General features: G+C 48.8%; 4 protein-coding genes, 5 non-coding genes and 2 pseudogenes across 12 annotated transcripts; all 11 read left to right on the top strand.

Annotated features, from left to right (window-relative positions):
* Positions 1–28112: 28112 nt before the first annotated feature.
* LOC125533129 (uncharacterized) lies at positions 28113–30626 on the top strand (annotated as a pseudogene). The gene is made up of 6 exons (XR_015613973.1): positions 28113–28820; positions 28973–29196; positions 29262–29404; positions 29732–29840; positions 29951–30251; positions 30494–30626. The product of XR_015613973.1 is annotated as an uncharacterized LOC125533129 (transcript).
* On the top strand, positions 29017–30118 carry LOC147992756 (hydroxyproline O-galactosyltransferase GALT4 pseudogene; annotated as a pseudogene).
* Positions 30627–31539: 913 nt separating the features above from the next.
* LOC125529349 (uncharacterized) lies at positions 31540–32095 on the top strand. The gene has a single exon (XM_048693766.2). It carries the CDS (start codon positions 31724–31726, stop codon positions 31931–31933), a length of 210 nt encoding a protein of 69 aa, XP_048549723.1. The 5' UTR covers positions 31540–31723; the 3' UTR covers positions 31934–32095.
* A 3350-nt stretch (positions 32096–35445) lies between these two features.
* LOC125529324 (cold-regulated 413 inner membrane protein 1, chloroplastic) lies at positions 35446–39459 on the top strand. Of its 3 annotated transcripts, none has more exons than XM_048693748.2 (10): positions 35446–35744; positions 35846–35992; positions 37038–37133; positions 37279–37343; positions 37456–37525; positions 38145–38240; positions 38353–38417; positions 38527–38596; positions 38702–38962; positions 39059–39459. In XM_048693748.2, exons 1-9 carry the CDS (start codon positions 35461–35463, stop codon positions 38865–38867), a joined length of 1059 nt encoding a protein of 352 aa, XP_048549705.1. In that variant the 5' UTR covers positions 35446–35460; the 3' UTR covers positions 38868–38962; positions 39059–39459. The 3 variants fall into 3 exon arrangements, with proteins under 3 accessions (XP_048549705.1, XP_048549697.1, XP_087387711.1); XM_048693740.2 differs by having other exon boundaries at positions 38702–38967; XM_087531585.1 differs by lacking the exons at positions 38145–38240; positions 38353–38417; positions 38527–38596; positions 38702–38962; positions 39059–39459 and adding an exon at positions 37667–37950.
* Positions 39460–40173: 714 nt separating this feature from the next.
* LOC125529339 (uncharacterized) lies at positions 40174–43417 on the top strand. The gene is made up of 7 exons (XM_048693755.1): positions 40174–40406; positions 41510–41658; positions 41804–41866; positions 42004–42051; positions 42147–42206; positions 42909–42966; positions 43059–43417. Exons 2-7 carry the CDS (start codon positions 41536–41538, stop codon positions 43148–43150), a joined length of 444 nt encoding a protein of 147 aa, XP_048549712.1. The 5' UTR covers positions 40174–40406; positions 41510–41535; the 3' UTR covers positions 43151–43417.
* A 547-nt stretch (positions 43418–43964) lies between these two features.
* Positions 43965–46140, top strand: LOC125529312 (eukaryotic translation initiation factor 3 subunit D). Its single transcript, XM_048693730.2, has one exon. The coding sequence runs from the start codon at positions 44136–44138 to the stop codon at positions 45900–45902; it is 1767 nt and encodes a 588-aa protein (XP_048549687.1). The 5' UTR covers positions 43965–44135; the 3' UTR covers positions 45903–46140.
* Positions 46141–46322: 182 nt separating this feature from the next.
* Positions 46323–46470, top strand: LOC125533404 (small nucleolar RNA snoR135). Its single transcript, XR_007294281.1, has one exon. It is a non-coding gene; the product is annotated as a small nucleolar RNA snoR135 (small nucleolar RNA).
* A 348-nt stretch (positions 46471–46818) lies between these two features.
* On the top strand, positions 46819–46963 carry LOC125533403 (small nucleolar RNA snoR135). Its single transcript, XR_007294280.1, has one exon. It is a non-coding gene; the product is annotated as a small nucleolar RNA snoR135 (small nucleolar RNA).
* Positions 46964–47169: 206 nt separating this feature from the next.
* On the top strand, positions 47170–47261 carry LOC125533264 (small nucleolar RNA SNORD96 family). The gene has a single exon (XR_007294195.2). It is a non-coding gene; the product is annotated as a small nucleolar RNA SNORD96 family (small nucleolar RNA).
* Positions 47262–47419: 158 nt separating this feature from the next.
* Positions 47420–47507, top strand: LOC125533402 (small nucleolar RNA snoR118). The gene has a single exon (XR_007294279.2). It is a non-coding gene; the product is annotated as a small nucleolar RNA snoR118 (small nucleolar RNA).
* Positions 47508–55595: 8088 nt separating this feature from the next.
* On the top strand, positions 55596–55689 carry LOC125533290 (small nucleolar RNA snR60/Z15/Z230/Z193/J17). The gene has a single exon (XR_007294213.1). It is a non-coding gene; the product is annotated as a small nucleolar RNA snR60/Z15/Z230/Z193/J17 (small nucleolar RNA).
* The last annotated feature ends 14197 nt before the right edge of the window (positions 55690–69886 follow it).

The following is a 69886-nucleotide window of genomic DNA, read 5'->3' as shown; positions in this document are numbered from 1 at the left end:
CCCCGCCGAACCGAAAGGGACCCGGTCCGCCGGTCCCATAGGTGCCCGTGGTTCTAGCAGCCCCGGCATCTTTGGCGCGCCAGGTAGGGGGCGTCGAAGTTGTGTGAACCAGATCCGGCGTTCTTGCGAGCTAGATCTTCATCATCTTCATCAAATGCCGCCGAAGAAGAAAGTTTCGGAGGCAGCTGCTCCGTCCGCGCCGAGCCAGCCACCGCCGGAGCAAACGGTTGGTGGGGCAGGCACCGGCGGAAGAACACGCGTCGACGAGGGGACTCACGGTGCTGCCAGGTCCCAGGACAAGGCTGCGCTGCCCCCCGGCGGCGTAGCCGGCTCCCACAATGACCGGGAGCACTCCAAGACCTCGGCGTCCGTGCATGCACCACGCCCATCTCAGGAGGCGCGGGACTGGCAGCGTCATGGTACTCACGGTACCATGCGTTCGCTAGATCAAGATCGAGCTGGTGGATCTCGGAGCGCTCAGGACCACCATGCACGCCAACCTGCTGGCGCGAGCGAGACACGGTCGCCTGGACGGGATACGGCTCCTTCTAACGTAGTTAGAAGTCCGAGCATATCCCGCTCCTCGCACCGTTCGCCACCGCTACCCGCCACCGCAGCAGAAGCTTTGGTGCGAGCTCAGCTGCTCCTGGACTACCCTCCAGCGACGGACAAGATCGACGACTGGAGGGCCACTATCTAGAGTCTCGTCGGCTTCGCCAACGGCGACGCTCCGCGGCAGCCGAGCACGTCTCAGCCGCGGCAAGCCAGCCAGGCACGAGCCAGAGACGACAAGACTGGTGGGGGTGCAACTACTGTGCACTCTCCACCCCGAAGGCCAAGATCGCCGACTCGCCGGGTCCACCTCGACAGCAACTCCACCGCGTCGTCAGATCCGCGAGCTCGTCGCGATCAGCGCCAAGTTCTTCAAGAACGACAACAAGAAGACGCTCGTACTCGCATCGAGCACCGGAGAGAAGCGCGGCGTCAATCAGACCAGCGCGCTGGGCCCTCTGTTGACATGCATGCGCCAGGGGAACCAGGCGGCTTGCCGTACGCGGTAGGCTGCCCTGCGTTCACTCGTGAGCTGCGGCAAGTCCAGTGGCCCAGTACGAAGAATTTCAAACCAGATGTACCCGAGAAGTACGACGGCAAGTCGCATCCATCGGAGTTCCTCAGCATCTACACCATCGCGGTGCAGGCTGCTGGGGGCGGGACGATAAGATCCTTGCCAACTACTTCCCGTTGGTGCTCAAGCCCAACGTCAGGTCCTGGCTCATGCACTTGCCGGACAACTCCATATCCTCTTGGGCTGATCTATGCCAGCAGTTTGTCGGCGCCTTCACAGGCGGCCACAAACCCCATGGCCAAGAGAGCGACCTTCATTTGCTCGTCCAGAAGGAAGGAGAGCCCCTGCGCAAGTATATCCAGAGGTTCAGCCGTGTACAGCACAACATCCCAAATATCCACCCTGCCGCGGTAATCAGCGCGTTCCATCAGAACGTGCGTAACCGCAGAATGCGGGAGGAGATGGCGATGTGCAAGATTCGGGACGTCAGCGAGCTATATGCCCTGGCCGACAAGTGTGCACGCGCTGAGGAAGGGAGGAAATTCCCAGGAGAAAGCACTGGAGCAGGGGGATCTGACAGCGAGGATGCCGCCCCGGCAAGGAAAAACCGGCGGCGCAACAACAGGAGGAAGTAGAACAAAGAGGTGCTGGTCGTTGAGCAGTCCGGCAGCGACGGCGGCGCCAAGCAAGCCAGGGTCAGTGGCTCCGGCAAGGAGGTTGCCGCGTGCGCCAACTGCCAGGCTGTGGCAGCCGCCGACAAGCAGGACGGCTCCGACAAGCAATACTGCAAGATTCACCGCACCAAGGGCCATGACCTCCAGAGCTGCAAGAAAGTCGAGCAGCTTGTCCAGCAGCAAAGAGCTGAGTACGAGCGGCGCGACAAGGAGAGGGCCCAAGGGGGTGCGGGAGGATCCGGTAAGAAGCGCGCCGGACAGGGAGGATGCCGCGACAAGGCCAAGCAGCGGCAAGGAGACAGGCCTCCCCGCGGCCGCGACAACGACGAAGCTGACGACGACGAAGACATGGATGATGTTGAGACCAGTGAACAGGAGTTTCAGAAAGCCACAGAGGTCTTGTGCATTGACGGCGGTGCTTCTCTGCACATTTCACACCGCCAACTCAAGCAGTGGGTGCGGGAAGTCAATGCAGCGGAACCACCTGTCGAATCGCGCAAGCTTCTGAAATGGTCCAGCACGCCTATCATCTTTGACATTGAGGACCACCCTGATCGAACAACTGCGGTCGGGTGCTTGCCGATGTTGGTCTCACCAACTATCCGCAACCTCAAGGTCACAAAGATGTTAGTTGACGGCGGGGCCGGCTTGAACCTGATCTCCTCCGCTGTTCTCCAGAAACTCCAAATCCCTGACAGCGAGCTCGAAGAGACCGGCACATTCCAAGGAATTAACCCGGGAAGGAGCAAGCCGAAGGGGAAGGTCACGCTGCCGGTAACATTTGGCAGCGAGCTAAACTTCAGGACTGAGAGGGTCACATTCGACGTTGCCGATATCCCATTGCCCTACAATGGGATACTTGGCCGTCCAGCACTCGCCAAGTTCATGGCAGCCTCTCACTACGCATATAACATGCTGAAGATGCCAGGCCCGATAAGCGTCATCTCTGTCCCCGGCGACAAGAAGGATGCTCTTATCTGTGCCGACAAGATCTACCGAGAAGCAGCAGCCACGGGAGATCGCAATCCACTTGCCGCTGAAGCTCCCGGGGGGAAGAAGACCAAGTCCGGCAAGAGTTCTGATGCCCACTCCGGCAAGCGCACCTCTTCGGAGTGCCGCGCTGCCGTCGAGGACGCACCATCGAGCTCCACCGGCAAGACCAAGTCCGGCAAGAGTTTTGGTGCCCACTCCAGCAAGCGCACCTCTTCGGAGTGCTGCGCTGCCGTTGAGGACGCACCATCGAGCTCCACCGGCAAGTGCAAGAAGACGATGGCAGCTCCGCCAGAGACGAAGAAGGTGTCCGCCAGGGAGGACGGCACTGGTGGTACCTTCACCATCAGTGCCACGCTCGGCCCTAAATAGGAAAGCGTGCTCGTTACTTTCCTGCGGGCGAATGTCGACGTGTTTGCATGGCAGCCGTCTGACATCCCCGGTGTTCCCAGGAAAGTGATTGAGCACCACCTTGCCGTTTGTCCTCATGCGCGGCCCGTCAAGCAGAAAGTCAGGAAGCAGGCAGTGGAGCGCCAAGAATTCATTGCAGAAGAGATCAAGAAACTGGAAGCAGCAGGCCTTGTCAGAGGAGTGCTCCATCCCACGTGGTTGGCCAATCCTGTAGTCGTGCGCAAGGCAAACGGGAAATGGAGACTTTGCATCGATTTTACCGATGTTAACAGAGCTTGTCCCAAAGACCCATTTCCTTTGCCGCGCATTGACCAGATTGTTGACTCCACAGCCGGATGCGATTTGCTTTCATTCCTTGACGCATACTCAGGATATCATCAGATCTTCATGGCAGAAGAAGATGAGGAGAAGACCGCATTTATTACTCCATGTGGCACGTACTGTTTCGTACGGATGCCTTTCGGACTAAAAAATGCTGGTTCGACATTTGCAAGGGTAGTCCACATTGCTCTTGAGCCACAAATACACAGAAATGTGGAAGCCTACATGGATGATATAGTGGTCAAGAGCGAGGACAGAGCAACCCTGATTCAAGACTTAGACGAGACCTTTGCAAATCTGCGCAACATCAGCCTCAAGCTTAACCCAGAGAAGTGTGTGTTTGGAGTTCCCTCCGGCAAGCTTCTCGGGTTCTTCGTATCTCAGCGGGGGATTGAAGCCAATCCCGACAAGATCAAGGCCATTGAGCAGATTGAAGCACCAAAGCGCGTCAAGGATGTACAGAAACTTGCCGGTTGCGTGGCTGCTCTCAGCAGGTTTATCTCTCGGTCTGCTGAGCGTGCCCTGCCGTTTTTCAAATTATTGAAAAAGGCAGGTCCAATGAAATGGACTCCGGAAGCGGAGGCTGCGCTGCAAGACCTGAAGAGATACCTGTCCTCCCCTCCAATACTTGTCGCGCCTAAGCCACAAGAGAAGTTGCTGCTGTACATAGCGGCAACCAATCAAGTGGTTAGTGTTACGCTAGTAGCAGAGAGGGAGGCAGACGATGAGCCAGCAACCGCGGCAAGCGCATCCAGCGACAAGCAGGGGGCTTCCCCGACAAGCTCTGGTCCCGACAAAGATGGATCTGCGCAGATGCACGAGGAGACACGGAAGAAAATGGTGCAGCGCCCAGTTTACTTTGTCAGTTTCCTCCTGCAGGGGGCTAGGTTAAGGTATTCTGGTGTGCAGAAATTGCTTTTCGGCCTTCTCATGGCCTCGAGAAAGCTGCGCCATTACTTCCAAGCACATGAGATCACAGTCGTCACTCGCTTTCCGCTGAAGAGGATAGTGCAGAATCCCGAAGCGACAGGCAGGATTGTTGAGTGGGCGCTGGAACTGTCAAGCTTTGGTCTCAAGTTTGAAAGTACTTCAACTATCCAGAGCAGAGCATTGGCAGAGTTTATAGCAGAATGGACGCCAACACCAGATGAAGAAATTCCAGAAACGAGCATCCCCGACAAGGAAGCAAGCAAAGAGTGGCTGATGTACTTCGATGGTGCCTTCTCGCTGCAAGGCACCGGCGCTGGTGTGCTGCTTATCGCACCCACCGGAGAGCACCTCAGGTACATAGTCCAGATGCACTTTCCCAAGGAGCAAGCAACAAACAATACTGCAGAGTATGAGGGATTGCTTGCCGGTCTCAGGATCGCGGCAGACCTTGGGATCAAGAAGCTCATTGTCCGGGGTGACTCACAGCTTGTCGTCTGCCAAGTAAACAAGAATTATCAGAGTCCGTTGATGGAAGCTTACGTTGACGAAGTGAGAAAGCTGGAAGAGCACTTTGACGGCCTACAAATGGAGTATGTTCCAAGAGCTCAGAACGCCATTGCCGACGGCCTGTCAAAGTGCGCCGCACTTAAGTTACCTGTGGAACCAGGGATCTTTGTGCTCAAGCTGACTCAACCGTTCGTAACACCATCAACTGGACAGAGCAAGAAGAGGAAGTTGGTTTCTGGTGACTATTTGCCGGCATAGCTTCCCGAAGCCGCCGCCAAGAAGGTCCCCAAGATCAACGCCAAGAGCGCTGAGGAGCAAGATGCTCCGACAAACCCTAGGGTTTGTTCCGTTGAAGCAGAAACTCCCGGCAAGCTTGTCGGGGAACGTCAAGCTCCGGCAGAGACACAACTTCTCGCCGTAGAAGCGGATGTTCCCGCGGCAGCTGAGTCCAACACCAAGAGCGTTGAGGAGCAAGATGCTCCGGCAAGCCTCAGGGTTTGTTCCGTTGAAGCAGAAGCTCCCGGCAAGCTTTGCTCCGGCAAGCTTGTCGGGGAACGTCGAGCTCCGGCAAAGCCGCAGGTTCTTGCCGTAGAAGCGGATGTTCCCGCAGCAGTAGAGTTGCCTTTAGTCCTTGTTGTCGAGCCACAAGCTCCAACGTGGGCGCAGCAGATTGTCCGTTTCCTTCAGACAGGAGAACTTCCCGAAGAGCAAGAAGAAGCGGAAAGAGTAGCCCGGCAGTCAAGTATGTACCAGTTCGTCGACAAGACACTGTACAGAAGAAGGCTCAACGGGGTGAAATTGAAGTGTATTCCCCGGGAAGACGGACAAAAGCTATTGGCAGAGATACACGGAGGCATGTGTGGTCATCACATTGGCGCAAGAGCACTTGTCGGCAAAGCGTTCCGGCAAGGTTTCTTCTGGCCAACAGCCCTCCAGGATGCAACTGCACAAGTAACCAAGTGTGAAGCATGCCAGTTCCATTCCAAGCAGATACACCAGCCAGCTCAAGCTCTCCAGACGATCCCTTTATCCTGGCCATTTTCGGTCTGGGGGCTCGACATCCTCGGCCCCTTTCCCCGAGCTGTCGGGGGCTTTGAGTACTTGTACGTTGCAATCGACAAGTTCACAAAGTGGCCGGAAGTGGAACCAGCGAGGAAGGTGACCGCACAGTCAGCCGTCAAGTTCTTCAGGTCGATTGTCTGCCGCTTCGGGATCCCTAACAGGATAATCACTGACAACGGTACACAATTCACGAGCCGCACCCTCATGCAGTACATCCAAGATCTTGGCGCCAAGGTCTGTTTCGCTTCTGTTGCTCACCCGAGAAGCAACGGTCAAGCGGAGAGGGCAAATGCTGAAGTGCTGCGCGGGCTCAAGACCAGAACTTTCGACAGGCTGCACAAGTGCGGAAGAAACTGGATCGAGGAGCTGCCGGTGGCTCTTTGGTCGATCAGAACGACGCCAAATCGAGCCACTGGACAGACACCCTTTGCTCTAGTCTATGGAGCAGAGGCAGTTACCCCCACGGAACTCGTATACGGGTCACCTCGAGTGCTCGCTTATGATGAGCTCGAGCAAGAGTGGCTGCGACAAGATGACGCGCTGCTCCTTGAGGAAGACCGTCTCCAGGCTGCTGTGCGAGCTGCTCGCTACCAGCAAGCTCTGCGCCGCTACCATAGCCGCAGAGTCAATGCCAGGAGTCTCGAGGAAGGCGGCCTTGTTCTTCGGCGCGTTCAGTCGGCCAAGAATTCCAACAAGTTGACGCCGAAGTGGGAAGGCCTTTACCGAGTGAAGCGAGTCACAAGGCCTGGCGTTGTCCGCCTTGAGACCGAAGATGGCGTACCAGTGAGCAACTCCTAGAACATCGAGCATCTTCGTAAGTTTTACCCGTAAGGCGTGGTTGTCGGACCCTGTCCGGCAACCACCCTTCTATACAAGTCTTGCCGCTGTTGCATGTAATCCTTTGTACAGAGCCAGGCGCAGACCCTGAGCACCAGTAAATGAAGCGCTGATCACCCCGGGGTTATAGCATGCATGCTAGGTCAAGTCTCGTCCTTGGTTAGGGTTGATAGTGCCTAACAGCGGCTAACCCCTAGCTTAGAGGTCGAGTGTCCGTCCCTTTGCTTTTCCTTCGTTCGCAGGGCTCGCCTATCCTGGCCAGACTGCTTGAGGACAAAAAGGAGAAGAAGGGCGCGCCGGCACCTGAGCCCCGGCAAGCCAGTGTTGCTGGGGGCAGCGAGCGCCAAGATTTATCCACGGCAAGCCAGAGTTGCCGGGGGCTGCAATATCAGATAAGTCTTTCGTCCCTCATCATGCATCCTCTTATGGACTGGGGAATGCGAAACCGCGTTTCTTCCCGAAAACTGCCGTGCTCCCTCAACTCCAGGCCCCGGGGCCAAGTTCGGTTGTAGTCGCGGCAGCAAAGGGATGAAACAAGGGGGCCGCACTCACCTCGTTCCCGCCTCCGTCAAAGGCGTGAGAAAGGTCGAGCGACGTGGGAAGGCGGCAGGGCCTGTTGCCGGGAGACGTAATGTCTGTCCGAGGGATACCAAGGATTTACTCCTTGGCGTGGGTTCAACCCGTGAGGCAAATAACCCGGCAAGCATCCCCTTTTCATTAAAAAACATCCCACTCAGGTACAGTCCATAGAGGATGAAAAACATGAAAGAGAGGACTACAAGTTTTAGATGCAGCTAAGGCCCGAAGGCTTACAAATTAAAAAGATAAGATGCCCGTAATCCTTTTCCTGTCCCTCTCTTCAGGAGGTAGGTCAAGGAGGCGAGAAGGGCAAAAGAGGCGCCTAGGCAAGCTACGGGTGCCAGAAGACACCAAGAGAACATCCCGGGGGCCGTCCGAAGGCTGGACGGTGATGGCGGCGCCGGAAGCGGGGCTCGAAGACGGGGCGGCAGGACGTCAGCACGCTGTCGGGGGCACCACGCCCTCGTACTCCGACCTGACGGCCTTGTCGCCAGCCCTCTTCCCCTTCCGCAGCCTCCCTATGCCAGCCGCCCAAGGAGACGACCCCGGGGAGTTCAAGACGCCGGCGGCACGGATGATGGGGTCACCGGTGCCGCACGGAGCGGCGCCCAACACCTAGTCGGACCCGCCATCCCGCCGCCCGTTACCCTCATCGTCGCTGTCGCTCTCCTCCTCGTCACTGTCGCTCGAGGAGGAGCCTTCACTATCGGAGGAGCTGTCCACGCAGCACTTCGCCCGAGTGTCGAAGCACCCGAAGACCTTGACGGAGAGGAGATCGCCCTCCATCAACTTAAAATGGAGGGTGAGCCCCCCCGTCAGGCTGTGGATACGGGCGAACGTCTTCCACCCTCGATCAAGATACATCACATTAGGGGCTGGGAATACAACACGGACTCGCGTGCCACTGATCCCACAGCCCCTCATGTGCAGCCTCAGTGTCTCGGGCGGGTCCGACTCCATCGCGCTCGCAAACGGAGCTGGAAGCCGGAGGCGACGACGAGGCGCCTGGCGCAGCCTGACGAAGAACTCGCAAGGGTCGTCCCCTATATGGACCGCCGTGGGGAGGGGAGCCGCCGGCGGAGGCGGAGCCGGCGCGCCGCCCCGTCCGCCTCTTCCCCGAGCGCCTCGACCTCGTCCACGACCTCGCCCCCTCCCTCTTCCCCTTGTGGCTGGCTCTGCCACCACGGGTGCGGGAGAGGAAGGGGTGCGCTGTCTGGCGGCGACCCTCGCCGCCACCGATGAAGGGCCAGGATTCCCTTTCTCCATGGCGAATGAGAGAAAGGGAAGCAGAAGCTGAAGAAAGGAGGAGATGAGAGAGTGCGGGCTTCCGTGCTCCCCTCCCGCTCTTTATAAAGGAGCGAGGTGGGGGCTCGGCCGCCCCGCTCAGCGAATCAAGGCACGGGCAGAGCAGGGAGTTGGGCCCAGCCCGCTGCCTCTGCTCACGTTTCCCGCTCCCACCGTCCGCGACCCCAAGCGCATGGGAGCCGCGTGGCGGGGATGCAGAACCAAGGCGACGAATGAGGCGGCCTCACCCCACCCCGTGATCGCGGGGAGTGGACGCCTCGAAAACCGCGCACCGGCCCCGTCCAGTAAATGCACCACGCCCCCACGCCTACCTCCATTTAGGGAGGAGGGCGCGAACCGTCCCCTTCATCATGGCCTGACGCATGCTCGCGGGGCTTAGCCCCGCGCACGCCGCCCACGTCACCCACGACGCCGCGTTTGACGCGTGCCGTTCCGGGCATGCGCGGTGGAAGCGGAGAGATGTGCGGCGTGACCTAGGCCGCGCGTGCCCGTGCACTGTTTTGGGCCTGGCCCAACAGCGCTCGGCACCATGTCTGGCCCAGGCCCGGGGGCTCCTGTCGGTGTACTAGAGTAGGGGTACCCTAGTATCCCGAACTTGTGCACGGGCAGTCGCAGCATCCCGCGGCAAGGCTTGCCGGGTGGCCGCCAAGACCCTCCGCGGCTACTTTGAAGACCATTCAAGAACAAAGTACTCAAAACAAGGCCCCGGCAAGAGGAGCTTGCCGGGAAGGCCAACCAAGGCCCCGGCAAGAGAAGCTGGCCGGGAAGGAAACAAGACCCCGGCAAGAGGAGCTTGCTGGGAAGGCCACTCAAGGCATACCAAGAAAACTTACCGCGATGCGCCATGCGTCCCGGCAAGGCCCGGTGAGCGACAAGCTCCCGGACACGCCAAGACGATGACCGCGGCAAGGAGCTTGCCGCGGGAAACCCCCACTTCGTGCCCGCGCTCCAGCACACCTGCCAACGTGTCGCTCTAGGGCCCTCCGGAGCACACGTGGCAGGGGGCCGTGCAGCTAGGGGTGCGAGGTGGCAAGCAGGCGCTGACAAGATAACCACCGTGGCAAACGGTGGCGTCCCTAGCAGTCCCTTTCGGTACTGTCTAGGCGACATAGACGGGCAATTAATGCCCTTGTCCCCTGCCGCCAGGGTTAGGTATGATAACACTATAGCAGGTAGCTGTACCTACCACAAGCACCATTCCATTTTTGCCCTTTACCTCCGTTGCTATGTCGGTAACCCCTTGAGCATATAAAAGGAGGCCCGAGTGCAACGAGAGAGGGGGTTAGCCACTTCGAACACTCACGCTCGGTCTTGCTAGCTGCTGGTGTGTACTGTAGCACTCCGCGCTCCCGAGCTAGAAATCAATACAACACCACAAAGCAGGAGTAGGGTTTTACGCATCCGTGCGGCCCGAACCTGGGTAAATCGCTCGCGTGACTCGCCTCGATCTGCTCTTTGCGCGACCTCCTTCCCCGCCGAACCGAAAGGGACCCGGTCCGCCGGTCCCATAGGTGCCTGTGGATCTAGCAGCCCCGGCAAATGCTTGCAAGGCTTATGTGATGTGCATTACCGAGAGGGCCCAGAGATACCTCTCCGACAATCGGAGTGACAAATCCTAATCTCGAAATACGCCAACCCAACATCTACCTTTGGAGACACCTGTAATGCTCCTTTATAATCACCCGGTTACGTTGTGACGTTTGGTAGCACCCAAAGTGTTCCTCCGGCAAACGGGAGTTGCATAATCTCATAGTCATAGAAACATGTATAAGTCATGAAGAAAGCAATAGCAACATACTAAACGATCGGGTGCTAAGCTAATGGAATGGGTCATGTCAATCAGATCATTCACCTAATGATGTGACCTCGTTAATCAAATAACAACTCTTTGTTCATGGTTAGGAAACATAACCATCTTTGATTAACGAGCTAGTCAAGTAGAGGCATACTAGTGACACTCTATTTGTCTATGTATTCACACATGTATTATGTTTCCGGTTAATACAATTCTAGCATGAATAATAAACATTTATCATGAAATAAGGAAATAAATAATAACTTTATTATTGCCTCTAGGGCATATTTCCTTCAGTCTCCCACTTGCACTAGAGTCAATAATCTTGATTACATAGTAATGATTCTTACACCCATGGAGTCTTGGTGCTGATCATGTTTTGCTCGTGGAAGAGGCTTAGTCAACGGGTCTGCAACGTTCAGATCCGTATGTATCTTGGAAATCTCTATGTCTCCCACCTGGACTAGATCCCGGATGGAATTGAAGCGTCTCTTGATGTGTTTGGTTCTCTTGTGAAATATGGATTCCTTTGCCAAGGCAATTGCACCAGTATTGTCACAAAAGATTTTCATTGGACCTGATGCACTAGGTATGACACCTAGATCGGATATGAACTCCTTCATCCAGACTCCTTCATTTGCTGCTTCCGAAGCAGCTATGTACTCCGCTTCACATGTAGATCCCGCTACGACGCTTTGTTTAGAACTGCACCAACTGACAGCTCCATCGTTTAATGTAAACACGTATCCGGTTTGCGATTTAGAATCGTCCGAATCAGTGTCAAAGCTTGCATCAACGTAACCTTTTACGATGAGCTCTTTGTCACCTCCATATATGAGAAACATATCCTTAGTCCTTTTCAGGTATTTCAGGATGTTCTTGACCACTGTCCAGTGATCCACTCCTGGATTACTTTGGTACCTCCCTGCTAAGCTTATAGCAAGGCACACATCAGGTCTGGTACACAGCATTGCATACATGATAGAGCCTATGGCTGAAGCATAGGGAATATCTTTCATTTTCTCTCTATCTTCTGCAGTGGTCGGACTTTGAGTCTTACTCAATTTCACACCTTGTAACACAGGCAAGAACCCTTTATTTGCTTGATCCATTTTGAACTTTTTCAAAACTTTGTCAAGGTATGTACTTTGTGAAAGTCCAATTAAGCGTTTCGATCTATCTCTATAGATCTTGATGCCTAATATGTAAGCAGCTTCACCGAGGTCTTTCATTGAAAAACTCTTATTCAAGTATCCCTTTATGCTATTCAGAAATTCTATATCATTTCCAATCAGTAATATGTCATCCACATATAATATCAGAAATGCTACAGAGCTCCCACTCACTTTCTTGTAAATACAGGCTTCTCCAAAAGTCTGTATAAAACCAAATGCTTTGATCACACTATCAAAGCGTTTATTCCAACTCCGAGAGGCTTGCACCAGTCCATAAATGTGAAGGAAATATGCCCTAGAGGCAATAATAAAGTTATTATTTATTTCCTTACAATCATGATAAAGGTTTATTATTCATGCTAGAATTGTATTAACCGGAAACATAATACATGTGTGAATACATAGACAAACAAAGTGTCACTAGTATGCCTCTACTTGACTAGCTCGTTAATCAAAGATGGTTATGTTTCCTAACCATGAACAATGAGTTGTTATTTGATTAACGGGATCACATCATTAAGAGAATGATCTGATTGACATGACCCATTCCATTAGCTTAGCACCCGATCGTTTAGTATGTTGCTATTGCTTTCTTCATGACTTATACATGTTCCTATAACTATGAGATTATGCAACTCCCGTTTACCGGAGGAACACTTTGGGTGCTACCAAACGTCACAACGTAACTGGGTGATTATAAAGGAGCATTACAGGTGTCTCCAAAGGTAGATGTTGGGTTGGCGTATTTCGAGATTAGGATTTGTCACTCCGATTGTCGGAGAGGTATCTCTGGGCCCTCTCGGTAATGCACATCACATAAGCCTTGCAAGCATTGCAACTAATGAGTTAGTTGCGAGATGATGTATTACGGAACGAGTAAAGAGACTTGCCGGCAACGAGATTGAACTAGGTATGGGATACCGACGATCGAATCTCGGGCAAGTAACATACCGATGACAAAGGGAACAACGTATGTTGTTATGCGGTCTGACCGATAAAGATCTTCGTAGAATATGTAGGAGCCAATATGGGCATCCAGGTCCCGCTATTGGTTATTGACCGGAGACGTGTCTCGGTCATGTCTATATTGTTCTCGAACCCGTAGGGTCCGCACGCTTAAGGTTACGATGACAGTTATATTATGAGTTTATGCATTTTGATGTACCGAAGGTTGTTCGGAGTCCCGGATGTGATCACGGACATGACGAGGAGTCTCGAAATGGTCGATACATAAAGATTGATATATTGGAAGCCTATGTTTGGATATCGGAAGTGTTCCGGGTGAAATCGGGATTTTACCGGAGTACCGGGAAGGTTACCGGAACCCCCCGGGAGCTAAATGGGCCATGATGGGCCTTAGTGGAAAAGAGAAGAGGCAGCCCTACATGGGCTGCGCGCCTCCCCCTCCCCCTAGTCCTATTAGGACTAGGAGAGGTGGCCGGCCCCCTCTCTCTCTTTTCCCCCTCCGCGAATCCTATTCCAACTAGGATTGGGGGGGGGGGAATCCTACTCCCAGAGGGAGTAGGACTCTCCTGGCACGCCACACCTTGGCCGGCCAGCCTCCCCCCTCTAGTCCTTTATATACTGAGGCAAAGGCACCCTAAAACACACAAGTTGATCCACGTGACCTATTCCTTAGCCGTGTGCGGTGCCCCCAGCCACCATAGTCCTCGATAATACTGTAGCGGAGTTTAGGCGAAGCCCTGCTGCTGTAGTACATCAAGATCGTCACCACGTCGTCGTGCTGACGGAACTCTTCCCCGATACTTTGCTGGATCGGAGTCCGGGGATCGTCATCGAGCTGAACGTGTGCTCGAACTCGGAGGTGCCGTAGTTTCGGTGCTTGATCGGTTGGATCGTGAAGACGTACGACTACTTCCTCTACGTTGTGTCAACGCTTCCGCAGTCGGTCTGCGTGGGTACGTAGACAACACTCTCCCCTCTCGTTGCTATGCATCACATGATCTTGCGTGTGCGTAGGAAATTTTTTGAAATTACTACGAAACCCAACAGTGGTATCAGAGCCTAGGTTTTATATGTTGATGTTATATGCACGAGTAGAACACAAGTGAGTTGTGGGCGATATAAGTCATACTGCCTACCAGCATGTCATACTTTGGTTCGGCGGCATTGTTGGACGAGACGACCCGGACCAACATTACGCGTACGCTTACGCGAGACCGGTTCCCCCGACGTGCTTTGCACATAGGTGGCTTGCGGGCGACTGTCTCTCCAACTTTAGTTGAACCAAGTATGGCTACGCCCGGTCCTTGCGAAGGTTAAAACGGAGTCTACTTGACAAACTATCGTTGTAGTTTTGATGCGTAGGTGAGATTGGTTCTTGCTTAAGCCCGTAGCAGCCACGTAAAACTTGCAACAACAAAGTAGAAGACGTCTAACTTGTTTTTGCAGGGCATGTTGTGATGTGATATGGTCAAGACATGATGCTGAATTTAATTGTATGAGATGATCATGTTTTGTAACCGAGTTATCGGCAACTGGCAGGAGCCTTATGGTTGTCGTTTTATTGTATGCAATGAAATCGCGATGTAATGCTTTACTTTATTACTAAGCGGTAGTGATAGTCATGGAAGCACAAGCTTGGCGAGACGATAACGATGCTACAATGGAGATCAAGTTGTCACGCCGGTGACGATGGTGATCACGACGATGCTTCGGAGATGGAGATCACAAGCACGAGATGATGATGGCCATATCATATCACTTATATTGATTGCATGTGATGTTTATTCTTTTATGCATCTTATCTTGCTTTGATTGACGGTAGCATTATAAGATGATCTCTCACTAAATTATCAAGAAGTGTTCTCCCTGAGTATGCACCGTTGCGAAAGTTCTTCGTGCTGAGACACCACGTGATGATCGGGTGTGATAGGTTCTATGTTCAAATACAACGGGTGCAAAACAGTTGCACACGCAGAATACTCAGGTTATACTTGACGAGCCAAGCATATACAGATATGGCCTCGGAACACGGAGACCGAAAGGTCGAGCGTGAATCATATAGTAGATATGATCAACATAACGATGTTCACCATTGAAAACTACTCCATATCACGTGATGATCGGTTATGGTTTAGTTGATTTGGATCACGTAATCACTTAGAGGATTAGAGGGATGTCTATCTAAGTGGGAGTTCTTTAATTAATTTAATTAACTGAACTTAAATTTATCATGAAACTTAGTACCTGATTAGTATCTTGCTTGTTTATGTTTGATTGTAGATAGATGGCTCGTGCTGTTGTTCCGTTGAATTTTAATGCATTCCTTGAGAAAGCAAAGTTGAAAGATGATGGTAGCAATTACACGGACTGGGTCCGTAACTTGAGGATTATCCTCATTGCTGCACAGAAGAATTACGTCCTGGAAGCACCGCTGGGTGCCAGGCCTGCTGCTGGAGCAACACCAGATGTTATGAACGTCTGGCAGAGCAAAGCTGATGACTACTCGATAGTTCAGTGTGCCATGCTTTACGGCTTAGAATCGGGACTTCAACGACGTTTTGAACGTCATGGAGCATATGAGATGTTCCAGGAGTTGAAGTTAATATTTCAAGCAAATGCCCGGATTGAGAGATATGAAGTCTCCAATAAGTTCTATAGCTGCAAGATGGAGGAGAACAGTTCTGTCAGTGAGCATATACTCAAAATGTCTGGGTATAATAATCACTTGATTCAATTGGGAGTTAATCTTCCAGATGATTGCGTCATTGACAAAATTCTCCAATCACTGCCACCAAGCTACAAGAGCTTCGTGATGAACTATAATATGCAAGGGATGAACAAGACTATTCCCGAGCTCTTCGCAATGCTGAAAGCTGCGGAGGTAGAAATCAAGAAGGAGCATCAAGTGTTGATGGTCAACAAGACCACTAGTTTCAAGAAAAAGGGCAAAGGGAAAAAGAAGGGGAACTTCAAGAAGAACGACAAGCAAGTTGCTGCTCAAGAGAAGAAACCCAAGTCTGGACCTAAGCCTGAAACTGAGTGCTTCTACTTCAAGCAGACTGGTCACTGGAAGCGGAACTGCTCCAAGTATTTGGCGGATAAGAAGGATGGCAAGGTGAACAAAGGTATATGTGATATACATGTTATTGATGTGTACCTTACCAATGCTCGCAGTAGCACCTGGGTATTTGATACTGGTTCTGTTGCTAATATTTGCAACTCGAAACAGGGACTACGTATTAAGCGAAGATTGGCTAAGGACGAGGTGACGATGCGCGTGGGAAACGGTTCCAAAGTCGATGTGATCGCGGTCGGCACGCTACCTCTACATCTACCTTCGGGATTAGTATTAGACCTAAATAATTGTTATTTGGTGCCAGCGTTGAGCATGAACATTATATCTGGATCTTGTTTGATGCGAGACGGTTATTCATTTAAATCAGAGAATAATGGTTGTTCTATTTATATGAGTAATATCTTTTATGGTCATGCACCCTTGAAGAGTGGTCTATTCTTATTGAATCTCGAAAGTAGTGATATGCATATTCATAATGTTGAAGCCAAAAGATGCAGAGTTGATAATCATAGTGCAACTTATTTGTGGCACTGCCGTTTAGGTCATATCGGTGTAAAGCGCATGAAGAAACTCCATACTGATGGACTTTTGGAACCACTTGATTATGAATCACTTGGTACTTGCGAACCGTGCCTCATGGGCAAGATGACTAAAACACCGTTCTCCGGTACAATGGAGAGAGCAACAAGTTTGTTGGAAATCATACATACAGATGTATGTGGTCCGATGAATATTGAGGCTCGTGGCGGATATCGTTATTTTCTCACCTTCACAGATGACTTAAGCAGATATGGGTATATCTACTTAATGAAACATAAGTCTGAAACATTTGAAAAGTTCAAAGAATTTCAGAGTGAAGCTGAAAATCATCGTAACAAGAAAATAAAGTTTCTACGATCTGATCGTGGAGGAGAATATTTGAGTTACGAGTTTGGTGTACATTTGAAAAATTGTGGAATAGTTTCGCAACTCACGCCACCCGGAACACCTCAGCGTAATGGTGTGTCCGAACGTCGTAATCATACTTTACTGGATATGGTGCGATCTATGATGTCTCTTACTGATTTACCGCTATCGTTTTGGGGATACGCTCTAGAGACGGCCGCATTCACGTTAAATAGGGCACCATCAAAATCCGTTGAGACGACGCCTTATGAACTGTGGTTTGGCAAGAAACCAAAGTTTTCGTTTCTGAAAGTTTGGGGCTGCGATGCTTATGTGAAAAAGCTTCAACCTGATAAGCTTGAACCCAAATCGGAGAAATGTGTCTTCATAGGATATCCAAAGGAAACTATTGGATACACCTTCTATCACAGATCCGAAGGCAAGACTTTTGTTGCTAAATTCGGAAACTTTCTAGAGAAGGAGTTTCTCTCGAAAGAAGTGAGTGGGAGGAAAGTAGAACTTGACGAGGTAACTGTACTTGCTCCCTTACTGGAAAGTAGTACATCACAGAAAACTGTTCCAGTGACACCTACACCAGTTAGTGAGGAAGCTAATGATAATGATCATGAAACTTCAGATCAAGATACTACTGAACCTCGTAGATCAACCAGAGTGAGATCCGCGCCAGAGTGGTACGGTAATCCTGTTCTGGAAGTCATGCTACTAGATCATGATGAACCTACGAACTATGAAGAAGCGATGGTGAGCCCAGATTCCGCAAAATGGCTTGAAGCCATGAAATCTGAGATGGGATCCATGTATGAGAACAAAGTATGGACTTTGGTTGACTTGCCCGATGATCGGCAAGCAATTGAGAATAAATGGATCTTCAAGAAGAAGACTGACGCTGACGGTAATATTACTGTCTACAAAGCTCGACTTGTCGCAAAAGGTTTTCGGCAAGTTCAAGGGATTGACTACGATGAGACCTTCTCAGCCGTAGCGATGCTTAAGTCTGTCCGAATCATGTTAGCAATTGCCGCATTTTATGATTATGAAATTTGGAAGATGGATGTCAAAACTGCATTCCTGAATGGATTTCTGGAAGAAGAGTTGTATATGATGCAACCAGAAGGTTTTGTCGATCCAAAGGGAGCTAACAAACTGTGCAAGCTCCAGCGATCCATTTATGGACTAGTGCAAGCCTCTCGGAGTTGGAATAAACGCTTTGATAGTGTGATCAAAGCATTTGGTTTTATACAGACTTTCGGAGAAGCTTGTATTTACAAGAAAGTGAGTGGGAGCTCTGTAGCATTTCTGATATTATATGTGGATGACATATTACTAATTGGAAATGATATAGAATTTCTGGATAGCATAAAGGGATACTTGAATAAGAGTTTTTCAATGAAAGACCTCGGTGAAGCTGCTTACATATTAGGCATAAAGATCTATAGAGATAGATCAAAACGCTTAATTGGACTTTCACAAACAACATACCTTGACAAAATTTTGAAGAAGTTCAAAATGAATCAAGCAAAGAAAGGATTCTTGCCTGTGTTACAAGGTGTGAAATTGAGTAAGACTCAATGCCCGACCACTGCAGAAGATAGAGAGAATATGAAAGATGTTCCCTATGCATCAGCCATAGGATCTATCATGTATGCAATGCTGTGTACCAGACCTGATGTGTGCCTTTCTATAAGTCTAGCAGGGAGGTACCAAAGTAATCCAGGAGTGGATCACTGGACAGCGGTCAAGAACATCCTGAAATATCTGAAAAGGACTAAGGATATGCTTCTCGTATATGGAGGTGACAAAGAGCTCGTCGTAAATGGTTATGTTGATGCAAGCTTTGACACTGGTCCGGACGATTCTAAATCGCAAACCGGATACGTGTTTACATTAAACGGTGGAGCTGTCAGTTGGTGCGGTTCTAAACAAAGCATCGTAGCGGGATCTACATGTGAAGCGGAGTACATAGCTGCTTCGGAAGCAGCAAATGAAGGAGTCTGGATGAAGGAGTTCATATCCGATCTAGGTGTCATACCTAGTGCATCGGGTCTAATGAAAATCTTTTGTGACAATACTGGTGCAATTGCCTTGGCAAAGGAATCCAGATTTCACAAGAGAACCAAGCACATCAAGAGACGCTTCAATTCCATCCGGGATCTAGTCCAGGTGGGAGACATAGAGATTTGCAAGATACATACGGATCTGAATATTGCAGACCCGTTGACTAAGCCTCTACCACGAGCAAAACATGATCAGCACCAAGGCTCCATGGGTGTTAGAATCATTACGGTGTAATCTGGATTATTGACTATAGTGCAAGTGGGAGACTGAAGGAAATATGCCCTAGAGGCAATAATAAAGTTATTATTTATTTCCTTATAATCATGATAAAGGTTTATTATTCATGCTAGAATTGTATTAACCGGAAACATAATACATGTGTGAATACATAGACAAACAAAGTGTCACTAGTATGCCTCTACTTGACTAGCTCGTTAATCAAAGATGGTTACGTTTCCTAACCATGAACAATGAGTTGTTATTTGATTAATGGGATCACATCATTAAGAGAATGATCTGATTGACATGACCCATTCCATTAGCTTAGCACCCGATCGGTTAGGATGTTGCTATTGCTTTCTTCATGACTTATACATGTTCCTATAACTATGAGATTATGCAACTCCCGTTTACCGGAGGAACACTTTGGGTGCTACCAAACGTCACAACGTAACTGGGTGATTATAAAGGAGCATTACAGGTGTCTCCAAAGGTAGATGTTGGGTTGGCGTATTTCGAGATTAGGATTTGTCACTCCGATTGTCGGAGAGGTATCTCTGGGCCCTCTCGGTAATGCACATCACATAAGCCTTGCAAGCATTGCAACTAATGAGTTAGTTGCGAGATGATGTATTACGGAACGAGTAAAGAGACTTGCCGGCAACGAGATTGAACTAGGTATGGGATACCGACGATCGAATCTCGGGCAAGTAACATACCGATGACAAAGGGAACAACGTATGTTGTTATGCGGTCTGACCGATAAAGATCTTCGTAGAATATGTAGGAGCCAATATGGGCATCTAGGTCCCGCTATTGGTTATTGACCGGAGACGTGTCTCGGTCATGTCTACATTGTTCTCGAACCCGTAGGGTCCGCACGCTTAAGGTTACGATGATAGTTATATTATGAGTTTATGCATTTTGATGTACCGAAGGTTGTTCGGAGTCCCGGATGTGATCACGGACACGACGAGGAGTATCGAAATGGTCGAGACATAAAGATTGATATATTGGAAGCCTATGTTTGGATATCGGAAGTGTTCCGGGTGAAATCGGGATTTTACCGGAGTACCGGGAAGGTTACCGCAACCCCCCGGGAGCTAAATGGGCCATGATGGGCCTTAGTGGAAAAGAGAAGAGGCAGCCCTACATGGGCTGCGCGCCTCCCCCTTCCCCTAGTCCTATTAGGACTAGGAGAGGTGGCCGGCCCCCTCTCTCTCTTTTCCCCCTCCGCGAATCCTATTCCAACTAGGATTGGGGGGGGGGGGAATCCTACTCCCAGAGGGAGTAGGACTCTCCTGGCGCGCCACACCTTGGCCGGCCAGCCTCCCCCCTCTAGTCCTTTATATACTGAGGCAAAGGCACCCTAAAACACACAAGTTGATCCACGTGATCTATTCCTTAGCCGTGTGCGGTGCCCCCAGCCACCATAGTCCTCGATAATACTGTAGCGGAGTTTAGGCGAAGCCCTGCTGCTGTAGTACATCAAGATCGTCACCACGCCGTCGTGCTAACGGAACTCTTCCCCGACACTTTGCTGGATCGGAGTCCGGGGATCGTCATCGAGCTGAACGTGTGCTCGAACTCGGAGGTGCCGTAGTTTCGGTGCTTGATCGGTTGGATCGTGAAGACGTATGACTACTTCCTCTACGTTGTGTCAACGCTTCCGCAGTCGGTCTGCGTGGGTACGTAGACAACACTCTCCCCTCTCGTTGCTATGGATCACATGATCTTGCGTGTGCGTAGGAATTTTTTTGAAATTACTACGAAACCCAACAAAATGGATTGCTGGAGCTTGCACAGTTTGTTAGCTCCCTTTGGATCGACAAAACCTTCTGGTTGCATCATATACAACTCTTCTTCCAGAAATCCATTCAGGAATGCAGTTTTGACATCCATCTTCCAAATTTCATAATCATAAAATGCGGCAATTGCTAACATGATTCGGACAGACTTAAGCATCGCTACGGCTGAGAAGGTCTCATCGTAGTCAATCCCTTGAACTTGCCGAAAACCTTTTGCGACAAGTCGAGCTTTGTAGACAGTAATATTACCGTCAGCGTCAGTCTTCTTCTTGAAGATCCATTTATTCCCAATTGCTTGCCGATCATCGGGCAAGTCAACCAAAGTCCATACTTTGTTCTCATACATGGATCCCATCTCAGATTTCATGGCTTCAAGCCATTTTGCGGAATCTGGGCTCACCATCGCTTCTTCATAGTTCGTAGGTTCATCATGATCTAGTAGCATGACTTCCAGAACAGGATTACCGTACCACTCTGGCGCGGATCTCACTCTGGTTGATCTACGAGGTTCAGTAGTATCTTGATCTGAAGTTTCATGATCATTATCATTAGCTTCCTCACTAACTGGTGTAGGTGTCACTGGAACAGTTTTCTGTGATGTACTACTTTCCAGTAAGGGAGCAAGTACAGTTACCTCGTCAAGTTCTACTTTCCTCCCACTCACTTCTTTCGAGAGAAACTCCTTCTCTAGAAAGTTTCCGAATTTAGCAACAAAAGTCTTGCCTTCGGATCTGTGATAGAAGGTGTATCCAATAGTTTCCTTTGGATATCCTATGAAGACACATTTCTCCGATTTGGGTTCGAGCTTATCAGGTTGAAGCTTTTTCACATAAGCATCGCAGCCCCAAACTTTCAGAAACGACAACTTTGGTTTCTTGCCAAACCACAGTTCATAAGGCGTCGTCTCAACGGATTTTGATGGTGCCCTATTTAACGTGAATGCGGCCGTCTCTAGAGCGTATCCCCAAAACGATAGCGGTAAATCAGTAAGAGACATCATAGATCGCACCATATCCAGTAAAGTACGATTACGACGTTCGGACACACCATTACGCTGAGGTGTTCCGGGTGGCGTGAGTTGCGAAACTATTCCACAATTTTTCAAATGTACACCAAACTCGTAACTCAAATATTCTCCTCCACGATCAGATCGTAGAAACTTTATTTTCTTGTTACGATGATTTTCAACTTCACTCTGAAATTCTTTGAACTTTTCAAATGTTTCAGACTTATGTTTCATTAAGTAGATATACCCATATCTGCTTAAGTCATCTGTGAAGGTGAGAAAATAACGATATCCGCCACGAGCCTCAATATTCATCGGACCACATACATCTGTATGTATGATTTCCAACAAACTTGTTGCTCTCTCCATTGTACCGGAGAACGGTGTTTTAGTCATCTTGCCCATGAGGCACGGTTCGCAAGTACCAAGTGATTCATAATCAAGTGGTTCCAAAAGTCCATCAGTATGGAGTTTCTTCATGCGCTTTACACCGATATGACCTAAACGGCAGTGCCACAAATAAGTTGCACTATGATTATCAACTCTGCATCTTTTGGCTTCAACATTATGAATATGTGTATTAGTACTATCGAGATTCAATAAGAATAGACCACTCTGCAAGGGTGCCTGACCATAAAAGATATTACTCATATAAATAGAACAACCATTATTCTCTGATTTAAATGAATAACCGTCTCGCATCAAACAAGATCCAGATATAATGTTCATGCTCAACGCTGGCACCAAATAACAATTATTTAGGTCTAATACTAATCCCGAAGGTAAATGTAGAGGTAGCGTGCCGACCGCGATCACATCGACTTTGGAACCGTTTCCCACGCGCATCGTCACCTCGTCCTTAGCCAATCTTCGCTTAATCCGTAGTCCCTGTTTTGAGTTGCAAATATTAGCAACAGAACCAGTATCAAATACCCAGGTGCTACTGCGAGCATTAGTAAGGTACACATCAATAACATGTATATCACATATACCTTTGTTCACCTTGCCATCCTTCTTATCCGCCAAATACTTGGAGCAGTTCCGCTTCCAGTGACCAGTCTGCTTGAAGTAGAAGCACTCAGTTTCAGGCTTAGGTCCAGACTTGGGTTTCTTCTCTTGAGCAGCAACTTGCTTGTCGTTCTTCTTGAAGTTCCCCTACTTTTTCCCTTTGCCCTTTTTCTTGAAACTAGTGGTCTTGTTGACCATCAACACTTGATGCTCCTTCTTGATTTCTACCTCCGCAGCTTTCAGCATTGCGAAGAGCTCGGGAATAGTCTTATTCATCCCTTGCATATTATAGTTCATCACGAAGCTCTTGTAGCTTGGTGGCAGTGATTGGAGAATTTTGTCAATGACGCAATCATCTGGAAGATTAACTCCCAATTGAATCAAGTGATTATTATACCCAGACATTTTGAGTATATGCTCACTGACAGAACTGTTCTCCTCCATCTTGCAGCTATAGAACTTATTGGAGACTTCATATCTCTCAATCCGGGCATTTGCTTGAAATATTAACTTCAACTCCTGGAACATCTCATATGCTCCATGACGTTCAAAACGTCGTTGAAGTCCCGATTCTAAGCCGTAAAGCATGGCACACTGAACTATCGAGTAGTCATCAGCTTTGCTCTGCCAGACGTTCATAACATCTGGTGTTGCTCCAGCAGCAGGCCTGGCACCCAGCGGTGCTTCCAGGACGTAATTCTTCTGTGCAGCAATGAGGATAATCCTCAAGTTACGGACCCAGTCCGTGTAATTGCTACCATCATCTTTCAACTTTGCTTTCTCAAGGAACGCATTAAAATTCAACGGAACAACAGCATGAGCCATCTATCTACAATCAACATAAACAAGAAAGATACTATCAGGGACTAAGTTCATGATAAATTTAAGTTCAATTAATCATATTACTTAAGAACTCCCACTTAGATAGACATCCCTCTAATCTTCTAAGTGATCACGTGATCCAAATCAACTAAACCATGTCCGATCATCACGTGAAATGGAGTAGTTTCATCGGTGAACATTACTATGTTGATCATATCTACTATCTGATTCACGCTCGACCTTTCGGTCTCCGTGTTCCGAGGCCATATCTGTATATGCTTGGCTCGTCAAATATAACCTGAGTATTCCGCGTGCGCAACTGTTTTGCACCCGTTGTATTTGAACGTAGAGCCTATCACACCCGATCATCACGTGGTGTCTCAGCACGAAGAACTTTCGCAACGGTGCATACTCAGGGAGAACACTTCTTGATAATTTAGTGAGAGATCATCTTATAATGCTACCATCAATCAAAGCAAGATAAGATGCATAAAAGATAAACATCACATGCAATCAATATAAGTGATATGATATGGCCATCATCATCTTGTGCTTGTGATCGCCATCTTCGAAGCACCGTCGTGATCACCATCGTCACCGGCGCGACACCTTGATCTTCATCGTAGCATCGTTGTCGTCTCACCAATCTTATGCTTCCACGACTATCGCTACCGCTTAGTGATAAAGTAAAGCATTACATCGCGATTGCATTGCATACAATAAAGCGACAACCATATGGCTCCTGCCAGTTGCCGATAACTCGGTTACAAAACATGATCATCTCATACAATAAAATTTAGCATCATGTCTTGACCATATCACATCACAACATGCCCTGCAAAAACAAGTTAGACGTCCTCTACTTTGTTGTTGCAAGTTTTACGTGGCTGCTACAGGCTTAAGTAAGAACCAATCTCACCTACGCATCAAAACCACAACGATAGTTTGTCAAATTGATGCCGTTTTAACCTTCGCAAGGACTGGGCGTAGCCACACTCGGTTCAACTAAAGTTGGAGAGACTGTCTCCCGCAAGCCACCTATGTGCAAAGCACGTCGGGAGAACCGGTCTCGCGTAAGCATACGCGTAATGTCGGCCCGGGTCGTCTCGTCCAACAATGCCGCCGAACCAAAGTATGACATGCTGGTAGGTAGTATGACTTATATCGCCCACAACTCACTTGTGTTCTACTCGTGCATATAACATCAAACCATAAAACCTAGGCTCGGATGCCAGTAATTTCAAAAAATTTCCTACGCACACGCAAGATCATGGTGATGCATAGCAACGAGAGGGGAGAGTATGATCTACGTACCCTTGTAGATCGCAACGGAAGCGTTGACACAACGTAGAGGAAGTAGTCGTATGTCCTCCCGATCCGACCGATCCAAGCACCGTTACTCCGGCACCTCCGAGTTCTTAGCACACGTACAGCTCGATGACGCTCCCCGAGCTCCGATCCAGCAAAGCTTCGGGGATGAGTTCCGTCAGCACAACGGCGTGGTGACGATGATGATGTTCTACCGACGCAGGGCTTCGCCTAAGCACTACAACGATATGACCGAGGTGGAATATGGTGGAGGGGGGCAGCGCACACGGCTAAGGAACGATCACGAAGATCAACTTGTGTGTTCTAGGGTGCCCCCTGCCTCCGTATATAAAGGAGCCAAGGGGGAGGGGGCGGCCGGCCAAGGTGGGCGCGCCAAGGGGAGTCCTACTCCCACCGGGAGTAGGACTCCTAGTTGGACAAGGAGAGAGAGGGGAAAGAGGAGGAAGAGAGGAAGGAAAGGGGGGGGGCGCCGCCCCCCTTCCCTTGTCCTATTCGGACTAGGAAGGGGAGGGGCGCGCGGCCACCTCCTGCCTCCTTCTCTCTTCTCCCTCAAGGCCCATGTAGGCCCAATAAACCCCCCGGGGGGTTCCGGTAACCCCCCGGTACTCCGGTAAAATGCCGATTTCACCCGGAACGATTCCGATGTCCAAATATAGGCTTTCAATATATCAATCTTTATGTCTCGACCATTTTGAGACTCCTCGTCATGTCCGTGATCACATCCGGGACTCCGAACTAACTTCGGTACATCAAAATGCATAAACTCATAATAACTATCATCGTAACGTTAAGCGTTAAGCGTGCGGACCCTACGGTTCGAGAACAATGCAGACATGACTGAGACAAATCTCCGGTCAATAACCAATAGCGGGACCTGGATGCCCATATTGGTTCCTACATATTCTACGAAGATCTTTATCGGTCAGACCGCATAACAACATACGTTGTTCCATTTGTCATCGGTATGTTACTTGCCCGAGATTCGATCGTCGGTATCCAATATCTAGTTCAATCTCGTTACCGGCAAGTCTCTTTACTCGTTCCGTAATACATCATCTCACAACTAACATATTAGTTGCAATGCTTGCAAGGCTTATGTGATGTGCATTACCGAGAGGGCCCAGAGATACCTCTCCGACAATCGGAGTGACAAATCCTAATCTCGAAATACGCCAACCCAACATCTACCTTTGGAGACACCTGTAATGCTCCTTTATAATCACCGAGTTACGTTATGACATTTGGTAGCACCCAAAGTGTTCCTCCGGCAAACGGGAGTTGCATAATCTCATAGTCATAGGAACATGTATAAGTCATGAAGAAAGCAATAGCAACATACTAAACGATCGGGTGCTAAGCTAATGGAATGGGTCATGTCAATCAGATCATTCACCTAATGATGTGACCTCGTTAATCAAATAACAACTCTTTGTTCATGGTTAGGAAACATAACCATCTTTGATTAATGAGCTAGTCAAGTAGAGGCATACTAGTGACACTCTATTTGTCTATGTATTCACACATGTATTATGTTTCCGGTTAATACAATTCTAGCATGAATAATAAACATTTATCATGAAATAAGGAAATAAATAATAACTTTATTATTGCCTCTAGGGCATATTTCCTTCAATTAATGCACAGTGTGCCCATAACCAATAAACGAGTAGTCCTAGCGCATGCAGTGGTGCAGAAAAAGGACCGCGTGCATGGGATGCAGCTTACCCACACTCAAAACGCCCTAATTAACTTAACATTAATTGCCTACACACCTTAATCCTCTTTTATTTTGAAAATGCATCAAAACCGAAGTGCGTTCTCTAAACCGTGACGGAGGGAGTACCCTTCACATACAACATATCATGTGATACGGGCCTTCACATGCTACCGTGCTACGGGGTGTTGGCAACCGTGCGAGCAGAATTGAATGGATGCGATGTAGTTAGTGTTCTTTTGTATAAGCCCATAAAAGATGCTCCACTAGTCAAATTTCCGTTGATCCATGGGATCACTAATGACATACTAGTAATAATGTACTCTCTCCATTTTCAAATATTTATTTTTTTAGAAATTTCAACAAGTGACTACATATGAAGCAAAATGAGTGAATTTACATTCTAAAATATGTCTATATACATCCGTATGTTATAGTACATTTGAAATGCCTAGAAAGACAAATATTTAGGAACGGAGGGAGTACATGCAATGCACGTTTATATTAGGTAGGATATTAGTTACACGTTATATTAATTAAGATATATCTGTTGCACGTTGGTATTTAGTAAGATATCAATTACTTTTTTCACGAAAATGGTAGGATATTGATTACATGGCAGATTTCATGGGACAGCGTTGAGTCAAAACGTGTCTATAACCAATGGCAGTGGTGGATAATTAGAGCGTTAAACGTGTTTGGTGCTCAACATTGGAGCGATTTGAACCGCTAGATAACATGATTTGACGGTCAAGATGATTTGAATCTGCTTCTTTAGGTCTTTTTATATTAACTAGTAATAATACACGTGCAATGCACGTTTATATTAGGTAGGATATTAGTTGCACGTTATATTAAGTAAGATATATCTGTTGCGTGTTGTTATTTGGTAAGATATCAATTACTTTTTCGCGGGAATGACAGGATATTAATTACATGGTAGATTTCAAAGGATGACGTTGAGTCAAAACGTGTTTATAACCAATGACGGTGATGGGTAATTAAAGCGTTAAACGTGTTTGGTGCTCAACATTGAAGCGATTTGAACCGCTAGATAACATGATTTGACAATTAAGATGGTTTAAGTCTGCTCATTTAGATCTTTTTATATTGATATAGATGATATAGATATATACGTGGGGGCAAGGCAAAGACGAAATGAGAAAGCATAGGCTCCATGACCGCAGCAGCAATCGCGGCCATGGAACGGGGCTCCCCTTTGCAATAGATCACTTTTCTACATTAGCTAAGTGGATGCTTGCACACCGAGCATGTTGGTGTGATACGAATCCAACGGCTGTCATTGCTCTGTAGCACACGGAAACGGTCCGCGGCACACCGCACACGGTATGTTCCCCCTTCACACGGTACACCTGACCTTCCCGTTGAGTAAATTGCACAGAAATATCACAATTCAGACATTAAAAGCAGATTAGTATTAAGATTGGTAATTTTTACGTGTCAGTACCAATTTTGAGATGAGGCCTTGCAAAAGAGGCTAAAAGTGTTGTTTATACGTATTAACAGGGAAACTGACCGGTTGGGCCCGCCCGTCAGGTGCCACGCTGGCTAGTTGGCACGTGCCCGCACGCTGACTCGGACAAGGCTGGGTCGCACCGTTTAGTTGCAGCCCGAGCCTCCGTCTTCGTCTCCGTCGTGCCCGTCGCCACCGCCGACCGCCCGCGCCGCCGTGAGCTCGAGGCCCGCTCCTTCACGACCGCGGCCCTGCTCCGGCCCCACACGCGCACCTTCCCGACCCCGACCCGCCCCGCCGCGCCCGCCTCGCGCTCTCCTCCATCCGCTTCTGCCGCGGCACCAACTCCTCCTCCGCCTCCTCAATCGACGCCGCAGCTTCCTCCGCCTTCGCCGCCACGGCTACCTCCTGCCTCACCTCCTCTCCCCTTTCGCCGCCTCCTCCCTCCTCATCCCCTCCCCCTCCCCGTCAGCCCCTGCGTCCTGTCCCGCCACCGTCTCGGCGCCCCGCGCTGGCGCCCCGGTGGCCGTGGAGCTGCCATGCGGGATGGCCGCCGGCTCGCGCGTCACAGTGGTGGCCCGGCCGACGAGGAGGGACGAGGCGGCGTCACCGCAGTTCATGGTGGAGCTGCTCGGCACCAAGGCCGTCCAGGGGGAGGAGCCGCCCAGGATCAGAGGCGACTTCACCGGCTGCCCCGTCATCGAGCTCAACACCTGCTATCGCATGCAGTGGGCGCTGCCGCAGCGCTGCGAGGGCCTGGCGTCCCGGCCCTGACGAGGATAGAGGTGAGCTCCTTTGATTCCACAGTTCAATCTCGCTTTTTCCTTGCCGTTCTCTAAGAAATTTAATAGTAGTATCTCAATTTTGAAGCTATTTGTTCGTTAAAACCAACACAAATTTCATCAGTGAATTTGCTTGCTATTGGTTCCAATTTCAGTTGATGGCCTCACCTCTGCCGGCTGAACCAGTCAAGTGTGAGAAATGGACTCGGGAATGTCTGAACAGTGGAAGGCCTCACCTCTGCCGACTGAACCTGACGAGCTGTCCATTGGCATCCTTTATGCAGCCAACAATTTCGCCGAGCGGATGGCCGTCCGCAAGTCATGGATGATTGCTACAAGGAAATCATCTAACAGTGTTGGCCGGTTCTTCGTCGCTTTGGTAAGTACTTGTGGATGATTGCTACAACTTTGAAGTTATTTTGCTGACTTTGCAAACTCTAATAGAAGACTTCTTTACAAAATGGGAAAAAGAGGCCAACGAGGAGCTGAAGAAGGAGGCAGAGTTCTTTGGTGACATTGTTCCGGTCCCTTTCATGGATAGCTATGACCTCGTTGTTTTAAAGACTATTTCCATTGCTGAGTATGGGGTAAGAAAAACTAGTACGTATTTAACGGGTCATATCTGTTAGTTCCCCTTTCCAGTCTCATGTTTTAGTGCATTCATGCTAGCCTCTGCCTTTCCTAAAGCAAGCATGGGTTTAATTCCAGCTGGAACTATGATTATGATTGCAAATCCAATGATCGTCTTCTAAACACAGGGTGTTATGTTTATCATGCCTACTAGTGGTATTAGAGTATCATATTTATTTTAGAAAAAAATAGAGTATCATCTTTCTGACAAAGTTCTGGTACTAGTAGTGATATATTTCACCCAGCATACATGAGTGTGATGTAATTTTCCTGCTGCTCTTCAGGAATGGGAAGAAGAAGTATACCCACCTTACGCAAACGGACCGGGCTATGTTATTTCATCAGACATCGTTGAGTAACATCGTATCTAAGTTTGACAACCAGAAACTGAGAGTAAGTCATTACCACCATCCTTGTCAGTCAGTAAGTAAATATCGAAGCATTTGTGTCAGTGTGTCTATAGGCTAACAAATGGATGTGCTTTCCCCTGATTGTGGGTTCAGAAGTTCGACAAGACTCGCCAGCCGGTCGAGTATTCGCACGACGTCAAGTTCTTCCAGGCCGGCTGCTTCGACGGTAACTACACCGTGCACTACCAGTCGCCGCAACACATGATCTGCCTCTGGAGGAAGCTGCAGTCCGGGAGCGCTCAATGCTGCAACGCCAGATGACAATGAAATTGCTTGGTAGTTGAAAAGCAACACCCGGCTCTCTGGAGAATCAAACAGCAAGGATGAGTTCGAGTTTGATCTTGCTTTGGAGGCCCTCTGGATAGTTAGCTTGCGTAATTCGCTCATTCTTTTGGTCAGTGGCTGGTTAATTCAGCTGTTGATTCTGACACTAGCTAGATGCTGACACCATGTACATGTGTCAATTGTTTTTGATCTAGGAACTAACAGCTTTGCTGATCTCACTTGTATATCGGTTGTTCTTATATATACATATTAGATGTTTCGAGTAAATCATTTTGTGTGTTCAGAGCTGCTCCTGTGCATTGTCGATTCCACCTGCAAGTCTAATTGTTCTAAAAATTATGCATGTCGCAGATGCCGGTTGAAGCTCCACGACATGCTCGTGCCACACAGCCCTGCGGCAGCGCCCACTACATGCGGTAGCAGGTGTTGAGCTCAATGACGGGGCGGCCGCTGAAGTCGCCTCTGATCCTGGGCGGCTCCTCCCCCTGGACGGCCTTGGTGCCGAGCAGCTCCACCATGAACTGCCACGACGCCGCCCCGTCCCTCCTCGTTGGCCGGGCCATCACCGTGATGCGCGAGCCAACGGCCATCCCGCACGGCAGCTCCACGGCCACCGGGGCGCCAGCGCGGGGCGCCGAGACGGTGGCGGGGCAGGACACGGGGGCTGACGGGGAGGGGGAAGGGGATGAGGAGGCGACGGCGGCGGAAGGGGAGAGGAGGTGGGGCATGAGGATAGCCGCGACGGCGAAGGCGGAGGAGGCTGCGGCGTTGATGGAGGAGGCGGAGGAGGAGTTGGCGCCGCGGCTGAAGCGGATGGAGGAGCGCGAGGCGGGCACGGCGGGGCGGGGCGGGGTGGGGAAGGTGCGCGTGTGGGGCCGGAGCGGGGCCGTGGTCGTGGAGGAGCGGACCTCGAGCTCACGGCGGCGCGGGCGGTCGGTGGTGGCGACGGGCACGACGGAGACGGAGATGGAGGCTCGGGCCGCGACTAAACGGTGCGACTCAGTCTTGTCCGAGTCAGCGCGTGGGCACGCGCCAACCGGCCAACATGGCACCTGACGGACGGGCCCAACTGGTCAGTTTCCCTGTCAATACGTATAAACTGCATTTTTAGCCTCTATTGCAACGTCTTGCCTTAAAGTTGGTACTGACACGATTATCAATCTTGATACCAATCTATTTTCAATGGCTCAATTATTGTACTTCTGTGCAATTTACTCCCCCCTTACTACCCCCACCATCTGGACGACACGCGCAGGTACACTGGGCACGCACGGGAGGGGAAAAAAGAAAGGAGTTGATCGCCACGGGTGTCGGCTGGGCGGCCCGGCTTGCGTCCCATCCGATGCAAGGCATCGAATCGCGCCAACCGTCCGCGTGACGGCTGCTCCTTTGTTCCCTCTCCACTCCTCTACTTTCCCCTGCTCCGCCGCTCGCCTCCTCCTTTCTATATCCTCTCCAGAATCCACTCCCAGTCTCTCTCCCGAGCCTTCCCGAGTAGTACTCATATGCAGCCGTGAGATCAGATCGACCGACCGAAGAAGAAGAAGGAGAAGCGAGGGGAGATCAGCCAGCGGGCGGAGGATGGCGGACTGGGCACCGGTGGTGGTGGGGGTGGTGCTCTTCATCCTGCTCTCGCCGGGGCTGCTGTTGGAGATGCCGGGGTCGCACCGCCACGTCGACTTCGGCGGCCTCCACACCAACGGCAAGGCCATCTTCGTCCACACCATCCTCTTCTTCGCCGCCTTCACCATCCTCACCCTCGCCCTCCACATCCACATCTACGCCGGCTAGATACCCATAGCCCACAGATTCATAGATGCGCCATGTAATCTGCTACTAGTACTAGCTAGCTCTTGCTCAGTCAATCGATCCCCTCCATGTAATCCGCTTGTAATCCCTGCTTGCCAGATGTCTCTGTACTGCCATCGGTTCAAGAAGAAGCGTATTGAACTATTGATTGAGGTGCCGCGCCATGCCTGTTTATTCATTTATTTGATTTGATCTGATGAGATGTCTTTGTCACCGTGTGGGGATCGATCTGTTGCAGCAAGTTGACTAGCGACTGGCTTCAGCGCTAGTCATCGATGGGCATGCTACCGGAGTTTGTTACTATCATCATCCACTTTCCGATTAATCTTTTTGACTTTGTACGCGATGGAATATGTATTCCTTGCATGGCTCATCAAAGCCACTGAAACTGAAGCATCTTTTGCCAGCCGCCAGGGACGAGCAAAGCTCCATCCACCTACAAAGCTCGCTCTGGCCTTTGTGAGCGAGCAGAGGGGGTGGATGAAGCCGAAATCCCTAATCCACATTGCTCTTGATCCACAGTGCTCATTGCTGATGGGGCTCTATACTTGTTTATGTACATATTTTGAACGTTCCCAAATCACAACCCCTCTCTTAGTCTAGTGGCAAGACGCGCCACATGCATTCAAGCATCTTGCTTGCAAAAAAGTTTTAGAATTTTTTACTATTTATTTTTATTTTACTGTTCACTGGGTGTAGATAGCCTAGGCACCGTTCTGAATATCCGTCTTAAAACCTTTTTTCACACAAATTTAAAGGATTCCAACAAAATAAAAACTAAAAATAACTAATCAATTTCGTTCTCGAGCTTCTTCCTACTGATGCAGCCGTCTGACTCACCATCGTTAGACCGAAGCCGGAGTCGCTGGAGGAAAGGTCGATAGCCGGAGTCGCTGGAGGATGGTCCGGCCTCGTTGATAGCCCCCTTGCACAGCTCGAGCCGTTGGTGCTCCTCGACGAGGAGCTCCGTATGATTTTGACGGAGTTTCGCCATGTACCTTCACCACCTGATTCCCCCGCACCTCTCACTACCTTCATGTCGTACCTCGTCGCTAGCTCAGCCGTCTGAAAGGAGCTAATCCGGTAGTGATGGTTGGTGTCCCGATCCTTGATTTCTCACACCCACGCTCCCCATGGCCGGTGATGCACGTCGTAGTACTTCCTTTTCGATGGCGGCAGTGGTAGGTTGGTGGAGGAGAGGGGGCGTCACTGCGTACTCGGGTCGGTTGCGCACCATGATGCAGATCCGCGCTCGAATTAACTGCAGCGACCTTTGATGGTTGGATCCTGCTATTTTGAGGGGGCACTAATTGATCCTTGGGTTGTGGCGTTGGAGGTAGTGCCGACGGAGGTGCAGGGTGGATTTGGGCAGCGCCGGCGTCAATGTGGTGCGAGCCAAGGAGAGAGGTGGTGCGGGAAGGGAAAATTTTATCCTGAGATCAAGGCACCGACGAGTAAATATACACGGCGACCGGCTTTGAGGGATCGACTAGAGATGCCTTAACAACCGTTTTTTTTTACATGAACACTTGCACATTATTAGACAACATCCCCATGTGCACGTGTATTTCTTTTTGAAACTTCAAAATGTGATCTTTGAACCGTTTGAAATTTCAGGCTCCATGAATACTTTTTTTTAAGGATCCATGGATGGATGCTTGTATGATATGACTGCCTGCGGCCAAGTCCTTTTGTTAGGTGGAGAGATGATCAGTCGTGATCGTAACGTGCCTTGGCGTGCATACGACCGACTACACGAGCATCTTCATGTGGATGAGGTACATGCCTCCCTCCAAGTGACGATTTCGTCGCGTAACATCGCCACATTGTCCTTTTCCCAAGGTGCCGTGGAACAAAGTACACATCTACTGAACTCCTCCCCCCCCCCCCCCCCCCCCCGCGGCTCGCGTGTCGTCCCCCGCGGGCGACCCGAGGGCGACTAGGGTTTCCCCCCTGTGCCGCCACCCCCTCCAGCATCCCCTCCCCTAGCCACCACTTAAGGACGCCCGGCAAGCCGCGGCGGCCCCGATGAAGGTGGCGGCGAGGTCCCTCGTCACTTCGTTCCCCTCGCGAAGGACCACGGACTCCGGGGCGGCGGCCCCGGTTGGCGAGGTGGCGCGGCCTCTGCGACAGGCGGCATGCGCGGGATGTGGCGGCTGGCCTCCTCAGTTGCTCGGGCGGCGCGGAGCCGGTGGGGGGTGGTCGTGGCGCGGATTTCTTCCGATCTAGATCTGAAGGTCGGGCTGTTTTCTCCTCCTCTGCTCACTCCTCCCCTTCGGTTGTCCGCTCTGCAGCTTTGGCTGCCAGTCTCGGTGTCGGCAGTGTGCTGGTGGCACAGTCTGAGTCCGGGGGAAACCCTTGGTAGGCTCTCCAACCACGGCGGTGATGGCGCGTGCGCACATCGCCTTTCTCCTTCAAGGCACCGCTGAGGACTCTCCTATCCATCCCCGTCCCAGATCCCGGGTGAAAACCCAAAACTCGTCTCGGGTTGGGCGGCGGCGGTGCCCTGCGCGTCGTTCCCTCCTTGGAGGCGCCGCCTTGGGTCGTCTGGTTCTCCGGATGAGTGGCGCTGAGGTAGGAGAGCGCCCGCCGGCTGCGAGTCCAAGCAGAGGCTTCTCCAAGCTTCGCCCTTGGGTCTTCGCAGCTGGTTTCTTCGACAATCCCCCCAACGGTTTTCCTTCTGTTCTCGATGCCCGGGCGGGTGGCAGTGCAGCTAGTGGTGTGAGGCTACGGCGTGGTGAGAACCGTGAGCTATGCCTGTTCTGGGTTACGACCGGCACATGTCCGTGCTCTCGGGTGAGCGCCCAACGACCCGACGGTGCGGCGCCTTCGAGCCTAGGCGAGAAGAATGTGGGCTTCTTCGGCGTTGGAAGACAGGTTGCGGGGTCCCAATCCCATGATCCGGCTGCTCGCAGTGCTTGCAGGCCTTGGGCTGATCCCGGAGGTTACTCTGCTTTCATGCTCTTGGTGTCGATGTGCAGCAGGCTTCGACATCACTCGCAGATCTTTCATGTCTCTTCCTTTGTGTGCAGTAGTGTGCGTTGCGTTGTAATTTGCTCAGTCAGCTTCTTTGTATCTTTCGGTCGCTCTTACTTGATGGCCTTGTGTAATCCTGGCCGGTTGATGACTTTATTAATTCAAAGTCGGGCTTATCTCAAGTCTTCGTTCTAAAAAAAAAGTACACATCTACTTACTACAGGATTACTACTACTAGCACTTATCGTGGACGCGTCCCCTCGTCCTGTCCTGTGACCGTCACCGCGAAACGAAATCTGCCCCCCGCCCCCGGCCCGTCTGCGTCCGTCCGTGCCGCTGCCGACCACCTCCCCTGGCGGTGCGTTCACCGGCAGGCATGCAGCGCAGGAGCCGAGGCCCAAGCCGTGGACGCGGTCGCCGCACGGCAAGTCGGCACCCGCCCCCACGCCCGCCAAGCCAGCGTGAGGCCCGCGTCCACCGAGGCCCCGCCACGTGGCCGCCCGCCCACACCGCGAGCTCATCTGATCTGATTGATGTGCCCCCTCACGCACGCGCTCCCTCCGCTCGCCCACCCCTCATCACTCCAGTACACAGTGCTACGGTTCGACAGACTTCCAGAGACGGACACCATCATCCACCGGCGAGGCTTCCACCTCCGACGAACCCGCCCCGCCCGCTCGGGGCCCGACACCATGTCCATCTCGCTGCGCCTCGCCATCCCCACCGCGGCGCCCTGCCCCGTGCCGCCGCGGACGGCCCGGCCCGCCGGGAATGCGGCCTGCTCCCCCGCCCCCGCCGCGCGGACGGCCGCGCTCAGGTGAGGGCTTCGCGCCCACCCGCTCCCCTTCCGTCCGTGTGATTCGCTTACCCACCGCGCCGGCGGCTGATCTCTCTCTCTCTCTCTGTGTGTTTATGCAGGGGATGCGTCTCGCTGCCGATGAAGCCGCAGCCCCTGGGAGCGGGCGCGGCGCGGCCGTGCCGGAGCCGGGGGAGCGCCATCGTGTGCAACGCGTCGGCCTACCTCAGCCCGCCCACGACGCAGTGGGTCTCCGTCGCGGCCGCCGCGTGAGTGCCTCGTCCCCATCTCCTCGTCGCTACCCAGCCATAAAGTACCTTTCTCCGGCGCGATTTGCTCGTGCAGAAACGCATGAGCCTTTCCGTGCTCCGAATCTGTTCGTGCTTTTGCCCGCGAGGCGGCGAGTTACACGCGCGGGTGTTGGTTTTCTGCTGATGCTGGTGGGTGGGTGGTAACTGCTGCCGGATTGTGAGATGCGCGATCCCTGTCACACGGATTCCGCAATCTGTTGATGGTTACTCGTTCAGAGCCCACGGGACATTACAACAACTGTTGCACAGAGTTGGTTTCGTGATCAAAACGCATCGTGTGATTTCACAGCTCTAGGAGACAGGAGCAACATTAACACACTTTACAAGAACTAATGATGCCAGATTTTCAGTCTGTTTACACCTGAACATAACACCGTGTGTTTAATAAACTAGACACATAGTTTACTTGCAGCACCATACGGTGTGACGACGAAGGATGCCAGATTTCCAGTCTGCTTGCACTTTGTATCACAGGGGAATGCATAGTTTTTCGTATTAAAAGTTTGAATGCCGTATTACTCGAATGCAGAAATTGACCCAAGGTATCAATTCCAGTCACGGTAACACCATCAGTCTGTTCAACATGACTTACAGGGGTTTCGGTCCGGTTGGTGACTTGCTGAGCTTGCCGCAGAACTGTAGTATATCTACTTTATGCTTCCGATGTATCGCAAGTACTAGCGCGTATTCATGTTGCGACGGTAACTGTCAACGCCGAGGTGGTAATCTTGCTTCAGAACTTGGATGAGTTACTGGGGCTGTTCTGGCCATGACTCCAAATTGTAATTGTTTTCTTGAGGACGGGCAATCTTGTATGACTGAAAGTGATACATTCTTCGAAAACTCGGCTCCTACTATTCACCTTGTAGAATTTTTATTCTGCAGCATATTTGGTTTTGCCATAAAATGATTGGATTATTCTGAAGAAGTACACAGTGTAACCTTCCACCCCCTTAACGATTATTATTTGAGCATTTATTTATTACTCTTTTGCCTCTTGCAGAGTGCTATTGCTTGCTAAAGGCACTGGCATACACAAATCTTTCCTCGTGCCATTGTTTGTTCTGCAAGCACCTACCGCCGTAATCTCATGGATCAAGTAAGATTCTGCCATTTGGCCCAAAGAATTATCTGATGATACCTTTTCCCCTTTCCTTGCTATAGCTACTGGATGTTTATTCTTTTTGAGGCAAGAACACTTACTTTTGGCCTACTTATCCTGTGGTGTCTATTCCTAATTTTAGGAGTGAATATGGGCTGTGGACTGCTTTTCTTGCGCTTGTGGTGCGTTTGTTCTTACCCTTTCCAGGTAGAGTGACTAACAAGGAAGATCCATACGTCCTGATTAAAATCGAGTATGATATTTGATGAGACATGGAACAGATATATGTTACTTATGCATGTGCGTCTGTCTATTGCAGGTGAGCTAGAGCTTCCACTGTCAACAATGCTGGCTGTCAGCGTTGCTCCTTACCAGGTGATGAATGTGAGGTATGAAACATTCTTGCCATTTGGAAAGACATTAGCCGTACTGTTTGCCTACTGCTGCATATGTTAGGTTCTTAGCTTTTCAGTTTATGTCCTGGTTGCTACTTTTTCCTCATTCTCTCCGGTCCTACTTCCTATCTACAGGGGAACTCAAGGTGGCGCGATAGTGTCGTTGGCACTAGCCGCGTACCTCGCCTTTCAGCACTTCACCAGGACCGGAGGAATAGGAAAAGCCTTCGATCAGGGATCGATAGTTGCAACCATGGCAATCATCTGTATCGCAGTTATCAATGTGATCCTGCTGTTCTGAGTTGCCAAGAGCCTCTTCAGAGTGCAGATATAAATAAAAAAGAAACCTTGTAGCGCATCATCCTGTCAGACTTTGTAGCTTGTTTTATCATAATAAGAATGACCTCTGAGTTGTGACATGACTGATGGTATATATCTCCATGTGCGGTATTGTTTGCGCAGTAGTTGTGTCTTGTGTGATACAGTGTTAGTGTTCAGTTATTCCTAATGGCCAGTTTCTCTCCTCCTTTGTCGATCCTCTTGCTCATCTTGGCATCAAAACTTTGGTATCAACGGAGCGCAGCAGTTTATTTGTTACTCTTGCTTTTTGCAGCGTGCTATTGGTTGCTAAAGAGACAGGCATACACAAATCTTGGCTCATGCCATGGTTTGCACAGCAAGCACCTAGCAGTGTAATCCCATGGATCAAGTAAGACACTGCTATTTGGTGGAAAGAGCTATCTGATACATTTCCCGTTTGTTTGACATAAGAATACTCTCTTTTGGCCTGCTTATACTATGGTATCAATTCCTAATGTTAGGAGAGAATATGGGCTGTGGACAGCTTTTCTTGCGATTTTGGTGCGCTTGTTCTTACCCACTCCAGGTAGAGTGACAAGGAGGGTTCAAACATCAGGCTAACATTGATTGGATAATCGGTAAAACATACAAACTGGGGTATGTTACTTACGGCGCATGCTTTATGCCTATGGCAGGTGAGCTGGAGCTTCCACTCTCAACAATGTGGCTTATCATCATTGCTCCTTACCAGGTGATGAGTCTGAGGTATGAAACATTCTCCCTATTTTGGCTATACTGTGCTGCTGCTACTGTATCATTTAGGGTATTGGTTTTTGCTCATTCGCTCCGATTCCTACCTCCCGTGCACAGGGGAACTCAAGCTGGCAGGATACTATCTTTGACGGTAGCCGTGTATCTCGCCTTTCAGTACTTCACCAGGAACAGAGGGTTGGATAGAGCCTTCCGTCCGGGATCGATAGTCGCGACCCTCGCCGTCATCTGCATCACAGTTACCAACGTGATCCTGCTGTTCTGAGTTGCAAAGAGTTCACCCCTTGTTGTAGGCCTGACTGTCGAGGGGAAGAGGAGGAGCTACCCCAGAGTGCAATCTACTGATATATGTATCTTCATGTACGGTATGCTTTGCACAGTGGTTGTGTGTTAGTGTTCAGTTATCCCTGATCCCCTTTGTTGATCCTCATGTTTGTCTTTGGCTCTTTGCACCAGAACTTTGGTATCAACAGATCTCAGCACTTCAGCAGATTGTTCGCACGTGATGGAGTCGTGCAGATAGGGATGGGCTTTGATTTTAGATTTTGTCTGGTCCATAACAATTTCACAGCCATCTCTTATATTTTGACAGACAATTTTTGTCGACTCGGGGCACAATCAAACTCAAAGGAGTGACAAAAAAGAGCAGGAAAAGAATATTTGGAATTGACGAGCCCCTTGACATAAGAATGTACTCCCTATTTGGCATACGATTTTCTCCTAAGCCAAAATTTTCAAAGGTTTCATTGTTTGACCAAGTTTATGGGAAAAATATTTAACATTTATAAATATACCACATGTATATCCTATGAGAATGCATTTCTTGATGTATTTGATGATATTGATTCTGTGTTGTTGATGCTGTCATTTTTCCTATAATTTTGGTCAGACTTTAAAGTGTTTGACCTGAGTTAAAAATGCATATGCGTTTGCAAAACAAAAAGGAGAGAGTAATTAAAATGCATATGCCTTTACAAACCAAAAAGGAGAGTGTAATATAAATAAATATATTGTTAGTGGAAGATAGAGTTATTCAATTTTTGTTGTTGTTGTGGGGAGCTATTCAGACTCTGGTAAAGCATCATAGACCGTGGGTGATGATTGATGGTGGACGCTACTTGAAAATCCAGTTCCTCATCATATCGGCGAAATCTTGAATTCAGCATATTTTATGTTCTATGGTATGAGTCGTAGTTCGACGAAAAGGTACCAAAACAAAGAGATGACGGAGCTCGATAAAATTCATCATCTTAAATTTGAAATTTCCAAATCCCGGAAAAAGAGAATCTACCCACGTGTTCCTCAAATATGCGGTGACGTCTTTTGAATCGACCCAGTCAAAAATGACCGTCGTTTTGTGCTTCATCGGGCCCAAAAAGCGACCAAATTCAGAAAAGAAAAAAAAGAAAGTTCCCTGAAAGAGTTCTTTTGAAGTACTTCCTCCGTTGCAAATTACTCGTCGTGGTTTTAGTTCGAAGGGAGCAGTATTTTTTTTTGCAGAATGCCCCCTTTCACATTTTCCTCTTTTTTCATTCCACCCGTGGCACAAGGAAAAAAAAAAGTGGAATCAGATTCAGTTACCACTCATAGACCGCGGCTCGCCTCCCCTCCGCTCCACCGTCCCTTGCATTTCTTCGCCGATTCCTCCTCGTCGCCCTCCCCTCCCCTGGCGACCTACCATCGCCGCCCCGCCACCGCCGTGCCGCCGGCGGCCTCGCTCCAGACCCCTCCCTCCCCCCGCCTCCCACGCGTATCCGTCGCCTCCTCCGCCTCCCGCATCGCCGCGACCCCGTCCGATCCCGAGGTACGAGCTCCAGCGATTCGCCAGACCCTCGCCGCCGCCCACGAATCTCGGGCGCGCCGCCTAGATCCGCCCCCGCTAGGCCTCAGACGAGCGGCGGTAGCTCTAGCTGCGTGCCTCGCCTTCTTCCAGCGCCTCGTCGGGAACGGGCGGAATTTTGGGGCACCATAAATTCCCTTGACCGGCGGTATTTCAGTAGAGTTTCGGCCCAGAGCTTGATTGATTCGTCACGTATATGCTTGTAGAGCTTGTCCGACGGAGTAGCTCATATGTTGGCCGGAGAGAGGGAGATCATTCGTGTATGCAGTATCTCTGTTTCCTGCACTGGGTTGTGTGGCAGGTCATATATCAGACGCAAATGATTGCAGATCTTGTCATGGCATCATTTAGCGCTCTTGAAATGTTGATTTCCGATGCATAGAGAGGTTAAATCGGTCGGTGCTGTACTTTTTCACTTGTCGGCTTCAAGTACTTCTATTGAAGTCCTGGGGTATACTTATGTACTCCTACATTTGTTGGGCTCAGGCTGACTGCCTTCATGCAGTCCTGTCAAGGACAATAAGCCTTGTTCAAAATGCTGCCATTGCCACTTCTGCAGTTATTGCTTGCCCCACTCGCCGTACCTGACCGAGCAACAACCTTGGTTCAAGATGGCATACCGGTGTTAGGTTCGACGCTAGGACTTAGAAATGCTTCTACAAGACCTGTTAAACAACTGGACCAGTATTAGTTGGCGTCTGGTTCTCTTCTCCAAAATAGAGATACCCAGGATGGGTTACACAATTTTATTTACCTCTTCATTTTTTCCGAAGTAAATTTTGTGTATGTCTTATTACATTTACTTCCCAGTACTTATTTATGTAAGCATCTTCTTTGTACTGCTACATTATGGTTGAAATTTTGTGTATGTCTTAGTACATTGACTTCCCAGTACTTATTTATGTAAGCATCTTCTTTGTACTGCTACATTATGGTTGAAATGTCAATATATTTCCTAGAATACGTTTCATATTTATTCCCAATTTGTGTATGCCCTTGTACTTTATGGCTGCTAATTTTTATGGCATTGGGATAAATTATCTGATAAGAAATCTATCTCCTTGTAGCTTGTTTGAGCATCCGTTCGTACAATATGTCGGAGAAGCCATCTGATGAGACGACCGGTCAGGTGAGGCCTGAAGGAGATGTTTCTGATGTGAAAGTGGAAACTGCCGACCAGAATAAAGGAAATGAGATGCCATCAGCACAGCAGGAGGTATCATCTTTTGTTAACGATTGTAATGCTTAACCTTGTGTGCTTGCATGTTTCCATCTGTACGATTTTACTAATTTACTTTCTACTGTAAAACTGTCAAAAATATATTCCATAAGCACAATCCGACTTTACTGAGTATTTGCAGGAAGCAGTAATCAAGAAAAAGTATGGAGGAGTACTGCCCAAAAAGTCACCACTCATATCCAAGGTATCATTGCCTTAAATATATTACTACCTATTAGATGTATATATACACTTTATGTCATCTATGTATAAAGCAGTCAGGGAAGTTTGATCAATTTTAGCTCCATATCCATTAGTTTCACCCGTGTTAAAATGTATCAGGACCATGAGCGAGCTTACTTTGATTCTGCTGATTGGGCTCTGGGAAAGGTATTGTACTGTTCTTTTCGAAAGCTAAATGGATTTTGAGGAAGCAATGCAACTCCTACGTGATCTTGCTCACCTGATCGTTTGGTTTCCTGCAGCAAGGAGGACATCCTCAAAAGCCTAAAGGCCCGCTTGAAGCACTTCGACCGAAATTACAGGTGCTAAAATTGACACTCATTGTTTGCAAGAATGTGCTTACCTTGTATTATACCACTGTTGATACTGTATCTGTTTGACATTATCTGCTAGCTCTTTCATTAGTGTATTTGCTGGTCTTTCTATGTTAACCCAATAGATACATATCCATTTTTTGTTCTAGTATTTAAAATGAACTCAGTTCAAGGTTCCTGCCCCCTAGTTCTGTTACTCCCTCCGTTCCTAAATATAAGTCTTTTTAGAGATTCCACTACAAACTACATATGGATGTATATAGACATATTTTAGAGTGTAGATTCACTCATTTTGCTCCGTATGTAGTCCATAGTGGAATCTCTAAAAAGACTTATATTTAGGAATGGGGGGAGTAGTAATTCTTTGCTTGTGGAGCTGATTTTTGCTATCAGACGTGCTACACTACTACTGTTGATACTTTCTCCGTTTGGCACCAGCTGCTAGCTGTTCCATTTGCGCATTTGGGGGTCTTTCTAGCAATCCAATAGATCACATATCCAGTTTTTTGGCCCAGTATTTAAACTGGATTCAGTGTCAATTACATGTTTTGTTACCTCATTCTTGTTAATAAGTCTTTGCTTGTGGAGCTGATATCCTTTTGCTGTCAGATGTGGTAATAATTATGAAATTAACTTGCATGCTACACTGAATTTATTCGGTCGCTTACATCTTCCTCGATCTTCCTGCAGCCTACCCAGCAGCAAGCCCGTTCACGACGATTCCTTCATGCATCTACTGACAGCGACGGTACTTCATATTTACAAGATAGCAAGCAAGCAATCCAGTACATTTATCTTGCCATCCTCACAAGCATCGCTTTGCCATCTTTGCCATTGCAGAGGGTGCCAACTCGCCTACGGAGGCTACAACCCTGAACCAGGAGTTCACCGAGGAGGCCAAGGCAGCCGAGAACAAGGAATCCACCGAGTAGCTCCCATGTCCTTTTTTGAACGGAACTCTGCCATTTGCTATGCCCATGCCGTCTCGTTGCTCTAGTAATAAGAACTGTGGGCGCCCTGTAACCGCTCGCTGAATTTTGAACTGAAGTGTCGCAGACATGCCGTTATCCACCGCGCTATGCCATTCCATGGCTGTTGATGCCTGTAACAGTTCGGTATGGGATCGGGAACATTATGATGTCGCACCGAGTGTCGTCCGGGTCGGACAGAATAAAAGCATGAGCCTGAAACTTATACTAGTACTGTGTTGAATGTCGAACCGGCTGCTGCCTGCTGTCTGAACTCCCCCGCTGTAAGGCTTACCGTTTGAATTCTGTGGAATTTCATGAAGGAATCGTGCAATTCTGTTTGGTGTGTTGGTGCATGGTGTCTTGGAACCCTAGCGGTTTAGCTTGAAATCGCCGAATTCCAAACGTGTTCATGACATGATTTCTAAACACGGTCCGAACTTATGACAAGATTACTGAAGAACGTTTACCTCAAATCTGTTTTTTTTTCTGTTTGGTTTGAAAAGAACATAGCCCAACGTTGAGAGATTTGTTTCTTTTTTTATTAATAAAAAGCAGAGATCTGATAGATTATTAAAAAAAACTGAGATCTGAGAGAAGAATATTGAGTCGAGAGATATCTGATCGATGATATTTTTTCATGTGTAGAAATATTCCACTTATTTAACGGGCCGGGATCGGACGCTGACACGTGAGTCCAAGGAGCACACGCTGACCTGTGGGCCATAGGCCCGCTAGAGGCCCTTGGAAGTATCAGAAAATAAATATTCGCTTACCCAAACCCTAAAGCCCCCTCGTCCCGTCCTCCTCCATCGCGTCGCACCCAACCCTAACCCATCCCATCCGCACCGCCGCCGCCACCGGATCCATCCGCACCGCCGCCGCCACCACCGGATCCATCCGCACCGCCGCCGCCACCGGATCCATCCGCACCGCCGCCGCCGCGACCATGGGCTTCGACGTGGGCGTCGTCCCCTTCAACCCCGACGGCTGGGGCCCTCCCGACGCGCCGGGCGCGGCGCCGCTGCTGGGCGGGGCCGTCGCCACGGCCTCCATCCCCTTCGCGCCCTTCTCCCGCTCCGACAAGCTGGGCCGCATCGCCGACTGGACGCGCAACCCGGGGCACCCGGGTGCGCACGGCCACCACGCGGCCGCCGCCTCCCGCGACTCGGTCTTCGACTTCTCCTCGGCCGACGACTCGCTCGCCGCCGCCGCCGAGGACTCGTCCTTCAGCCTCGTGGACGCCAAGCCGCCGCCCAAGCACCCGCGCTTCGGCCCCAAGTGGCGCTTCAACCAGCGCCCCCAGCTCCCCCAGCGCCGCGACGAGGAGGTCGAGGCCAAGCGCCGCGAGGCCGAGAAGGAGCGCGCCCGCCGCGAGCGCCACTACCAGAACCACCGCTCCCACCACCACCAGGGCTTCCGCGGCAACCAGCAGAACACCGCCAAGCCCTCGGTCGACATCCAGCCCGACTGGACCATCCTCGAGCAGATCCCCTTCGCCAACTTCACCAAGCTCTCCTTCGCCGTCAACGACCAGCCCGAGGACCTCCTCGTCTGCGGCGCCGTCGACTCGTACGACCGCACCTACGACCGCGTCAACCCCAAGACCGCCCGCCGCCTCGAGCGCTTCAAGAACCGCCAGTTCTTCAAGATCACCACCACCGACGACCCCATCATCCGCCGCCTCGCCGAGGAGGACAAGGCCACCGTCTTCGCCACCGACGCCATCCTCGCCGCCCTCATGTGCACGCCCCGCAGCATCCTCTCGTGGGACATTGTCGTGCAGCGCGTCGGCAACAAGCTCTTCTTCGACAAGCGCGAGGGCTCCCAGCTCGATCTGCTCACTGTCAACGAGACTGCCCAGGAGCAGCTCCCTGAGAACAAGGATGACATCAATTCCGCGCCGGCTCTTGCTGTCGAGGCCACCTACATCAACCAGAACTTCTCGCAGCAGGTGCTGGTACGTGATGGCGAGAAGGTTACCTTTGATGAGCCTAACCCATTTGCCTCTGAGAATGAGGAGGCGGCGCCTGTTTGCTACCGTTATCGCCGCTGGAAGCTGGACGATGATATTAGCATCATTGCTCGCTGTGAAGTGCATGCTGCTGGTGTTGATCCAACTGGTGCTCGCCAGTTCCTCACGCTTAATGCACTCAATGAGTTTGATCCTAAGATTACTGGTGTTGACTGGAAGCAAAAGCTTGAGTCCCAGCGTGGAGCTGTGCTTGCTACAGAGCTCAAGAACAATGCCAACAAGCTCGCTCGCTGGACTGCCCAGGCTTTACTTTCTGGCGCTGACATGATGAAGCTGGGTTATGTGTCACGTGTGCACCCCCGCGACCACTTCAACCACTCCATACTCACTGTGATGGGCTACAAGCCAAGGGATTTTGCTACCCAGATCAACCTCAACACTGCAAACATGTGGGGAATTGTCAAGTCGATTGTGGACATATGCATGAAGTTTGAAGAGGGCAAGTATGTGCTTGTGAAGGATCCTGCAAAGCCACAGATGAGGATCTATCAGGTTCCTAATGATGCGTTTGAGAACGATTATGTTGAAGAGCCACTTCCAGAGGAGGAGCAGATTCGTCCGGCTACAGATGATGTCGATGCTACTGCACAGGAGATGGATGCTGCTGCCGAGGCAGAGGCTAATAAAGCAACTACTCAGGGTGGTGATGGTGAGAAGAGTGCAGATGCGGCTGCTGCTTGAAGGGTATAATGGGCCATCTTGCTTTATCTAGATAATGTGTCTTTTCTGTTTTATGATCTGTTTTTGTGGATTAAAGAGTTGAACTGCCTTGTCTTGATACAGTGGTCTTATTTTGGTCCATGAGAAAACTTGTTACTCTTAAATTTCGTTCTTAGATGTGCTATAAGCTTAGCACCTACTGTTTTGGATTAATGATAATGACTATGCTGGTAGTTGAATATTGATTCTATGTGGTTGATCTGCTGTGTATGTTTTAGCCATTGTGTATGCACATCTGTTTTTTAAGCATTGCCACCAAATGCATCATGAAAACCTTGTGGCACTTAGTAACTTAAGATTACCCTGAGTTGTCTTGCAATTTCCATGCTCTGTGGCAATGGCTAAGCTTGTTACTGTTTGTTCGTCTTTGTTGCAATTGTATATGGGTTGATAGTGCTTTTAAACCTGTATCGGCTTAAACACTTTCTATGTACTGCTGATAGTTTTCCATCCTATACCAATTGGGGGAAAGTGAACAGCTTGTTTAAGCCTTTATATGCTTTCTTCAACAATCACTTTCCTCCCATCTAATCTGACACTTGTGTGTATTTTTGCGCCATTGTTGTATGTTTCATGACAGCATAAGAATACGCTTGCCTTTTCTGTTCTTCATATGGGATGAATGCTTCTGAATCTATCTGCATTGCATACGAATTTGTTTCACTTTTTTCTCCCTTGTTGCCTTTGCCGGCTAAGCCTGTATCGGTTAAATGCCTTTTGCTGTGTATTTCTTGCTGAAAATAGGCTGTTGTGTTGAGCTTGATAATCTCTTTTGCCAACAATCATTTTCCTCTCATTATCCTTCATATGGGATGAGTGCTTCTGAATCTATCTGCTTTGCATACGAAGTGGTTTCACTTTTGTCTCCCTTGTTGCCTTAGCAGGATAAGTGTGTATCGGTTAAATGCCTTCTGATGTGCATTTGTTACTGAAAGTGTTTCCTGCTATATTAATTTGAGGAAAGTGGGCAGTTGTGTTGAGCTTGATAATCTCTTTCGCCAACAATCATTTTCCTCTCATTTCGAATGCATCTCATTGTTATTTTTATGCCTTTGGTATCTGCAAGCTTTTCTTTTGATGAAAATTTAGGAAACTATATGATGCCTGGAAGCTTATTCTCTGCCTTCAGATTTCTGCATCTTTTGAGCTCTGCGTGCAGGACTAGCATATTTTGCGTTAGTTCATATTTGATCTATGCTGAAATTTTAGAGGCATATTTGTTCATGCTTGGCAAGTGATGAAAAACCTATTAATCATACCATCTTTCGGGACTGATCGGTTGCTATGCTTCCATGCTGTCTTTCTGCAATTCTGAAGCCAAATTGAACAGCTTTTGAGTGTCTAGTTGAAGTGTCTTGCATATTTTAATGTGTTAATTTTTTGGACAGCGCGTGATCCAAATTTATTTTTTTGAGTGCTACAGATTCCATCCCAACTCTTCCCTTTCTTTTTACTCAGTTATTGCTTGGTTGTGTGGTATGGATGAAGATATGCACTGGGCTCCGAGCAGCAAACATTGCTGTGTTCTGATGGAGATGCATTTGCCTAGATAGCATTGTCTGACCGCTCACCATTGTTGCACTTCATAACCATTTGTTCATTTATTAAAGCATGGTCTTATCAGGTCTGCATTGTACCAAGGCTTGGGTTCTTTGTACCATTGTCTTGCTTGCCAGATTTGGTTGTAGTTAAACTACCAAGGAAGGAAATCTGGTCGGCCTGCCCATGTTAATGGGCAACCCGCTTACCAACCTTCCTACATGTCTTATCACCATTTTTTTCATGAGATCCTGTGAACTCGTAGCGGAGGCCGGAGGGTGATCATCAGTGCTACCTTAATGTCTTCTATGCAATTCTCAAGTTCTGGACATTGTGGTTTGTTGTAGCTGAGACTACCTCATTCCAGCGTATAAGGCATGCTTGCTTTCACTAGAAACTGCAGGATTGTTGTCTGGAGCATGCTGCAATTCTGTGTGCTTGTTTGTCAACTTGTCTTTTGTCCATTCTTCTTGTGGGATTTTGCATCGGGTTATAGGAAGGTAACGATTGATATTTTGTCTGATGTGTTCTTGTGTAAGTGTTTTGGTTTGTTAGTGGCCAAGGATTAAACTAAATTATAGACAAGCATATGTCTGAATTTTCTTCATGTGGAGCGATCTAATCTTCTCTATGAGGCCAATAATCTTGGTTGTTTCTTCATATGCAGTTTTTATCTGATGCGTTTGTCTCCGTGAATCTTTGTTTGGTATTTCTGTCATGGCGAAGTATCAGTGAACATGTCTTTTCAATGAAGGCCAAGAATCGAAGGTGGAATCCCTGAGAATCCACTTAAACGTGATTAACAAATAACCCGCTATTATCATAACGATTAGCCAAAATCGTTTGAGGATTGCCTTACCCAACTCCACCTAACTCTCCCACGTCCATGGGCTGCTGCCGCCTGGAACGCCACGGCGGCTCTGAGACTTCTCGCGGTGGCGAAACCTGAGGCACGGTGACCACAACTGACGGAGTCACGGGCGCGCACCACGTCAGCGTCCGAACAGGCAGCATAACCGATGATGGTGTTTTGAATCTAAGTGATTGATTGATCTCATTGATGGTTACAGGATGCCATTTATATGGTCTGGAGGGATATGACGGTTCGGACAAGATATCGGTTCCAGACCAGATGCGTCTGTGCGGGAGGCAACTGCACGACGGTTGGGCAAGGGGAGATTTCCCCTAATTACATTTGTAATTAATCTTAATACTTCTCCTAATCTACGCTTGACCATGTAGAATTGTCTCACGATCTTCTAGGTAGGGCTATGATCTTAAAAGATTCTTCTCCAAAAAGTTCTTCATGAAAACTTGATGAGAACTTGGAACATAAACTCACAAAGAGATAGCATAATATGATGTCATAAAATAAGGATATCTCAAGAAAGGACTCCTAATCACCGCTTGTCATAAGAATCCATCATCTTGATTAAGTCCCCTCTAAAAACCCCGTGGGAAAAATATGAGTAGTGTAGGATATGTTGCTAAAACTCCTTCAAACCCAATGGAAAAGAAGAAGAAAAGGATGCAAGATATAATGGTTATTGTCTCTTTTAACTCAATTTAGAGGACAATAATATGCCGCATATACTTTTCTAAAAAAAACCTATGGGGAAAAGAGAAAGTAGGGCACATGATCTTGTGTTGATATTACCTCATTAAAAAACTTTATGAGAACATGTATAATAAAGTCATGAAGGGAAAAAGAGTATAATATGATGTATTGAACAGGAACAATTCAGGAAGATACTCTCCTTGATTCTTGCAAATTTCGAAGCCGTCACACACCAATTCCAAGAACATATATCTGGAATGTAGAAGTTGGTAGATACTTCGTGAACAAATCAGTCATATGGTTGACTTGCAAGATATGCAATATAGCGATATTGCTTATTATGTAACCTGTTTGCATCCGGATAACACAAGAAACATTATATCGTTGAGATAATGGTTGGTGGATGTAGCCATGAGGTCTGTTTCAAAGACTCTTCATGAGGGCTATCACACCTAGTAGGAACACTAAGCTTGACTACGATCTGCCATATTAGGGATCTGATCAATGTATCCAATGATATCGGTGTTCACATTTCTGTGAAACTGGAAAACCAGGACAAGATGTTTGATGACTTGGAGATATCGAAAGATATTCTTGAGTACCAACCAATTGTGTTTGGTGGATCCAATGGCATTATGGAACGTTTAGTCCCAATATCTCATTTCCATCATCTCTTGGTCTAAATAGATCTTTCTCTTACGTCTAGAGAATGAACTACCATGAGAGTTATGGATGGATAAGATTTGTCCATAATGAGTTTCTCCAATATAATATGGATATAGACAACATGGTGTACCATAATGTCTGAATGAAGATGGTCAAGTTGTAGTAACGAGCGGTGTTTTGGTTTACCCAAATCCTTCATTTTAAACTCCGTCATTTAGATGATTACATGTGTTTTCATTGTAGACACACACACATGGATAATCATCATTGTAGGAGTAAGCCTTGTGCATAAGGAACTCACTACGTCGGTTGTACCATATGTACCGACAACAATAAATCGTATGGTGACTTACTGATTTTACACAATGCATGTTGCATTTTGTATTTCGATTCAGAATTGAGATTCCATTGGGAATCAATCATATATGTCTGAATCTAGTGATCCACATGGATATGTAATCACTACATCTATCAACTGCAAAGATAGATGATTTTGTGCTGCCAATGATATAAGTTATCAAAAAAAGATTCCATCTCTGGAGAATAGTTGGGTATCTGCGTGAACCCTTGTGCTACAATACTTGCTCTCTGTTTCACCACCTTGTTGTTCTCAATTCTGTTTCTAGAACAAAATTGGTGTAGGTATTGCTTATGAATACCTTTCCATTATTGAGCAAGAGCATTTCTACCTAGATTATACCCTTTGCTTGAGTTCAGTCCGAGTGTTGTTCACACTTTGCCATGGCCATGGTCTTTGAATCTGAATCACTTGAAAGGTTTTTGCAATCTAGTTAAGAAATGTATGTCGACATTTGTAGACTTCCGGTTATATGTTTCTCCAGAATCTATATATCAATATATAGTTGATGGAAATATCGTTACCCATGGCGCTGCTCGCGATTTCCCAATGCGATTGAGTCGGGTATTCTGATGTCCCGGTCATTGTGTGCACTATGACCTGGGTTGGTGGCGGTTTTCCGTCCATTGGGTGTATACTACCCATTAGGTGTCTGTCAACGTGAAGTTGACTTGCATTTACTGATTCACAAGCTTTGATATCCTTGCTTGCGAGAAGCTGAATCCTGATGTGTACTTCTGCCATACACCCCCCCTGTTGCTTTGAACGGGGAGTGGAGTGGATTTTGTTGGTACCTCCACTCTTTCAGGCGTACTTTTGCAGGATAGTAGGATTGTGTGACACCTTTATAGTCAGTAAATAAATCTGGCAGGTTATTTGCATTGTGTTGCAAATCTTCTGAACGCATGGTTCGGATCTTTGAGTACGTGGATTTGAGGCAGAAATATGTTGAACATTCCACTAATTCCTTGGCATTCTTTATGGTACTTGAAATCTTCCCCTAATGCCTGGAAATGTTCCTCATTGAATCAGCATACTGGCCTTGAATAACTCCCCATGGAGGGGCTTGAAGTATTGACGGAGATACAATTATTCCTCACATAGATCCCAACTATATGTTGAGGGGCCAATGATGTATGCCGGGTGGTGATATCGGTATGCAACCGAATTACTACAGATGGGAAATACTTGGTAGATTTCCACGTATCAAAGATAGAGGAGAATAACATTATGCAGTTTGGTCATGAGCGTGTAAGACTGCATGACTCCAACATAAAGTTGGTAAGTTGCAATTTCAAAGTAAAGATCATGTAATGAGCTCAATTCTTTGGATGGGATTCTACCAAACCATTTTGAGTCTAAACATCAGGACAAATTGCTAAACTTCAATCCGAGGGCCATAGAGAAGGCACTCAAGGAGAATTTTGCAATGATATCCATTCGATTTGCTTGAAATCGATGTCAGGATAATGAGCCAATGGTTTCGTGTGAATAAAGCACACACTTAAGACGATCATGTAGATATGTCTTTTAGAATCATGGAATACCTGAACAGTCTACTCAATGGTTGGGAAGAGCCACTTACCTCGACTTGATGCATTCAAGGAGTCTGAGTGGTTCAGCATACACTTTAAGGTGTGCGAGCCTTAAAATTTGCCTCCCTATGTCACATGTATTGCACACAAAATCCAAATATTATTAGAATTTAGCATCATAATAATCATAAACCATTGGAATTGCTCATAGTTTCGATTTCAACCCAATGTCAATGATGACCAAAGCTAGAATGCCAAGTTTGTCATGCAAAAGACACTCTGGAAAGCTATCTCGCACGCAACATGTGCTACGGGTTTTGTAGTATGTGTAGTACAACCCGGATGATACATAGAGAATGTGCTTGCCATATCCGTTGCATATGGTAAAGAGAAGTTATTTCTCTTTGTTGTCATCATAAGTTTCGCTATGGAAACTATTTTGACGGATACCTCTATAGTTTAGTAGGGTACGTGTTAAACCTGGGAAGCAATAAAGCATCCCGATGTTACTCGAGTACCCACAGGGATAGTAAATATGACTCGAGTTGAGCCAACAAATACCTCATCGCGTATAGCGATTTTAAAACATCCCCTTTCTCTCAATGAGAGTGGAAACATTGGACTTCTCTAAGTATAGAGTTTGTGGTTCATATGTCCACAAGGCACATCATTTTTCATCAGATTGACTCCCGTAGAAATCTATATACAGACATGAAGATTCTCAATATGAAAATCACTGTCAGATATATAGAATACATACAAATGTATTTGTACCAAAGTGCTGATATAATATATTATGCTATACAATATATGATGACAACAATATGTTGTTGTTACAACATCATAAATGGGTAGTAATAATATTGACCACTTAGGAGATTGAAAGACTATTCATAGTCTCCAAACATGTCGGTTGAGGCATATTCAACCATCACATTCTCCGTGCCCATAGGATCCTGTCATCACTGGTGATGTCGGGTTGAAGGTTGAAGTGAGATTCAAACCTTTGCCCTTGAGTTCATTGTATCCCAGGAATTGCTGATACAGAATAATCAGATGCTAAGATCTGAATCTAATGCCTTATAATGTATAAGACAACATTTTTCTGTTAGCAGTGTGATGCTAACCAGAAGTGATTCCTGGATTGCACAAATTATCCCACGAGACACAAGAGCGATCATGATGTCCATGGCCCAGATAGGCAGTGGTGGCCATTGAGGGCGAATGCCTCAAATTCTATAGGCATATGTTACCGCTATGGGTGAACCAGAGATAATCAATTTATGGTCGGTAAATTGAGGACCATCATGGTTGATGTTGTAATGAACTTAGCAAAATCAATGGGTATTTCAAGAAGTTATCTTGAAACCATTAGTGTGAATCTCAAATTGCCAAGTATGACATCTTGAAGATAATCTTCAAAATGAAGTAGATCTCATAGCACTAGGGAGTATAATATGATGAAATCAGTAGATACTCACTCGTAGTGCCTTATGTCATGACTTAGTAAAATGTGTGGGAGAGCACTTTGTAAAGCAATCATAATGTCGAAAACGATAAAATGTATGCTTTATCAGTAGTCATCAATAATCTGCGTAGGCAGTAGATCCATATGACTACCTTATGATCCCAAGCATCAATTTGACGAAATCACTTTGATTGTTGCATCTGTATTTGCAAGAAATTGAAAATTTCAATTGCAAATAGACGTATTAATCTCGACATGGGTTTAACATGGAAATAAATACATCATAGATATATTCCGAAATACATCGTACTCAACGTCAAAATAGTACTGCAGAGATACTGAATTTATCTTTGCAAGAGATTAAAAATCTCTATTGCAAATGGACGTAATTAATCTCAACACGTGATAAACGTGGAAATGTATTACATCAACTTAAGATCTGGAATACATCTCAGTACTCAACAGAAAAACACTACTGACGTAGTGAATAATAATGAGGCTGCAAACTTGATGTTCAAGTGAAAAACTTGAATTGTATAGACCCCAAATTAAAATGAGATGATCTTGTATCAAGTTGCAAGATAATTTAGCGAGGTGAATTAATAATTTGCGAGAGAAAATTGATCTCAATCGCAATGAGATTGTTTTGCGAGAAAGTAATAATTCTCAATCGCAAATTTATATTGTTGTGCGAGAAAACTTAATCTCAATCGCGGAAAACATATTCTAGAGAATTTAGTCTAAAGCAGGAATAGATCACAGCTAGAACCACTGTTGCTAATAAGTGAACTAGTATTAGTACCAGTGAAACGATCAAGCAACTAGTAGACAATAAACAAATACACGGGCTGCTGGTGATTCCCTGCAGCATGTACATGGCCTGGCCACGTAAAGCAGAGCGCACATGGCCACGTTCGGTAGTGCCTTGATTTCCTGGTCCACGGCCGAACAGATAAGGAGACAGACTAGAGAATAAATCCCCAATCTTCCTGGGACTCAAAAAGGCGGAGAGCCGGAGAGCCCATGGCCGACACCACCTCCACGCATGCCGCCGGAGCAGCGTTCACCGGCGACGAGATGTGTTCCCGTCGCGCTCGTCCTCATCCGAGGATCCGCCAGGGAGCTGCGTCTCGGGCGCGACGCCGTTCGTCAGTCCCAGCGCAGTTCGAGCGCCCGTGCAAGGCAAAGGCGCAGGAGTGGCAGGCGCGACGGCCCGACAGTGTCCGCGTCGACAACCACATCGCTGGCTTCGGCTTCAACAACCGCAGGGGTTGGAGACGGCAGCGCCGCGGCCTCCTCGTCGTCGTCGTCGATTATGACGACCTCGTCCGGCTGGCCGGTGCTCAAGTCCCGGCACGGCGGTCGATGGCGGCCATGGTGCGGCCGTAAAGCCTCTCCGTGAGAGTGCTCCAGCCCGCGTTGGCGGGACAGGTGCGCGCGAGGGCGCGACAGAGCGCGGGAGCGCGGCGCGGCCAGGCAGCGGCCACGGGCAGGAAGGCGCGCAGCCGGGCGGCCGGGCGCGGGGGCGCGTTGCAGCGCGGAGGCCGAAGGCGATGGCGCGACGCGCGGCATGGCCGGGCGGAGCCGGCCACGGCCTGGCTCGGGCGGGGCGCAGCACCTACGCGGCCCGGAACGGCCACGGCGCGGGCGGCCGGCGACGAGGGCACGATGCGCGGTCGTGCGGCAAGTTTTGAGGCCTGGTGCTCTCGGTTACGAGCGTGCTTTTTTTTTTTTGAAAGTTGGTTACGAGCGTGCTGATAACGTGTTTTGAATCTAAGTGATTGATTGATCTCATCGATGGTTACAGGATGCCATTTATATTTACTCAAAAAAAAAAGAGGATGCCATTTATATGGTCTGGAGGGATACGACGGTTCGGACAAGATATCGGTTCCAGATCAGATGCGTCTGTGCGGGAGGCAACCAGATCAGATGCGTCTGTGCGGGAGGCAACCGCACGACTGTTGGGCAAGGGGAGATTTCCCCTAATTACATATGTAATTAATCTTAACACTAATCTGTTAGTGCTGGATCTGAACTCCCCTGTAGTTTGAGGATTATTGTTCGGTGGTGATGAAACCACTGAAAATCTGAATACACAACTTCTAATTCCGTGCACAGTTTCAGCTTGATAAAATGTTGGCACAAAGCCCATAAATTAACATCTTTGTAAAGTTTTGCACAGTTTCAGCTTAATAAAATATTGGCACAATGCCCATTCAGAAATCATGTAACACATGAACCAAATAAGCAACTACTACCTCCGTTTGGGTTTTCAAGTCCCACGAACCGAAGCACATGGACCAATCCATGATCTGCTGTAACCACGCTAAGATATTCTAGCAGAGCGAAGGGCCAATGATCTTCGCCGGTAGTTACTGCATGCTTAGGGATCCCACCTTTAATCTGTGGTGTCCATTATAGGTTTGACGGCTCACGTAGGAATTTTCAGATTTCCCTGAAAATCCATTTTCACTGGATACTTCGCCTTCTGTCATTTTCGTTCCTGTCTTTAGAGCTATTGGTTTTTCAAGGTTGAATGGTGATCACAAGTGCATAGTTAATATGATCAAATAATGATTACTTGAAGAAAAATAGTCTTTTGCTCCTATCTGACGACCTTTCAACCTCACCTCTTTTTCAGGAGAATCAAACAGTTTTGTTCGTAATATATTTTTGCATTTTACATGTAGAACTTTACATTAATAAGGTGTAGATCTCTTGATTACTTGGAGGATGGTCACGATTGATATTTGCTCTTGTTGGCCGTAACTGGCATCTACTTGCTTGAAAATTCACTCAATATGATCTTCCAGGTGTCATTATGGACCGCTATGTTCTTGCTGAGCTCCTGTCCGTTTGCTATTGAGTTTCTTCTGTTGTTATTATGATCTGTTCTCTAATATTATAGATTCAGGTTGATACAAGCCATTCCATTATAGACACCATGTTGCGTATAGGTTTTTTTGTTTGATCTTGATGGTCTCTTATTGAAAATATTTCTCTATGAGCAGACGGGTGGTCTAAACTGATGCCATGTTGATACGTCTGCATCATCCGTGCTTTCCATTGTTGTTTTTGCATCTGAGAGAAAACATTATGTTTCTGATCTCTTACTCTGCTATTTTTCTTTTTATGTTTGTGCTTAGCTCATATTCTCCATGACCTCTAAGCTTTGAGAATATGGTACTACGAAGTATAACGTTCTGAATTTACTGCCATGTACAGGTTGTATGAATATGTATGCCTGAATAAAATAAAGTTTGAATTTGTGAAAATGCAAAAGCCTTGTGAAAAACTACTGAATTTAGAACTAACATATTATTTGAAGGATCATCAAATTTGCTAGATTAAACACTTGTGTGTTTGGTTTGACTCTTTTGTACCATTATCTGATTATAGTGTTTAACCAATTCATTTAAACTTGTTTGGTTAGCCTGGCCCATAAACACAAACTGTGTAAACAAATAACAGCCCCATTTCAACTTTGATTCCACCCAACAACCACCATTAATAGATTGCATTACCATGTACCAGCAGGCAGCGGTGGCTCCAACAGACAATGGACCTACCACCCTTGGTCATCTCTAACTTAGGCCCTCTTTGTTGAGTGGCAGTGGCGGCTCCCATTCCCCCCTCCCCCTTGACTTCCTTATCGTCATAACCAAAGCATATCGTAGCAAGAGGAGTGGCAGCGTTGTCGTGGGTCTTTGTCAATCCAGCTCCATTTGCATCAGAAGTAGAACCAATTAACTACGTCAAATTGAAACATGAAGGGACGCCGTCGAAGAGAAGAAGTTGCATGTGAAAGCCGCATCTAGCACAAAGTGTTGTGTGTGACATCTTCGAACCAAACATTGTACTATAATTGCGTATTGTTACCTTCATGAACCCAAAGAAAATTCAATTTTCACCCATCCCATTTGCAGTGAAGTTGTATTCTCAAACCGTTATCGTTACCAATTTACCATTACATTTTTGCAACCAAACACTTCCTTAATGGTACATGAAATAATTTTGTTGTATAAAGTTCATCTTAGAAAAAAGGAAGAGATGTCTAACACCTTGTATAAAGTTCATCCTAGAAAAAAGGAAGAGATGTCTAACACCTTCTCTGGTGCATGTGTTTCTTTTTACAAACCGACGAAGAAATGTCACAAGATTGTATTGCACAACACTAGCATCATAGAGTTCTCCGCGTGAAATAACAAACGATAGAGTTCTGTCAGAAAACATATACAAATCGCTTGCAAATCCATGAAGACGTGTGCATGGAATGCATTGGAAATCATAAGATAGGATGTGAATGATGCCTGGTAGGATAAACAAGCGACCTTGCCTAAATCACAAGCTAACATGTTAGAATATTTATATCTTGTTACAACGCACCGGTGTTGTCCTAGTTTAATATCAATAAAGGTTGCCATGATGGCCTAATCTAAGAAATAAAAAAACTCTACAAGTCCTTGGTTGATGAGGAACAATCAAAATTGATGTGCTTGATAACATTAAGAGGAGCCTTACCTCATGGGTGGTAGCTTGTTACTAAATGGCACGATTGCAACTTTTGATAAGCCACACGGTACTATACACCACTCTGCGTGGAAATATGAACTAATGATTACCTGAATAATTTTGGTACAACGAGTAAATCCACACCTACTAGTTACCTCCATATATTTTCCTCTTTATAAACACCGAGATGCAAGTGGTGACTTGACCCATGTATTCAAGCGAACAAATATAGTTTTTCTTATATGTTTGTCCAACTTTCACATATTTGTAAGTGAGAAAACCTTGTTGTAATTGCTATTTTGGACTTACCATGCTTTAGGAATGAGTGGCATTGGGAAAAACAATTTAACTAGCCAAGGAACACTCACTGAACAAATCAATTGTGTTGCACTGCTTTGATTCACTCCTCATGGATGCTTCAACTCGCTGAACAAATGGGGGGTTGTGGCTCCTCCTCTCATTTTGCAGTGGATGTCATCACCTGGGGGTTGTTTTCGGTCTCACTTGTCGAATAACCTGAAGCCGGAACACAATAGTAGTATGTGTCTCTACGGTTCACATGCTTGGTAGGAATAGGAAAAGCATATGATCGGGAGGACACTCTAGTCAGAGAGCTACTTATCAAAAGGTAAAAATGCTATACCATTGGCCTGGCATGAAAGCAAATATTTCCAAGTTCATTCATTCACCAACGCCCAACTTGCCAAATTAACAAGAATGAACAATGTTCGTATTCTGGCCTTTTTAGCCTCTCCCTAGACTTGAATTTGCTCGGACCCATATCAATATGGATTTTTTGTGGAAGGACTATCAACATCCAACAACAAAGACATGGCTTTGGTTGTGGTCAACATATTTATTAAGTATTCCCACTTTATTGCTATGAATCACTAAATCACAGCCCTCACAGTCGCCAAAGCTTTCATCGCTAATGTATTCATATTGCATGACATGCCTTGTGTTATTTTGACAGGTAGGGACATGATTTTCACTAGTGTTATATGGTAACAACTCTTCAAGTCAATGGTAGTAATGTTACACTTCATCACCTCATATCATCCACAAATGGATGTCCAAACGGAGAGAGGCAACCAATGCTTGAAAAACTATTTTGAGATGCATGGTGTTCACACGGCCTACTAAGTCGAATACTTGGTTGCTAATGACAGAGTGGCGGTACAATACCACATTCCATACTTCTCTCAGAGTGATGCCATTTCAAATCAGCAAGAATCTCTACTGGAGAAATAGCAAAAAAAAAATAAAGGAAAACTTGCTTAAAGCCTAATAGCGCATGAAACATTATGCTGACAAGAGATATGAAATGGTTGTCCAAGTTGGGGTCATGGTTTATATCAAGCTCTAGCCCTACCGACACACCTATTTGAGCATCTACGACCACCTAAAATTACATTCAAAGTATTATTGTAAATTATGAGTTTGAGCTGTTGGTGGGGTTGTTTCATATAAGCTTATGATGAGGAAAAAGGAAAAAGAAAATCACATGCTAGATCTATTTGGCTACTTCTAGATACTTCCACTCTAATATAGTATTTCTTTTCTTTTTTAGCCTACCTACTATTTCTAGAGTTCTCTAGTTATAAGTAGCTTTGAGTAGAATGGTGAATCCTAAATAATATTTTCTAGAGTGTTCCAGCTATAAGTAGAATTATGTGAAGGCTTCCCAAAGCCCTATAATTAGAGGTCCTCGCCTCTAGTTTGTAAGCAGACTATGTACCCTACTATCTATAATAGAACTTGATGTTCTTATCTAAGATCCTGGAGTGGATCTTGTGCTCTAGGAGTTATGGATAGAACTTATCTAAAACTCATGTGTGGTTATATTGGCCCACATTCGCCTCTAGAGCAATATCTAGCACAACACCTTGAAGTACTTCAACTAGTGTTGTACACTTTGTAGCAGCAAGGTAGAGTTGCTCCTCCACAACCTTTTGTTGATTCGGGTGGTACCAGATCCCCGTTGGTCCATACAAATTCTTGTTTTTCTATTTGAGAGCAAGTTGTCACAAGCAATGGAGCAATTGGAGAAAAGGATGGATGCTGCAAAACAACAAACCAAAGAGCTGCGTGAAGATTTTAATCAGAGATTTGACTAGCTGGTTGAGATGATAAGAAAGGGCTTTCCCCTGCTGCCAATGAAGAAGATTCATCTAAAGAATAAGAAGATGTTCAACGACGAAGAAGGGGAGGTAATCTTGGAACAATACTACCACAACAACATGCAGTTCAGCGTACTTCAAGAAGACCAATTTATGTTGAAGCTTCTGAAGGTGAAGAATATGATGATTCCCTTGAAGAACCTGATCTCTATGCATATCGGAGAGTACCCAACCCTACATATGCAAGGATACATACAAGGTGAGAGCTTTGATCCCAACTTTGAATGGAAATATTGATATTGAAGGGTGCCTTGATTGGTTATATGAAGTGCAGACTTTCTTTGAGGTCATGAAGGTTATGGAAGATCATAGAGTTCCTTTGGTCGCGTACAAGCTGAAAGGAGGAGCCGATGCATGGTGGCATCATGTTCAATAAGAACGCAGGCCGAGAGGAGAACCTTATGTGAGAACTTGGCGGCAAATGAAAAGTCTTTTAAAATGGAGATTTTTACCCGCTGATTAAGACCAGATCCTATTTATCCAATTCCAAAATTGTGCTCAAGGAAATAGGACTGTTTCAGATTACACGGAGGAGTTTTTAAGGCTACAAGTGAGGTGCAACCTTGTGGGAACTGAAGATCAACAAGTTGCAAGGTACATCAAAGGTCTCAGTGATACTATTCAAGACTGATTGATGATGCAACAAATCTGGTCCATTGATAAAGTGCAAGCTCTAGCCTTGAAGGCCGAGAGGTTTGTGACGATCAGAGATACAACTAGGGCTCCATATCCTCCATATCCCCATACCGAAGGATTGTCTAGGAGTCAGCCTAAGAGAGTGGAAGAAAAGACAACTCCATGAAAGGCAAAACGACCCATCCAGAAGCAAACTAGAAGCAAGGGTAAGTCCAATGAAGAACCAAAATGCTATCAATGTGGTGAAGAGGGACGCATATCTAGCGGTTACCCACTAAGGAAATTTGTTAACACAAGTATCCACTATGGTGCAGACAACAATGAGAAAAAATAACGTATATGAAGATGTAGAGGGACAAAAGGTATGTCAAAAAGAAGGTGAAGAGGTAGCATGTCTGATTCAACGTCTCCTATGTTCCACACCACAACCTGGCGACACAAGGAAGAAGATATTTGAGAGCAAATGCACGGTGAATGGGAAGGTATGCAAATTAGTGATTGATAGTTACATCTATGAGAGTCTTATCTCCCAGAAGTTAGTGAACCATTTAAAGCTTAAGACTCATGATCTTCCAAACCCCTACACTATTGTGTGGGTCAAGAAAGGAGTGAATATGATGATCACCAAACAATGCAACCCACCACTCTCTTTGGGCAAGCATTATCGCTCAAATGTGTTGTGTGGCGTAGTTGATATGGACGCCAACCATGTTCTTCTTGGGAGACCTTGGCCATTTTATGTGGATACTAGACACAAGGGCAAGGAAAATTCTTACTCTTTCATTTGGAACAAGAGAAAGGTCATTATTCTACCAAACAAAACTGAAGGTAGTACCTCTAAGGAGGAGGGAAAAACTATGTAACTATCTCCCATGCACTTGTTATAAATGGAGAAGAGCACCTAACTGTTGAAATTCCAACAAAGGTACGTGTTTTATTGGCAGAATTTCAGAACATACTTGGAGAGCCACAAGGCCTGCCACCGATGAGACGAATTCAACATATAATTGACTTGATTATGGGAGGAAGGCTTCCTAATCTTCCACACTATCGAATGATCCCAAAAGAGCATGATATATTGAAGAAGAAAGTGGACGAATTGCTGCAAAAGGGGCACATTCAAAAAAGTATTAGCCCATGTGTTGTACCAGGCCTGCTCACGCCAAACAAAGATGGATCTTGGCGCATGTGTACGGACAGTAGTGTTGGGGAACGTAGCAATAATTCAAAATTTTCCTACGTGTCACCAAGATCAATCTAGGAGATTCTAGCAACGAGAGAGAGAGAGAGGGAGTGCATCTTCATACCCTTGAAAATCGCTAAGTGGAAGCATTACAAGAACACGGTTGATGGAGTCGCACTCGCGGCGATTCAAATCACGGAAGATCCGATCAAGTGCCGAACGGACGGCGCCTCCGCGTTCAACACACTTACATCCCGGGGACGTCTCCTCCTTCTTGATCCAGCAAGGGGAGAGGAGAAGTTGAGGGAGAGCTCCGGCAGCATGATACGTCCATTTTGCATCATGCTTTTATATTGATGTTTATTGCATTATGGGCTGTTATTACACATTATGTCACAATACTTATGCATATTCTCTCTTATTTTACAAGGTTTACATAAAGAGGGAGAATGCCGACAGCTAGGATTCTGGACTAGAAAAGGAGCAAATATTAGAGACCTATTCTGCACAGCTTCAAAAGTCCTGAAACTTCACGGAAGTCATTTCAGAATATATAATAAATAATGAGCGCAATAAGTTCCAGAGGGGGGCCACACCCTGCCCACGAGGGTGGGGGGCGCGCCCCCTACCTCGTGGGCCCCCTGGTGGCCCTTCGATGCCCATCTTCTGCTATATGGAGTCTTTTGATGAGGAAAAAATCGTAAGCCATCTTTCCGGACGAGACTCTGCTGCTACGAGGCGGAACCTTGGCAAAACCAATCTAGGGCTCCGGCGGAGCTGTTCTGCTGGGGAAACTTCCCTCCGGGAGGGGGAAATCATCGCCATCATCACCACCAACGCTCCTCTCATCGGGAGAGGGCAATCTCCATCAACATCTTCACCAGCACCATCTCCTCTCAAAACCCTAGTTCATCTCTTGTATCCAATTCTTGTCTCCAAGTCCGGGATTGGTACCTGTGGGTTGCTAGTAGTGTTAATTACTCATTGTAGTTTATGCTAGTTGGTTTATTTGGTGGGAGACAGAAGCGAAGAACAAAATTAAAGGCTAGAAGCCGGCTCGACCAACATCTGGCAGCTTAAGGAAGAAAAACAAAAGAGGGGAGGCTCACCATCGACGATATCCTCGATCTTGTGAAAGCTGGAAGTCAGTATCGCCTCCTTATCAGTCCAGGAGGAGCGTTCGGCCGCAAATTCAGCAAGGAGGAAGGTCTCCCTGTCCTCCGCCTCCTTTCGGGTCTTCTGGAGGAGCTCCTTCTGCTCTGCCAGTTGCGTGGCCAGCCGGTTGCGCTCTTCAGCCAGCTTGCCACACTCCTCCTTAGCGCACAGCGCGGTGTTGGCTTCGCCCAGCTGCTGCTGCGAGGTGGCGTTGGCTTCTGCGGACGAAAAAAGAAAGCAAGGTGTTAGTCGCCAAACAGAAAAAAGAATAGTGGTCGGGGAGATCCGGCCCGACTGCTCAGCAGTCGGCCCGAATCTCGGGGACTACAGCCCGCGGGTGCGCCAGCGCGCCCCCGCAGAGAAAGAAGAGTACTTACTTCGGCTTTCCGACAAGTCGGCGGTCCGCTGAGCCAGCTCCTGGACGTTGGAGTTGAAGGCGGTCACGCGAAGATTGTGGTAGTCCTGTGACAAAAATTTTGGATAAATGTTAGTGCTTGGAACTCACCGATTAGAGTTCCGAGCCGCCTGCTCAGCAGCTGACTCGGAACTCGGGGACTACACCCAGTGGGTGCGCTGGCGCGCCCCCACCAAACATCACAAGAAACAGAAACAAGGAAGAAGGAAACGTACCCGGATGGCCTCTCGCGACGCCAGATGCGCCTTGCTGCAGTTCCTGATGGCTTCGCCCTCGGCTCGGATCTTGGTTGGACGTCCAAAAGCGCCCGGTTCAACGGGCCCGTCTCGCCTCCCCGCACCCATCCAGTGGGCGCAGTGCTCGTCGGCTCGGTGTCGGGGATCGAGGAGCTCGCGGCGCCAGTCTCCAGCGGGCGTGGCGCTGAGGCTGCCTTCGCAAGACGGCGGCGCGTCGATGTGCCGACCTCGAGAGCCAGGCCCATCACCACCTCGTCTTTAGTTGGCGGCACCGGCAGGTCCGCCAGCTACCCGCCTGGCGCGCTCCCAGACGGCAGCGATGGCGGCACGGTTACGTCCGGCGTGAGGGTGTCGCCGCCATCCCTCTCCATGATCGGGTTCTCGTCGCCGACTTCTCCAGTCTGTGCCGTGAACTCCGATGGTGGCGGGGCGGAGTTCAAAGGGACGACGAACACCGCCGACTGGTGGTGTGCGGGTTCTTCAGCATGCTTCTTCTCCGCGTCGGCGGCCTCGGCTTCCGCCATCTTCTTCAGGGCGACGGCTTTTGCCTTGTCGGCTTCCGCCTTCTTCAGGCGGGCGGCTACTTGCTCCTCGCGCGCCTCCCGCGCGTTCCACTCCGTCGCCTCCCAGAGATCGGCGGCCGGATCAATCCGTCGGGTGGTGGAGGAGGTCTCCGCCGACTTCATGACGGAGCCGGCGGCCGACTTCTCGAGAGAGAGCGGGGACCTAAAGTCAAGAATGTAAAGCAAAGGAATTTCAGACAGAGTCAACGAAGAAAAATTGAAGGCGCAAAGGAAGGTGGCACTTACGCAGAAACCAGCTGCGACGTCTTCACCTCCTTGCGGAAGCGGTTGGCCTTCGCGGCCGCCTCGTCCCGCTTGGTCGCCGCGGCCGAGCCCTTGGGCTTCTTTGGCCGGCTGCCGAACAAACTCGACGCGGCCCTACGTTTCTTTGCGGCGCCTTGGGTGTCCGGCGTGGCAGAGGAGCTCGTGCCTGGCTGGCCGGCTCCTGGCTGCTGGCGCGGGGCGACTTCCCCCGCGTCATCATCAGGCCAATCCTCGAAGCTGGCTGCGAGCCTCGGGCCGCCTGCTTCGCCACCTCCTCCCTCGGCGTCGTCCTCCAAGGCCGCCGCCCCCAAGTCCGGGTCGTCAACGTCGCTCTCCGCTTGGTCGGGGAGGAATTCGCGGTTCGGCCCCGCGGTGTCGGCTGCTGGCTGGAGGAGGGGGCTCTGTTCAAAGGCCGACTAGTCAGGCTGGACAAGACGGACTCGGTAACAAAGAATCAGAGAAAGAAGAAAAAGAAGACAACTTACAAGAGGCGGAGGGTTGGCGCGTGAGTACGGCTCCTTACCGAACTGCCACTCTTCCGTGAGCTCGCAGTTCGCAAGATAGTTCACCATGTAGGCTACCTCTTCGTGAGGCATCTCCTTGGTGCACAGCCAACTCAGGTCCCAATGCCCGCTAATCTGGCAAATCATGTGGGGGCGGCTCTGGAGCGGGAGCACTCGGCGCGCCACAAAGGCGGCCAGCAAATCAGGCCCGGTCAGGCCCTCCGACTACTCAGCACCCGGAGTCGCGCGATGGTGGCGGCTCCAGCAGGCGTCAGCGTCCTGGCCCGATACGACCAGTTGGGCTGCCTTCCAGCTGGCGGGCTGGCTGCGTAAGCTGGCAAGTTGACCCAGTCGCCCTCCGCGAAGACACTCTTCACGTAGAAGTACGACCGCTGCCACATCTTCACCGACTTTATCAGCGTGATGGGGGAAATGGGTTGTCAGCCCCCGACCTCCGCATGGCGATGAACCCGCCGCACTGGGCCGGCACGCCTGCGACGTGGGTGCTGAGCTAGGAGTAGAAGAACTCCCCCCAGAGCTCGATGGTGGGGAGGACGCCGAGGAAGCCTTCGCACAAGGTGACAAAGGTGGATAGCAGCACCACCGTGTTGGGGGTGAGGTGGTGCGGCTGGAGACCATAGAATTCAAGAAAGGAGCAGAAGAAGCCGCTCGCCGGCAAGCCGGGGCCACGCAGGCAGTGCGAGCGGAATACGACCCGCTCGCCCTTCTCCGGCGCCGGCGAAATTTCCCTCCTCGGCGCGAGGCGGACCCTCACGTGGTCCTCGCTAGGGAGCCGCCGCGTCTGGCGGAGGAAGCTGAGGTGGTCATCATGGACCTCGGAGCCATCCCATGCTCCGGAGCGCACCATGGGGGGCGTGGCGATGGAGGAGGAGCTCATCAGGAACGAATCGCCGTGGCGCTCAGCGTGGCTTGGGGCGCAGCGGCGAGAGGAAGAAGAAAGAGGAAGCGGTGAGGAGCGGCGCGCGTGCGCTACCGCTCCCCCTCCTCCACCTACTTATAGGCCCATGGGCTGCGAAGCCGAGGCGGCGATCGCGGGATTAACTGCGCCCACTACCCCATGCCCCACAATTTATCGCGCAAGTTACTGTGCGCGGTAACTTCGCGGGAACCTCAACCGCCCGCCGCAGCCATAGTGGATCCGCTCACGTGCCAAGGCGTGGTAGTGGCGGGCCCCGCCCGCAGGCACGTCCCATCGCGCGCGTGGGTGGGCAGACTGGCCCGGTCGCTCGTCGCCACGTGACAGGCCCGAAGCGGGCGGCGACCTGGAAGCCTAGCTAGCACGCCACCTTGATCCCGCCGAGGCATTCGAAAATTTTGGACAAGTCAGATCGGCGAGTCCGACTCCCACTAGTCGGCCCGGCGAAAGTTGAAGAAGGTTCTGCCACAAGCACTCGGAGAAAGAAACTGCTGAGGCCCCTCGACTGATCATCTTTGGTGCCTCACCAGCTTCGGGGACTACTGTCGGAGTAATGGGCCATGAGTAGGCTAACCCAAGGCCCAGAACCTTTCAAGACATCGGGGCAGACTGCGCCCCTCGAGATGCCAAGGTGAAGAGCCGTCTTCTGGGGGCCGGCTGGAGGAGCAGCCGGCTGCCCGTGTATGGCCGAGTCCTAGAGGCAAGGCCAAGACGGTCCGACTCCTGCTCGGCGGCTTCCAGAGAAGTCAGCCCTGAGGAGTCGGCCCACGGCACCAGCGAAGCCCGTACCCTCATCAAGAGGGACGGGACTGGGAATGGCTACAGTGTAGCCCATCCCCTCCCCCTTTCCAGGGGCTGGCGTGGCCACAGTATGCTGTACGGCGGAGATCTCCGCCCGACGCAGCACTGTTGCCATGCCATCCCTGACATCATCACAGGCAGGCGGAGTCCTGCTCCCACGATGGCCTGTCGGTACGGCTCAAGGACGACGGGCCCCACCAGTCAGCAAGAGCCCGGAAGACGGCGACGATCCCACCAGTCGGACCCGAGGGAGGTCGGCCCCCAGGAGTCGGCCCGCCCCCTCCTCGGGACCCACTCGCCATTAACCAGACGAGACGCGGAGTGGCTACAGTAATCGCCCGCGAGGCGGCGGAGCTGTAGCCACAACCCCATGACCAAGCCTGTGTCATTAGAGACACAGCAACAGTGATCCACATCCGGTAGGACCCGCGAGCGGCGGGGGCGGCCTGTCGGCTCCATACTAGACCAGTCGGCGGGGCCCACTCGGTGGCGGGCCCCAGCAGTTGGCGGAGAAGCCGGCGACCAGAGAGACTGACAGCCGGGCCCTACGCCCGGCCGGATTACCATTGTACCCCTTGGGGGTAGGCCTATATAAACCCCCGAGGGCACCCATCCAAAGGGTTCCGAACCTGTTAGAATAGACCCGATCAAATAGGAAGGAGAGAGCTAGCCCTGGCTTCTCCTACCTCTAGCATACAGCTGAAGGAGCGCCTTTGTATTCACTTGTGCCTTAGTGATCATGCGGAGACCCCGTAGAGCAGGACTAGGGGTGTTATCTCCTAGGAGAGCCCCGAACCTGGGTAAAGTACGCCGGCGTTCGTGTCTACGCCTCATCCCGCTTCCGGGCACCGGCGACGTTCTACTTGCTCCCACCATGATAAGTCATCCTTTGGCATATGTCGCACCCAACCCCCGACACACGGCGAGCACTCTGGTAGAGATGGCCAGGACCCGTTGCAGACAGCAATGCAAGACCTGGCTGCGCCTATCTCGGAAGACACCGACGCCGAGACGCTGGAAGCGCGCCGCGTCCAGCTTGTCGAGAGCGCCAACCGGCTGGCCAGCATGAGACGCCTTTCAGAGGCCTACCAGCGGGAAATGGACTGTGCCGTCGGCGGCACGCCGGCTCCTGGTGGGCCTAGCCGCATTTGCTTGGTCCAGCAGCCTGGCACGGCCATCGCCAGCATGTTCGGGACAGATCATCCCGTCTACGCCACGCCTGCGGAGAACATACGAGCCGCCCAGGCGGCAGCAGACGAGTTAGACAAGAGCGAGGGCGATGAGCGTCGCCACATGACGGAGCGAGTTCAGCAGCTCCTCGACGCGACTGCTGAGCAGCAAGATGCTAGGTGCCGGACTGAAGCGCCCAACTGGCAAAACGACAATCCGCGTCCTCGACGAGACCAAGGCGTGACATCTCGGACGCCGACTGGTGGCGTCCGCGATAGAAGAGACAAGGAGCCGGCTGCCAGCCGCAGCCGGACTCACATCACCATCGAGCGCGACCAAGACGGTCGCCTAAGAGCAGTACGGCGGTGAGACGACTGTGCGCCTCCTCCTCCCCGCAGGGAGAGGCGCATTTCCCCGCCGCCTGTTGATCACCCATCACTCGGCGACCGCCTTGGCCGCCGAGAAGGAATCAGAGAAAATGATGCCCGCCACCGGATCGATCGCCTCAATCGATCCTTGGCGCTAGAAGAGGAAGATGAGCTGGGTCCGCCTTGTTTTGGCCCCCGCATCCGAGATGAGCCCTTCCCCAAAGGATTCACTCTCCCGAGAGACACACCCAAGTACACCGGCTTCGTGAAGCCGGAGGACTGGCTCGTCGACTACTCCACAGCCGTCAGCATCGCCAACGGCAACAAGCGCGTTGTCGTGAAGTACGTCCCGCTCATGCTCCAGGGCACAGCCCGGACGTGGTTGAACAGCCTGAAGCCCCGCAGTATCAACAGCTGGGTTGATTTCACCGAAGCATTCATCCGCAACTTCACCGGCACGTATGATACGTCTCCAACGTATCTACAATTTTTTGATTGCTCCATGCTATATTATCTACTATTTTGGACATTATTGGGCTTTATTATCCACTTTATATTATTTTTGGGACTAACCTATTAACCGGAGGCCCAGCCCAGAATTGCTATTTTTTGCCTGCTTTAGGGTTTCGAAGAAAAGGAATATCAAACGGAGTCCAAACGGAATGAAACCTTCGGGAACGTGATTTTCTCAACGAACAAGACCCGGGAGACTTGGACCCTACGTCAAGAAAGAAAAGAAGAGGCCACGAGGTAGGGGGCGCGCCTACCCCTCCCCCCCAAGCACGCCCTCCACCCTCGTGGGCCCCCTGTTGCTCCACCGATGTACTCCTTCCTCCTATATATACCTACGTACCCCCAAACGATCAGAGACGGAGCCAAAACCCTAAGTCCACTGCCGCAACTTTCTGTATCCACGAGATCCCATCTCGGGGCCTGTTCCGGAGCTCCGCCGGAGGGGGCATCGATCATGGAGGGCTTCTACATCAACACCATAGCCCCTCCGATGAAGTGTGAGTAGTTTACCTCAGACCTACGGGTCCATAGTTAGTAGCTAGATGGCTTCTTCTCTCTTTTTGGATCTCAATACAATGTTCTCCCCCTCTCTTGTGGAGAACTATTAGATGTAATCTTCTTTTTGCGGTGTGTTTGTTGAGACCGATGAATTGTGGGTTTATGATCAAGTCTATCTATGAATAATATTTGAATCTTCTCTGAATTCTTTTATGTATGATTGGTTATCTTTGCAAGTCTCTTCGAATTATCAGTTTGGTTTGTCCTACTATATTGATCTTTCTTGCAATGGGAGAAGCGCTTAGCTTTGGGTTCAATCTTGTGGTGTCCTTTCCCAGTGACAGTAGGGTCAGCAAGGCACATATTGTATTGTTGCCATCGAGGATAACAAGATGGGGTTTTCTTCATATTGCATGAGTCTATCCCTCTACATCATGTCATCTTGCTTAAGGCGTTACTCTGTTTTTAACTTAATACTCTAAATGCATGTTGGATAGCGGTCGATGAGTGGAGTAATAGTAGTGGATGCAGGCAGGAGTCGGTCTACTTGTCTCGGATGTGATTCCTATATACATGATCATACCTAGATATTCTCATAACTATGCTCAATTCTGTCAATTGCTCAACAGTAATTTGTTCACCCACCGTAGAATACTTATGCTCTCGAGAGAAGCCACTATTGAAACCTATGGCCCCCGGGTCTATCTTCATCATATTAATCTCCTACTACTTAGTTATTTCCTTTGCTATTTACTTTGCCTTTATTTTACTTTGCATATTTATCACAAAAATACCAAAATATTATCTTATCATATCTATCAGATCTCACTCTTGTAAGTGGCCTTATAGGGATTGACAACCCCTATTTGCGTTGGTTGCGAGGA

This window comes from Triticum urartu, chromosome 1A, assembly GCF_056163025.1.
Source record: "Triticum urartu cultivar PI428250 chromosome 1A, HENAU_Tu73, whole genome shotgun sequence".
In the NCBI taxonomy this organism is placed as follows: Eukaryota; Viridiplantae; Streptophyta; class Magnoliopsida; order Poales; family Poaceae; genus Triticum; species Triticum urartu.
The sequence above is the reverse complement of the archived record's forward strand: the minus strand, read 5'-3'. Positions and strand labels throughout refer to the sequence as shown.

Coding starts and splice junctions, on each gene's coding strand:
- LOC125529349 (XM_048693766.2), top strand. CDS start 31,724: ATGGCGGACTGGGCACCGGTGGTGGTGGGGGTGGTGCTCTTCATCCTG.
- LOC125529324 (XM_048693748.2), top strand. CDS start 35,461: ATGTGCCCCCTCACGCACGCGCTCCCTCCGCTCGCCCACCCCTCATCA. Junction 35,993..37,037: donor GTCTCCGTCGCGGCCGCCGC/GTGAGTGCCTCG, acceptor TGCCTCTTGCAG/AGTGCTATTGCTTGCTAAAG. Junction 37,344..37,455: donor TTTGTTCTTACCCTTTCCAG/GTAGAGTGACTA, acceptor TGTCTATTGCAG/GTGAGCTAGAGCTTCCACTG.
- LOC125529339 (XM_048693755.1), top strand. CDS start 41,536: ATGTCGGAGAAGCCATCTGATGAGACGACCGGTCAGGTGAGGCCTGAA. Junction 41,867..42,003: donor AGTCACCACTCATATCCAAG/GTATCATTGCCT, acceptor AAAATGTATCAG/GACCATGAGCGAGCTTACTT. Junction 42,052..42,146: donor CTGATTGGGCTCTGGGAAAG/GTATTGTACTGT, acceptor GGTTTCCTGCAG/CAAGGAGGACATCCTCAAAA.
- LOC125529312 (XM_048693730.2), top strand. CDS start 44,136: ATGGGCTTCGACGTGGGCGTCGTCCCCTTCAACCCCGACGGCTGGGGC.